General features: G+C 41.1%; 2 protein-coding genes across 6 annotated transcripts in view; both read left to right on the forward strand.

Annotated features, from left to right (window-relative positions):
- The first annotated feature begins 11,246 nt into the window (after positions 1-11,246).
- On the forward strand, positions 11,247-42,599 carry TOPAZ1 (testis and ovary specific TOPAZ 1). Of its 3 annotated transcripts, XM_085538310.1 has the most exons (21): positions 11,254-12,543; positions 13,749-14,185; positions 16,031-16,200; positions 19,067-19,134; positions 20,262-20,392; positions 21,527-21,588; positions 24,196-24,308; positions 26,241-26,326; positions 26,866-27,003; positions 28,851-28,914; positions 30,006-30,157; positions 30,417-30,509; positions 30,802-30,917; positions 32,048-32,114; positions 33,328-33,502; positions 34,181-34,281; positions 36,218-36,383; positions 37,033-37,197; positions 39,992-40,195; positions 40,737-40,920; positions 42,304-42,599. In XM_085538310.1, exons 1-21 carry the CDS (start codon positions 11,421-11,423, stop codon positions 42,515-42,517), a joined length of 4,029 nt encoding a protein of 1,342 aa, XP_085394436.1. In that variant the 5' UTR covers positions 11,254-11,420; the 3' UTR covers positions 42,518-42,599. The 3 variants fall into 3 exon arrangements, with proteins under 3 accessions (XP_085394435.1, XP_085394434.1, XP_085394436.1); XM_085538308.1 differs by having other exon boundaries at positions 11,250-12,543; positions 13,749-16,200; XM_085538309.1 differs by lacking the exon at positions 40,737-40,920 and having other exon boundaries at positions 11,247-12,543; positions 13,749-16,200.
- Positions 42,600-56,936: 14,337 nt separating this feature from the next.
- Positions 56,937-71,694, forward strand: part of TCAIM (T cell activation inhibitor, mitochondrial) — a 20,158-nt gene continuing 5,400 nt past the window's right edge. Inside the window, exons 1-7 of one of the 3 annotated variants that reach the window (XM_015853988.3) lie at positions 56,937-57,083; positions 58,438-58,509; positions 64,513-64,648; positions 65,578-65,731; positions 66,922-67,168; positions 68,343-68,465; positions 69,966-70,063. In XM_015853988.3, coding sequence (XP_015709474.1) covers positions 58,481-58,509; positions 64,513-64,648; positions 65,578-65,731; positions 66,922-67,168; positions 68,343-68,465; positions 69,966-70,063 — 787 coding nt within the window. In that variant the 5' untranslated portion in view covers positions 56,937-57,083; positions 58,438-58,480. The other 2 variants (XM_085538312.1, XM_085538311.1) reach the window with 2 other exon arrangements.

Below are 71,694 nucleotides of genomic sequence, written 5' to 3' on the forward strand. Positions count from 1 at the left end.
TTTCCTTTTAGCCCATTAATTTGTAATACAGTTTGTAAAAAAAAGAAAAAGTTCAAAATGATGCAAATCTCTATAAAATAGCTGAGTGGAGAAACAGTGAGGGGCCAGTTGCTTAGTGATAATCACAAAGGCGGGGAAGAAAACACTGCAAGCCCAGCTATATCTGTGCAGTCAATGTGATGAAAAGGCCGTGGCCTTGCATGGAAACAACATTGAGCTGCTTTGTTGCGTTGCTTGCAAAGATTTCTTATATGCTCATTCTACTTGATTACACTCAACACTGATAATCAGGTCTTTTGACTCCAGGGTTAAATTTCTCCTACTAAGTAATGCTTAGAGTTCTAATATATTGTTACTGTAACCTTGATAATAAGGTCTTTAAAATCAGGTCCTATTTCAAAGCAAAGAATAATATAGTGTGTCTTGCATATACTATGTGTTCCTCACACGTATTTAAAGCTCAGAGATTAAGCACTGTGAAGGGTGTTTAGATAAGGCACACAAAACATGCTGATGATTTGAAGGCTGCCCTAAAAAGCAGTGTAAAGATTTAAGCAACCATAACAAAATGCCACAAAGGGAAATTCAGACTGCCCGCTACCTATGCTTACGTGCAAACAGAATACTTCCACTCTGCATGTGCATGGCTGAATTTGCAGTGTCCTCAGTATTTCTAACACTTTCCCTTGAGAGCATATGTATGTGCCAGCAGACAAGGACCTGTATATCACAAACTACTGGACAAGTACCAGAGAGACAACCAGCCCAAGTCCTTTCAAAGGACTTGGACAAACTCCATCCCTCATCTGGGGCCACCAGTGCAGCACAAGCTGCTGGGGACAAGCACACTTTGAACAAGGTGTGCCAATGGCCAGACCCACCCACCCTTTTCAACACAGACACCCTGAAAAATTTCACCTTTCTGCTCCTTCTCTCTTCTTTTCAGCTGAAATAAAGTGATTAATCATGGCAAGTCACTAGCAATTGGCAGCTGGGAGTACTTGGCAAAAAAGCAGAGTGCAGCCTGATGCAAGTTTGCAATTTAAAGTCCAATCCAAAAAGTCATTTTGTTAGAATGAACTCTAATCTCTGTGGGCTGACTTCATGGGCAGGAATTTTCAAGAAGCCTCCGATGCTAAAACTAGTCTGATAATGTGAGGTGGGGCCTGCAGGTGATATTTAGGCTACTGAGAAGGCAAGTGTTAATTCAGCAGAAGGTGGTGCTAGGTGAGAGATCTCAGCTAGCAAGCTAGCACAGATTGTGTTACTTTGCCAGCATTAAATCCATGGAAGAATTAGCCACATTCCCACAGCCAAAACTAAGCTTCCTGATAAAGTAGGACATCAACATCTTTATTAGCTATGAAAAACTTCATGCCTCCTCTCCACATGAACAGCAAGAGCCAGCTGGAAGATTTTGGCAGGCTGTTTTTTTCACCCAGAAATTATTGTCTGTTCAGAAAAACATCCATTGGAGGAGCCCAAACTTTTAACACAATTTGGAAAACTTTAATCTTGAGTCTACTCCAGGACAGAATTTTTGCATCCTAAAAAAGCAGGCTAGGAGCACGGGCAATATGCTGAGATAACCATACCTCTATGCTGTGGGAAACACCTCCATTTGTCCTTCCTCAGGGATCTCCTCACCCTATGCGTGGTACAGGCAGGGCCTGAAAGACATTATTGAAAAATGAGCCATATTTCTTTTGCTTGCAGAACAAAATGCTGTTATTTAGTAAAACTCTCAAGAGTTTGGGTTTAGTGGGATTTTTGTTTGTTTGTTTGGCAAAACCTTACCTCCTAGATCTCTTTTAGGAACAAAACAAGATCTGCAAGAACTAAAGATCCCTGAATAATATATGAAAGAGATGAACTAAACAATATTATCTTATTATCATTCAAGCTGGATAGTAGGAAAAATCTCAGAAAGAGAAGTGATGCAGCAGCACAGGCTGCCCAGGGAGGTGGTGCAGTCACCGTCCCTGGAGGTGTTCAAGAACCGTGTGGATGTGGCACTGAGGGACGTGGGCAGTGGGCATGGGGGGGTGTGTTGGCAGCTGGACTAGATAGTCTTAGAGGGCTTTTCCAAGGTTAAATATTCTATGATTCTAACGTATAAGCTGTATACCGACTGAAAGATCTAGCACAGGCTCCCTTGACCCTCTGACTGAGTTGCAGGCATTATTTGGTATCAGCTAAGCGCTGTGCACGCCGTAAAGCAGTTCAAGATGACAGAGAGAGCAGATGTAGTTAAGAGACCTAATTCACTTTGTTAAAGAAACCATTTTCCACTTTTCCTGGTTACCCCAGTGGACTGAGTTAGAACAGACAGATCTGCTTGTGTCTTCAGGCTTTCTGAGAGAACTAACTTAATACTAGTTTCGAGCAATAAAGAAAGTGTCACCCATTATGTTCCTCAGCTAAATACTTTCTGTCTAGAGTTATTATCATATCAAAATATTACTTTTTCAATGCTATTTGTCTGCAGCTTTGCTGTTCACTCCTGAAAAATCCAATCTAGTCTCCACAACCTGCATTTCTCCTAAAACATTTTATGATTCTAGAAAACAATTTATATCACAAGAATTTCATAAAATAGCAGGAGAAATTGAGGACATCAGTCACATGCATTCCTAACTGTAAGAGCTTCTGGCATTTTAATGCAACATAGTTTAGTTTCCTCAAAAATAAAAATGGTTTCATTTCATAGAAGGTACATTTTAATATTAAGATTACTATATTTGAATAATCTGAATGACATTTCTGATTAATTCTGTTTCCAGCTCCAGCAAACAGGAGGGAAGGTCATTCTGACCAACAGTGTTCCCTGAATCCAGCTGGAGACTACCAGCAGTAGCTATTTACAGTACTAGAAGACAGAACTGCACACCCCAAATATTTTTCAAGTGCTAAATCAATTAGTCAATATTTAAAGGCCATGTATGATTAAATTCTTCCTTCGGTTGCCCTGCACACATTCCTGCTGCTATTTCACACACAAAGTACACAGTGGCAACCTGCAGTCTCCACTAGTCGGTGCTGCTCTGTGGGAATCAGACAGCCATAATGCAGTTCCTGACCCCAACTCCTCCAGCTTAAAAGGTGCCCAAAACATGGACGTAGGTGTTGCTTTGAAAGACAACAGACACAAAACCTGAGGTGGGAGTTTAAACTAAGGTTTGGGGCTTGCTGTATGAACTGCAGTTTTCATTCACATTGGGCGTTCCCTTAACATCTATTCTCACAGTAAAGTAGATGACATGGGCGCTATGAAAATTGCCACTGACTTCAGGCAGCTCTACAGTCATTTTGAAATCTGCACAGCCGATTGCCAGGAGGCGGGTGAGTATTGACATCTACCTCTTTCCCACTCCACAGTTAGTTAAGCAAAAGGGAGGACAAGGATGTCCGAAAACAGGCCTCTGAAAAAGCAGTGTTAGAAATAAATACTGCACAGTGCCCAACCTTTTAAATGAGACAGCAATATGTTAATTCATCTTTCCATTTCAACAAATAAGTAAGGGAATACTGTGTGTTCACAGAAGTCTGTAATTAAGCCAAAGTAAAATTTCTAAAGATAGAAATACCCAAACAGAGTCACAATTAGAAATAATCATTTGACTGTGGGTATACCTTTGAATTTGCTCAATGTCTAGGAATGGCAAGATGGGGAGACCATAGTACACACTTAAGAAGCAAACTGCTATGTGAAAATGAGATATAAGGGTTATTCAGTGTTGGGAGAGACAAGGCAGCAAGTATATCCCACCACAGGTAGTGCTTTCAGGCCAGTTTTGGCTTGGCCCTGATCAGCTGAATAATTTCAGGCATTATTCTTAGCCCACAGAAGACAACAAACAGATTTCACTTATGTTTTCTCAGATGCCTGAGTATGCAATACAAATGCAAACTATCACGTGGCTCTTTTCAAGGTTCAGAACAAAATATGAAGAACAAACATATGCTGCAAACATACATTGCTATTAAAGACATTTATATTTACAAGAACAATGTGTAAAAAATGTAAATAAGATGTTATTTACATTTATTTGTAGTTTTATCACACAGCATAAACTACATATAAGAATGCTTTTGCTGTAAATCCACACAGGCCAAGGAGGAGATTCATTTATTGGAACAATTCTGAAAATTCAGACACATCATATACGGTTAATATTGGATGTTTGACTTTGATGTCAAATTTAGCTGCAGACAAGAAATAATGTTAGATCTTTTGGAGCTGTGTTGCTTTCCTCTTTAGTTTACAGGTACAACTTGGATTTCAGTCTATAGAAATCCTTGTTCCTTTGCTAGGGCAAGCTGTGCCCTTAAACAGGTAAAGCTTGGCAGCTGGGTTCAGGTAAAACTTTGAGCAGTGATTCCCCAGAATTCCCAAGGCCACGTGACTTGTAGTTGATGACTTTCAGGCTTATCACTTTCTAAGCCTAAGTAAGGAATGCAGCTTTTGTTGACAGTTTGTTGGTTTAAATAACTGTGATGGTAAATTTGTGTGGATGTCAAGTCTTGAGATATTTTCCAAAGGAATCAGTTCTGTAAGTTAAAATGGAAAGAATAGTGAGGAAACTAAACTAACCTCATCTTCCCTTTCACATGGATATATTTCATTAGCTTAAAAGACAACAGAAACTAGAAACCATATTTCTTCTCTAATTGTTCCCGTTTTCAACAATTCATTTCCAATATCTCAGATCTTAATTCTGATTTCTTGGAATATGAACATTATATTCATCTTATCTTCCAGCTTAGCTTGGCTGCAGTTAATAAGATTTGACTAGCAAAAATGGGCAGGAGATATTACTTTGGTTTATTAATATTTCTGTGTGCTTGCAGAAGGACACAAAGACAGTGTACCACATTCTTAATGCACAGTGCGCTTTGGTAGCAAGAGCACAAGACGCACAAAAATATTCAGCGCTCTAACAGTGCCCCTCCTGGCGTCCTCATCAGCTGCAGGCCGATTACGAGCAACAAGAGCTCACAGCAGCTCAGCCAGCAGGCAGGTTAATGCCAATCAGCACAGACTGGAAGGAACAATTTTACTAGGAGGTCAAAGCAGACAGGAAGGATGAAGAATTGTGGCCAGAATAAAAGATGTCTCCCATGACGCTCAGAAGGAAACAGAGGTCAGAAAGCAGCTCTTTCAGCTACATGCTAATACAAAAGTAAGTAAAACTAGCACCGAATCATATTGTCTCAGCTGAAGCTGTATTTTTGCTTCCTCAAATGCAAATTTAGGAGTCAAGCTCCAAGTTAGATTTGTTTTTATGCTTTTTGTGATCAGTGTCCATTCCCCACTTTTAAAGTGTTTCCAGCTACAAAGCAAGGCATTTCTTCCTGTCAGATCTGGATTAACTGAGGAGCCCAATATAATAAGTAACACAGGGATTTGTTGATTAAGCAAAGAACCTTTCACACATTTGGAGCATATGCAATTGTTTTTTTATGGTGGTGGGGATAAACATGAAATTACTAAAAACAAAGACAAAAAAAAACCTTATTGTAAAAATCTCATCACTTCCCTGCATCCTCATGTTCTTTCAGCCTGCTCCAAGCTTACAGCAAAGCACAGAGCAAGGCAGTACCAGCCAGTTCATTCAAATCCCTTCCACAAAGCTGAGGTTACTTTGCTGATGTCAAATTGCAGTGGCAAAAATGCAGATGCAACCACAGGTGCAGTAGTGTTACCACCAGAAGGGGAGATACTTTTACATCCTCACAGCTTCCTCAGAAATCCAGTAACACAGACACACTTCTTAATCAGGCTGCAAAGAGTAATGTAATTTGGCAGCTGCTATCCAGGACTTTATTATCCTGACTTCAGGAAACCCGTAACAACAACACTGAGGGCCCTCTGGCCACAAGGATCATAGCATCTTCGAATGGCTTGGGTTGGAAGGGACCTCAAGGATCGCCAAGCTCCAACCCCCCTGCCATAGGCAGGGCCACCAACTTCCCTATCTGATACTAGACCAGGCTGCTCAGGGCCCCATCCAACCTGGCCTTGATCACCTCCAGGGAGTACCTCCATCCACAACCTCTCTGAGCAGCCTGTTCCAGCACCTCACCACTCCCTTAGTAAAGAATTTCCCCTGACATCCAACCTAAATCTTCCCTCCCTCAACCTAAAACCATTTCCCCTTGTCGTGTCATTATCTAGCCTTGTAAAGAGTGGACTTCCCTCCTGTTTATAGGCTCCCTTTAGGTACTGGAAGGCTGCAGTCTCTGTGATCTCCGTCCCACCGTAGTCAGATGTAGATGAAACAGCCCAACGTTCAGTACCTTCTCAGCAACCAGAAAGGAATGACTGAAATAAATGGGCACACATATACCGAGTGCAACACCAGCACTGCAGACAAGAAAGAAATTATCTGTCCTACTGTTCTGACTTGTCTACTGAGCAGTGACACTGCTATTAACGTATAGTAATCACTTATTGCCAGCCTTATTTCTGAATAGAAAGCTTTTGAGAGGGAACTTTTGAAAGAGAATCTCTTTCCATAGTTTACCCTGGTTGTGCCAGTGGGTAATGTTTAGGGGTCAAATCAGCACATTAAAATGGTTGTATGCTGCTTTTGTTGGGGCAAGCTTTATAATCAGTCAGTTGCTCAATTCAGTCAGCAGGACTGAAAAAATTATGTTTCATCAACTGCAAAAGGTATTTTCATTGTTAGAGAGTAATACTGTCTCCAAAGAGAAAAAGGCAAGCAGCAGTCATTTCCTTGATCTGCAGCTCAGAAAAAGTCCCATTCAGGTTCTGAAAACATACAGTAACAGCAAATAAACTCCTCAGGCTCAAAAGCAATACAGAGTGTAGAATGTGTTGATAGATGAGGAGTGATCTGATGATTATGGATGAAGCGTCCAAGGGGAAAAAAAAGACACAGACAGCTATTCTGACTGTAAGGCTCCATGTATGTCAGCCACCTTGACATTATTAAGAAGACTTCAATGTAAGGTCTTAATGGGTGGCCAGAGTACAAGAAATTGAAGCTAGGGTCTGGTCACTGAGCTTAGTTAAATGTCCAGCAGCAAGATTAATAAGGATTCGGATTTGGATTCTGGTTTGCCATTGATCAGAGTCACCATCCAAAGTTCAAGGATTTTTAAGTACTTTTTTCCCTAAGAGTACAGCTGAAGATGCTCCTTCATGTTTTCTTCAGTCAGTCTGAACCACAAAGAAGTTCCCACCACATTCTGTCCTCACCACACCACTCTTTCTTTTTAAGGGTGATATTCTGAAGCAATTTACTTTTCCTGTGTTATTTGCTATTTTACTATGCTCTGCGTATTTCTCACTCCACCACTACTGTTTCTAACTCCATGGCTTTTCTAGCTCTGATCCACCAAATTTCAATTTCTTCTTTTCCCCCCATTTATTTATTTATTTATTTATTTATCTATTTTTCATTCAGAAACCATATTTCAAAGTCCTTTCTGGCAGTGGGACAGAGCTGTTATGTACTTGCTGGATTGCAGATGCCTCCCTCTTAATCCAACATCTTTTTCATCCCACCACTAAAAGAAGCTGATTCTGAAGGCAGATTCAGTGGTAGGTATGTGGTTATTTACCATATAGTTAAAGCGAAGATAATTATTTAGATAATTTTAACATAAATTGAGACTCAGTTTGTGTTCTCCTGCTCCATCAGTTAACCTCTCTATTGCACCTGTACTTTCCGCATTTTAAATTCCAGCTAATTAGTTTATTTCCTAGACTCCCACCAGGAGAAGTTAAAAACAACAACAACCAACACAAAAATGGAAATAAATACAATGCATTTTAACCTAAAGCAGCAATTCCCTCATGCAGTTCCCTCATGGAGCCTTAAATCTGACTAGTACCACTTTCTACAAAGTTCAGATCGGATATGATCATGTGGATAGTGAGTGAAACAGCATGATTACAAAAATATATCTACTAGAGGCAAAAAGCATAGATGACTTCCAAGCTTTGCAATAGCTTAGTGTGAGAGGTCCTTATTCCTTCTAGGACCATTATCTGCCAAAAACTGAAGGAGCACAAAATGTGCCAGAGGGAAACACTGATTCCACACAATCAATAATTTTGATTTTCATGCTGTAATTCCATAATAAATTAGGAATCAGAGGATCGACCAAAAAAAGCCAGATGGTTCATTATGAAATACACCAGCTGTCCTTTTCCCTCCAATGTCTCATTTTAAACTAGTGGAAAATCCAATTACTTTAATCTACTCTGTATGGCCCTATAATAAAAAACAGCAACCAAAATAAAGGTTGAAACACCAGCCACTCACTGCATTCACATAGTCTGCCCTCATGATGTCCCACAGTGTCATTACTTTGCAAAGCAGATCACATATCTCCACTGAGGCACCTCTGCTTTCAACACCACAGTGGCTGTATATCAATTAATAGCTGTACTATTACTATATTTATTTCTAACAATATCAGCAGCAAGCTCTGGTTTCCAAGTGTATCCTTTGGTATCCAAACATGACTCCTGTATATCAGAGTTCGTAGTGACAGTGCAGACAAGCAGACAGCCATCTTTTAGTATGAATCAGACACAGTTTTAGAGTGGCATATGTACAGAAATGCCTTAGTTCAACTGGCAAGCAATAAACGTATTTCCAAAATGGCCATATACTTGAATGGAAGGTGGGGGGGAAAGGAGTTACTTAAAAATCACATTTGTGTTTAGTGTCTTTGGGTACAAACTTTGGAAAACCAATACCGTAAAAGAAAAATCCTTGGGGTTGTAGAAGGATACTTTCCTAGACATGTTGAAATAAAACTCTCCCCTGTTTGGTTTTAGTTGTACTACTTAGTAGATTAATTTGGTGTATTTTGGAAACATAAAAGACTATGCACATTCTTCACATCTCAGCCTCAATTATTACAGCACAACCAAAAACTTAACGTAAAGGTTTCTGGGATATAACAAATCTCTCCCTCCGCCAAGCATGAAGATGTAAGCGGTGCAAAAGGAAGAAGTCCAGTGGGATGTTTTTCATGCTGTCTCACCAAAGAAAGAAAAGGAAAAATAATAATAATAATATTTAAGTTGTTTCCAGTTTCCTAAAGACATAAATTCTGTTGCTAGGTGAATGTACCAGCAATGTCTAAAATACAGCCCAGTAGAGTCTGTGTGGGATTTGCTCACCTGTGTAGCTGTTACGTGTTTCTAAATACCATCCCTTCAAAAACTCATGGAAAGCTGGTCAAATATATCAGTGTTAGATCTGCAGCCACAACTTCTCCACACTGGTAGTGTAAATAATGATGTTTGGGAGGCTAAGCATAAATACTCACTTTTCTTGCCCCATCCCTGGAGGCATTCAAGGCCAGGTTGGATGGGGCCCTGGGCAGCCTGATCTAGTGGTTGGCAACCTGGACATGGCAGGGGGTTGGAGCTCGATGATCTCTCAGGTCCCTTCCAACCCAAGCCATTCTATGATTCTCTGATTGTCTGAGAAAAGAAAGAAAGAATAATTTCATAGACTGTACATAAATTGAGTCACATAAATTCCTTTCTCTCTTTTGGAAACTGACAGTCACCACTGAGTGTATCAGTGATTCTGGAAAAAAATGTATTTTTAGATACTAGGATTCTCCTTTTACTTTCATACACACAGTACCCAGTATTTCTTTGACCATTTAAGTCTAGGATGAACAAGAAACCAGTGAAGCACAGAAATAGATAGCAAAAGCTGAATTAGCTCTAAAACTCAGTTACAGTAATGTTTGAATGGAAATAACTCATCCCCTTCCCCCCCCCCTCCCCCCCCCCCGCACCCCTACCCCCAAGCTGTTTATTTAATTTTTAATCCATTTACACTTTATTAATCTACAGTTTCAATTAATGCTTCACATGGTTGTTTTCAGTTAGTTTTTAATAATATGACTACGTATTAAATCTCTGCCCCTTATTTTAGGCATTTTTAAAAGACAAGTTACCTTGATCCACTGTAAGATAACGTTTATAATACCTCTCCTTAGCAATATTTTTAGCTGAATGCAATCTGTTTTTTAACATAATCCACAGCTGCTTCAGAATGTCCTTTCTGAGGCTCCAGTCCTGTTTCTTTTTTCAAAGGGCTTTCATGAAGAATGTCTTTAATTAGTATTCATTCCAAGTACATTTTTTATTCATTTCATAAAAACCTCCTCTGACTAAAGTTGTTACTACTGAAAATAACTGACTGGGTACAAAATCTTGATAATGATACTGGAGAGTAGTAAGCTAATTCAAATGCTGTTTTTCCAGATTCCCTTTAGTAATGCACAGGAAGGCATCCAGGTTGTATCTGCAGAGAAGGAAACTCCACAACCTCTCTGGGCAGCCTGTTCCACTGCTCAAAGTAAAGATGCCCTTCCTCATAATGGAACTTCATTTCCTCACTTCTGGAGAGGTTTGCCCACCAGACCGTTGCCCACAGACACCGTTCCTGTTTTTATTTGGATAATGCTATATTATCTGTATCTGTAGATGGAGATACAGAGTGATTTAGCCACAACTGTACTGCAGGCCAACACTAGTTGGACTCCAAGGACACCCTTACTCTTCAAGTACTTCCACATCACAGCACTGTGCTTCTGGAAAGGAGAGACACAAAAAACTTCTTGGGGTTGGACTGGATGGTCTCCAGGGGTCTTTCCCAACCCCTGTGACTTTGTATTTTCTGTGCGCACATCTCATGGGAAGCTGAGCATAGGAGCTACTACATTAGAAGCCCCCAAATTAATTTTGTTTGTTTTCTGGCTATATAGTCTAACTATTTCATCTACTTTGTCCCACCTCCTCTATCTCCTCAGGAAACACCTCATTTGAAATACAAAGCTTATGTTAACTGCCAGTACACAACCAAGTACATCCCCTTGACTCAAGAGAGTTGGGATCTGTTTGCTTTTTTTTCACTCAGGTCAGCCCGACTTTGAACCTTTGGTGACTCCACAACAGGCCCTCGGCACTTCGGCCCGTACCCATGCGGCCCTGCCCCGCCCCATGTCCCGCCTGTCGAAGCGGCACTGCCGCCTTTCCACACGCCTGCCGAGCCGCCCTCGCACCCCCTCGGCCGCCATGATGCGACATGGCGTGGCAGCAGCCCGCCCTTCTCCGTGAGCTTCTCGTCGCTGGGACCCAGACGAGGCGTTGACAGACGGAGCAGTGAACTGAGAAGTGGCGAGGGGAAGGGGGGGAGGGGGGTGGGAGGCGGCTGAACCGGTGGTGTTATCTATCTGTGAGGCAGTACGGAGGTGTGGGGGTGGGAGCTGGTTGGTGGCTGTGGGCTCGCAGGCTGTGCTTCTCGCGGGCCAGGCTGTGTTGAGGCAGGAGAAGGTTGTGCTCCCTTCGTGTTCGGGCCTGCACTTCTCAGGGTGCTGCTAGGGGTGTGCAGGGCTTGGTGGTGTCCCCCACCATGCCGCAGTTAAGATCTGGGAAGGTGGTCGGGACTGAGACTCGGCTTACTCTCTGGGGTGCAGGGGTGGGATGTGAGCTGGGGAAGCAGGTGGTGGTCGAGCTGAGTCCTCAGCTGGCACTGGAGAGGGAACCTGAGCAGCCCTCACCTTCAGGTTTGCAATCTGCTGCACACTCAGGAGGTTCCTCTGAGCAGATTACTTTTCTTTTGTCTGTGCAGAAGGAGCGAGCTAAGAGTAGGCAGAGGCTGGGTGGTAAGAAAAACAAGAGGGTACAGAGCAGGGTGTCTTCTGAAAGGAAGAGTGATTCTGCTCTGCAGGTACCAGACAGCGCTGTGTGTGAAGGTGGGCAAGCACCATCCATAGTGGCAGGAACATGTTTGGAAGAGACTGTAGGCAAAGAGACAGGACGAGGTCAGCAGTCATTATGCTTAGGAACTGACTTGCAGAAGAAATTGTCAGGAGAGACTGGTAGCCCAGAAAAACCAAACCTCATTGGTTTCCAGGAGAATACAAGACACTTAGGAAAAAAACGCAAGCATTCCTATGTGGAATTGAAACTGCAAATCCCAGCCTTGGAGGAGGATCTTGAGGGTACAGAGGGGCACAGTGTTGTTTCCTGTTTGTCAGAATCTGAGGTGCTGCCACCTAGAAAGGGCATGCATAGCACTGAAATGAAAAGTGCTGCCTCCTTAATGATACTGAATCTGCAAATCCCAGGTCTTAAGAGTTTGGGGCCTGAGGAGTCTTTCTTGTCTGAACCAAAACCTCAGGAAGTGGTGGATAACCCAGAGAGTGTAGATGGGTGTTCCTTAGAAATGCTGAAAAAGCCAAAGAAGAAGGGAGGAAAGAGATACTTGACAAAGAAGGGCGGACAGCCATTGGTGAAATCAGAACTACAGGGGGCAAGAAGGTCTGCCATGCTAGAGCTGTATACACAGTGTGTGGAGTCCAAGGAAAACACTGCAAGTCTGACACAGGAGGACTCATTGCCATTACTATGTGCGCAGGGCTTAAGTGGCCAAGAACAATCAACTGCTGAAGGAGAGCAGCACAAGTGTTGCACCGTAGAACATCAGCTGAACTCAGAAATTCAGAAAGGAGCAGATAGCGTGCAGGAAAGTGGTAAGCATTTGTGCCCCATTGTAGAAGTACAGGTGTAGAATTTGGGCTTCCAGGACAAGGGGCTGGTGCTGCAGTTAGACCTCATTAGAAAGTAAAAGCAAGAAATAATTTTACTTCTGCAGGTGGAAGTGACTTTGAGGGGCAAAGTCATGCAGGCAGGAAAGAGTGGTGTGTACCCTGTCTTAAAGTACATGTTAATGTGTGGCCAGTCACTTAGCTCTTCTCTCTATATTTCTTGAGACAGGGACTTTAGGAGGGGGGAAAAGCTTTTTGAAGTAGAAAAGCAGTCATTGAGCACAAAATAGAGTAGACCATGTAACCTGGGGCTGAAAAGGGGAAGTAAGGGATATCAGGAGCAACAGGCCCTGGGTAAGAATTTTAGATTTTATTTTGCAGTATTAAGGGAATGTTACATCAGCTGAACAATTCTGGAATAGGGTTTGTAAAAATCTCCTTTTTTCAGGACAGTTACCTGTAAGACATTCTTTCTGTTTTAAAAATGAATGTATTCAAATGACAGACATTTGCGATAAGTTATTAATCAATATTTAAATACCGTATCCTGAAAAAATGAGATATTAAAATTGTTTTGCTTTGAGATGTGAGATCTTGACAAAATTTTACCAATATGTTCTCAAGTTAGTTCTCTATTTTTGTGTGTACAGCTTAGAGAATGCAGATTTATTTACTCTCAAGTAAAAAGTATTTTACAAAAATGCAAGTCCTGGAATTTTCTTGGGTCTTGAACAGTCTTATGCATTTAATTGGACTATATATCTGCAATAAATGGCCATCATATTATAAGCATCTTTCCTATTACAGGGAATGTATTGTATAAACAAAAGATTTTAAAGACTGATTGTGCAAATGCCATCAGCATTTTCTTGCCAGATTTGCTGTAATTGGTTTCCCCTCATTTTAAATATACAGCTTCCACTGACCTTTCTGCGTCTTCAGGTTCCGTTGTTTATCTGTGTGTTTTCTGAAGACAACATAATTTGATACTCTTAAGTCTGCTAATAGTGCTTATTGAAAGAAGAAAAAAATGGTGAAATGCAGCTGAAATGGTTTTTTTTGCCTTATGTAGTGTTATGCTCTTTACTGACCTTGACTGTTTTTTGTTGTTTTTATAAAATTCTGCAATGGGGCTGTTGTTTTTTTTCCCTTAGTTTGCTCTTTAATGAGTTTGCTTTGTTTCTGAGCAGCAAAGAAAAAACAGAACAAAAATAAGCAAAACTCAGGTACACGAGCTGTGAAGAAGCGTAAGGCAAATCTAATGAGATCAGAAAATCCCTGTGAAAAGGAATCTCACTTCTTGGAATCTCCTGCAGTTGATGAATTAACTGGGACGCAAAGCAACATTTTTCCTTGTCATCCTGAAACCAAAGGGTCTGGTGTACAGTTTAAAAGAAGAAAACACATTACTGATTCTATCAAGTGCCTGCAGAATTGTAGCCTAACTACAGGTGGAGAAGTGATAAATGCAGAACACGATGATGCTGAGAATAATAGAGATGGCCTGAACAGCTGTAACGGCTTGCTCGATGTAACAAGGAAGAACCCATTTGTGAGATTGGAGACCTGTAGTTGCATCAGTACATTTGTAAAATCTTCAATGAATGGAGCTACCAGCGCCTTTAATGTAAGTGGATTCTTCCACAAAGCCCAGGATGAGAGGAATTGTGTTAGTCCTGGTGGTACTGTAGAATGGAGTGATAGGGACTGCAACACCGATAGAATGCAAACTATCATAAATGATAGTTTCGTGTTTAATAAGGAAGTAAAAGCTCAGCGTAAACAAGGGCGTTTTTTATGCAACCAGAGAAAAAGCAGTAAGTTCTCAAGTGAAAAACAGTGTAATACTGTTAGAAGGAGTAGGAAAAAGATGAAAATCACTGAGATGTCAGCCATGCAGACTGTTTTCCCTGACGTTACTAATGAATGCAGTAAGTGTGACTTAGTAGCAGAAGCAGCTGTTGCCTCTTCAGACTCCTCCACAACCTTAGGACTAAATAATAAAGAAACAGCTCTGTCAAATTTGTCTGATGGTGCATCTCATGTATGTAAAGAAAGCAATACTTGTGTAGCTCAAAAGAGTAGAAGGAATAGGAGAAAGAATAGTACTAAATCGCTTGCATTTGAAGATGGCTGTAAGAAGACATCTGGTCTGTTTATAGTAGCAGAAAGAAAAGACGCAAACACTGTGGCATCACAGTGCCATTCTGCTACCTCAGGTAGCCTGAGAGCGCTACCTCATGCTCATAATGTTTCTAATGATCACAACAGTGTGATGGATGAAAAATTAAATAAAGTTAAAAAGAAACTGCAGCGGTTTACCTGTCAAAGAGCAATACCTATGACTGGCAAGCATGTTTGGCCTATTGAATCTTGTGCCAGGACTTCTGGATGGGTCCCTGAAAGTCGTGGGTCTGTCTCAGGAGGAAAAATAATTTTAAGTCCAGTTTTTGCAGAGTCCTCTGATGAAAGCGGTGTCAAAACTATTGGAAACAGTGGTGTGACAGGGAGTTTGGGACAGCTGGTTTTGCAAACATCGTTGGCAGAAGTTAACAAAGAACCTGCACATAAAATAATGGATCTAAACGCTGACTGTCTGAATTCAGCTGAAATCTCAGAATCTTCTTCTGTGGGTATTTATGAGACTTGTAAAACGAGCAGTGAAAATGTGGAATCACCAGTTAATATGGTTAAAAGTGCTGTACCTTTTAACCCTGATGATATGCAAGAAGATAAAGCAACCTCAAATTTTACAAGTGCAAAAGATAATGAAGCTGTAACAAAGAGAAACCCGTCTATGGCAGGCCAGAATAGAGCATGTAAAGGGAAAAGAAACAGAGTAAACGTAGACCATAAAGCATCCGTTGTGAACCAAATGCTTTCTGATTTAAAACATACAACAGTACTCAATACCAGAAACCTGACAAATTTCAAAATACCTTTACGCAGAAACAAACCTGAATCCGAGACATTGGAACCTGTCAGTTCACCTGAGAGTAAAACCCGTAGCCCACCAGAGCTATTTGATAGCTCTAGTGCTTCAGGAAGTCAGAGAAGAGATGAGGAGACTAGCTTGATAAAGGTTAAGCAGCAGCCTCTTCCTGTAGTAAGGGATACCGTATCTACAGCTTCCATGAAGAAAAAAGCTGATGAGGTTCACAATAAGGACTTTTGCCATGATGGCTCTGAAGGGCTTTTAAATGAGAAGTCCACACTCCCCGATCCTGTCTTTTTATATCCATGTCCTCTTGAGAGACAGATAAAGTCATCTTCACCTGACTTCAGTGGTAGTGAATGCGTATGGAAATCAGAGGTTTCCCATCATTCAGGGGATGCAGTTGACCACCGTGTTGCATTAGAAATACATGATGATAGCAAATCAAAAGTCAATCTTCCACAACACAAAAGTGAAAAGTTTCCAGATGTTCTTGAAGCTTACAACAAAGATGTTCTTGTCATTGATGTGATCCAGGATGACCCTGATCTTTTTGGAACCAGTGGCGAAGAGGAGCTTACAGTCACAGACAGTGGAAATTTTCCTGCAAAGGCATGCAGTTCCAGCTTCTCCATTAAAGAAGAAAAGCAATATCTGGAGTCTGCTGTTACTTCAGAAAACGGTCATTCAGTAAACAGTAATTTTAGGTATGCTTACTGTTATACTTTATGACAATAATGCTAAGTACTTTAATCTCATATCGATATACTTTGGTAGTAGTAGTCAGTCTTTCTAAGTGTCAAAGCTTGATTGTGGTATGATAGTTTTCTGAGTGCAAATAATTTTTTCTGGTTTTTTTTTTGTTTTGGTTTGTTGTATGCTTTAAAGAACTAGGATAAACTCTGAATGGAGTTATAATAAAAGTCACTGGGCTGGGGCAACAAGCTTTTATAAATAAAGCCATAGTGCCTTGTGAGATGGGCCTTGCAGTGTGTGAAGGGAGCCTACAGGAAAGCTGGGGAGGGACTTTTTATAAAGGCATGGAGCAATAAGACAAGAGAAAATGGCTTTTAACTGGAAGAGAGCAGATTTAGACTAGATGAGGACTAAATTCCTCACTGTATCTCTCTCACTGTAGATCCCCCCTCCCTGGAAGCATTCAAGGCCAGGCTGGATGGGACTTTGAACAACCTAGTATAGAGGGAGGTGTCCCTGCCCATAGCAGGGGGTTGGAGCAAGATGGTCTTAAGGGTCGCTTCTGACCCAAATCATTCTATGATTCCCTTCTGTGATTAACTCGTTAACTCTGTAGCTCTGATACTTTTCTTTGATAAAGGAGTTTTAAGATTAAATTCTTCAGATAGGAACTGCACAAGAATTTTATCTGAAATTTAAGGTTTTTTATTGAGGGTTGTTTTATTTTCTTTCTTTGTGCTTTGCGAGTGACTTTAGGTTATCTTTATTTTAAACTATAACTTAACTTTTTCCAGTGTTTCACCATCTAATAACTGCTATATATAATAATAATTATAATAATTTGGTTTTTTTTGCGTATTTGGACTTCCTATCCTTTTCCTGTCACTAAGCTTACAAGAAAGAGGAAGGGAATTTCATCAGTGTGCCAACCTGTTTTCTAGACATGAGAATATTAAGCTTCTTTTTTAATATAAAAATACTTCTGCTTAAACAAACCTGTGAAGAGCGGTATTCAAATGGTATGTCTTCAGTAGCAACATCCATCTTCTTAAGCAGTTGTGCTGTGTCAGAGTAAATTTGTTAGTGTGAGTATTCACAGAATCAAAGAATCACAGAATGACCCAGGTTTGAAGCGACCTCAAGGATCATGTAGTTCCAACCCCCCTGCCTGGCAGGGCCACCAAACATACACCTTTACTAGATCAGGTTGCCCAGGGCCCCGTCCACCCTGGCCTTGAACACCTCCAAGGACGGGGCATCCACAACCTCCCTGGGCAGCCTGTTCCAGGGCCTAACCACTCTCCTAGTAAAGAACTTCCCCCTAACGTCCAATCTAAATCTTCCCTCTTTTAACTTAAAACCATTTCCCTTTTAACTTAAAGCCATTTCATATTCATTTTGTGCACAAGATGACTACCTCTATAAGAGCAGCAGCACCCTCTCTTAGGACAATTCTGCTTTTTTACTTTTCTCATTTCAAATAAAACTCCCCAGACTTAATCCTTTTTCAAATGCAGAGTAGCAAACTGAGCAATAGTGGTTACCACAGCTTGTGCTGTAAAGAGAGAGATTTGTTTAAATTTAATCAGCAGCAGCATGCAAGATCATTCTGCATTCACTGCTCAAACTCTGACATGATGCAGTCTGTCTTCATTTCCGGAACTCAAAAATGCATTGACTTCTTTGGGTTCTGTCAGTGCTCTTAGATCTGTCAAGCTGGCGATAGACGTAGTGTGCTGTATGTGATGGAGGCACCTTTTTGACAAGAACTTAATTTGTAGCTCCCATAGGTGTTCCACACTATACATCAGAATCCGGTAAGGATTTGGGAACAGCTTCTGACCTGAATATGAAAATTTCAGTCTCTTGATGCTGTTATGCATTTTCCATTTTAAAAAAAACCAAACAATAAACTTTGTGATGAGGCTGGCTTTCTGGAACTATCTGCATTGCGATTTAAAGAAAGAATAGTTGTTACAGGAAAAATCACTCAACCTCCGCATTTCATATAAATGCATGGGAGAGAGGAAATAAGCTTACGGAGAACCTAGTTCTGAGAAAAATCCCTCCTATCTCTGCAGGCTTGCTGTGGCATAGTTAAGCTCTTAGTATTTTTTTTGTAGAGCTACAGAGATATTTGTACCTGAGTGTTTCATAGCTCAAACTTGCACATACACAGAATCACACAGAATCACACAGAATGACCCGGGTTGGAAGGGACCTCAAGGATCATGTAGTTCCAACCCCCCTGCCTGGCAGGGCCACCAAACATACACATTTACTAGATCAGGTTGCCCAGGGCCCCGTCCACCCTGGCCTTGAACACCTCCAAGGACGGGGCATCACATAGTGGGGAACTGTTGTTTTCAGTAGGTTCTTGCAAATTGTCATTCTTTTTTCCAACTATTCTTTAAAATAAATGAGCTAAGTGCCTTTCAGCAAACAGTTGTTTTTCTTGCTGTCTTTAGGATTCATTGCTGTGCAAACTCTCTTGAATGCAAAATTACCATAAATCACATTTCTTTATTTCAGACTCATGAATTGGTTTGTTAGTACACTCTTTCCATAATAATCTTACTGAAAACATTCCCTTTTTCAGTAGTTTAAGCAAAGGCAAAAGGAGGTGATGAGCTTTTAGTAGAAAAGTTGGAATTTGGAACGTCTTAGTTTCACTTAATGTATTCACATGTATGTTTATCGGAATAAATGTGGAATAGCCAAAATAGATTTAAGAACACTTTAATGAGGGTCGTGTATTGTAAGAGTGGATTTGTCTGTAGCTAAAAGCATTACTGAGAACTTTAATTGTGTGTAGCTGGTTAGATTAGTTCTGTTTTGCAAGATGAGAATGTTATGTACTCCTTTTGTTCAAAACAGAGACGTTAATGTACAAGAATCTGGAAAGTCGAATGAGGCTGAAAATTCATGGGATTTGATGCTGAAAGGTAAGTAAGCGTTTCTAGAAGTTTCTGAATGCATATCAAGAAGAAAGTAACCGCAAAGATATTCAGGGGGAAACCTAGGATTTATACTTACCGCATAAAATGAGAACTTGTCAGCTAGTAATGTCTTTAATTGTAACAGTGATTTCCCAATTATATGAAATACAGGTCTTTTGAAATGATATGAACCTCTTACAAGAACATCTTTTTCTGTGGTTCCTGTCTGTTGATAGTACTTTTTTTGGATATCGTTGGCTCTTTAAGCAAGAATTTTGGTTAGTTGATTGAACAGTAGTAAGAAATTGAGTGTTTTCATATTAATGAAATCTCCATCCTGGAGAAAAAGGAGTGAATTTCCCCTTTGGAATGGAAAGAGGAGAAAAGGTATAAAGTCTTAGTGATTAGAAGGCAAAAATAATAACTGCTTTGGAGGTCTTGGCTCAGACACCAAGACTTCTGAAGCAGAGTAGGGAGCAAGTCTACAGCTAGAGTCCTCTCATCTTGTAAATAGAGAGGGTATGTGTTGTGGCATCTGCAGAATTGAGGTGATTGAAACCAAACCTGGAAGCAGGTCCTGTGCTATTCAGTAACTCCTGTGTTTGTTTAAATTAATTATTATTTTATGTCCCATTTGAATAAAACTAGAGGCCAAAAAATTTTGAGTCTTCTTGTGCTGAAAACAAAAAGTTTTAAGCAGTTCCTTTTTCCCAGATCTGACTAATGTAGCTTTTCATCACACACTTAAGTAACCTCATTCACATCAATCTATGCTCGATGTATGACTTATTAAAAGACAAATTACCCGTGCAGAACAGAAAAAGATGACTGATAGTGATTATCCCTGGCAACTTATGTGTTCATATGGAAATACGTATTACTTCATTGGTGCATTGTGTTACGCAGGGACTACTGCAGAACATACAGCTTGGTTGGTATTTTAATTGCAGATTCAGTTTAATATTAATTTGACAGGGCTCATGCTTTAAGTGAAATAATTCTACATACAAATTTTGCATTTACAGTGTTCTACGGGTTCTTGAATGTCATTTGTATTAAGTTCTTAGAATATGTAGGAGGTAAAAGTTCTGATAGCTTTTAGTATGGGAAACAAATTATGTGTACGTTTTCAGCTTCAGGTATTAAAATCCACAATTCCTCCAGTGGAAACAGTCCCATGCGAAGTTTTGCAGAGGAGTCTTTTGAAGATGGACAACTAACAGAAGTAGATGAGCTTCTAAAGAGTTTTGAAATAGAAGAAAAGGTACTGAGAAATTATGCCTTGTCACTGAATAGTTTAAGAAATAGTAATCTGTATATTTGGGCAGTTGTAATTGCTGATGCTGTTTCATCAACATTTTTAAATTCCTGTAATGAAAAGAATATTACTGTCAGAGTATTACTATGTGCTATTGACATTATAAATTTTGCTTGATGGAACTTATTTTTTTTAACCTGTCATCAAATTTGATATGAAACAACATGTTGTCATCTCAGTTTTTACAGTAATTCTGTTTCAGCAGTTTTATGGAAGGGACTGTTCCAATGGACACACAGACACTTCTGTGCGTAAGTCACATACCTGGTAAAAGCTGGTATTTCTCACCACACCATCTCAGAAGGACAGGGTGTTGTTTGAAAGCTGGGGAGCTACGCAGCCATCCTGCATCTCAGAAGTGTTCTGTGGTTGATTACTTGGGCAAACCTTCCATGACATTAGCATTCTGATTTCCTGGCAACTCTGCGGGAGCGTTAAGCAATTTTCATGCTCAGTGATGTTATTTGACCTTTCTACTCTCTGTCACCTCCTTCTTCTAGATAAGCTGCCTAGGATTTTTTAAGAGTTGCTGAAATTTTATGGTATTTACTTATTTGATAATGGATTAAAATTTGCATTTCACTGCCGCTCAGACACAGGTGCTGATAGTGTCTGTCATTTTCCACTACTTCTGGAGTGGATAATGGTCTTAACTGGGTAAGGTAAGCTGCAAAGTGCAGATGGCTGAAGATTGGTAAGTGCACGACTGAGGTAATCGAACAATAAAGAATTGATTTTCCTGGCAAAATCGATGTTTAATAGAGGAATATAAATGTTTCCTTCTGTAAATGGAGTTGGCAATCGTAAAGTTTGATTCATGAAGTGAACAGCTCTTTTTCCCCCTATTGTTAGAAAGGATATAAGGGTCTATCAAATGGTACAGGTTACTGATGAAGTAGTACTTGTTACAGTACTGCCAGGCCACTCCGAAGGTGGGCTTCTTCATAGTGTTACAGCTTTATAAAGTCAGTATCCTAATGTGTTTGTTTTTCGGTGCTGTGAGGTTAGTGGTAGATATTTTTCAAACCTCAGACTTAACCAAACTTAAACCATCAAGGACTATTTTAAATATCTTTACAGTTCAAATTTGCAGATGGAGTGGCTGCTGTGGAACCAAGAGAAAAAAGTGAAGCTGAAAAAAGGTACATATGTATACTCTGCCCTTAAGATAACATGTTGTTCCCTAGTCACTCTACAAATGGAATATGACGTTTTTAATTAATGTTTTCTGTTATATTTGGGTCACATAAGAAAATAAAAAGCAAATAATATGATTTCTTTGTGCTAACTACATGGTTATACCTGTATTCTCATTAAAGCCTAACAGGACAACAGAAGATATTTTGTCCTCTGACTGCTGACTTAATTTATTCTCTTTATGCCAGTCTCACCTGTTTTGGCATCCCTATATGAGTGTAATATGAGATGGATGTATTTTCACCCACAATAGTACTTACTAGAATTAAATAAAAATAACACTTTCATTTTTATACCTCTTTGAACTGTACAAAATTCATGGGAGGATTTAAAGATTTTATACAAATTCAGGCTGACAAATACCTGAATGGCAGTAGAAAAAGACACTTAAAAATACAGCATGTGGAGTTAAGCATGTGCTTAACTGTTATGCCAGCTTCAAATAGTGCTTATGCTGTTTATTGTATGAATGATTTGCGTATGTACAATTCAGTTGCAACTTCCATTCGGCATCAGCGGAAAAAAAAGAAGCAGAAGATGACTTTGTAGAAAAGATATAAAAATTATACTTAAATTATGGAATATTCCAGTAATTAAAAGAGAAATTGGATCATAGACATTTCCGAGTAATTTTCACAAGTAGTCAAATAACTTTAGTGTAGAGTATTGCTTTTGTCCAGCACCAGTCCCATTTCTGTGACTGAAGTCTGTCACAGAGCACATTAAGTGGAAAATGCTGCATCTATTCATTAATCAACTAGAAGATCCAAGCTCTTCCTCCTGTTAAAGTGTTTTAGTTTTCCCTTATAGCATATGTGGCTCTTCGTGCTATAGTAAAGCAGATTATGCTGGATAAAAAAGTTTGTGCAAGAGATACTACAGTAATTCACCTCCTTCCTTAACAGAGCATTAGGGGTAAGATATGTTTCCAAAGGTGAAATGCAATCCTCTGTACTTAGAGAAGGGACATTTAATCCTTTATTTGGAGTAAAACTGTTTTCTCTAGTTTTACTCAAAAGCGTCACCATTGCATAGTTTCATGTAGAAGAAAACACAGTTATTATTTCTCTTTAGTGGTGACTTCAGTTCAATAAGCAAACAGATTGTACAGCTGTACAGTTTGGAGTTCTTGGCAAAAATTGCGTGTAGTTTGATGTCAAGATTAGAAAGAGCTGAGACTGTTATCCTGAAGGTGGGCTGCTGTTAAATTCCTGTTTTATCAGCTCTGAGGCTGTCATGACAGGGATATGTTAAGAAACCTTTTATGTGGTAATGGTAAAATTCTGGGCCGTTAGACACTTGCATCTTATTTTCCCTCTGGTGGAGAATAATAGTCTGTATTGACTAATATAAAGATTGCAGTTGAGGAATTTGGGCTTGGTGGATGCAATTTATTGTCATCTGCATTAGTGTTTTTCCTTCAAACTGCATTAAAAACTGCAGTTCAGGATGGCTTGAGTTACCCTGGCTATGAGCTGCTAAATAGATGGAATGTGACCCTCACAGAAAATAGCAAGTCTGTTTCTTTCTCCAAACAGCAAGCGTGATGCAATGTCATTTGTACTTAACCTAGATTATTAATTGAAGGGAGGGGGAAGATCTGATAAAAGAGCATTTTTTGTCTATGGCTTTATTTGCAGATAAGAAAGAGATCAGTACACATTTTGCTAGCAATATTTGTATCTTGTTTTGGAAAACAAAATGTTTTCAAAATCAAGTTATCTAGAATATATGTATTTGGGAATTAAGGCAGAATAGGTTTGGGGTCCTCTTGAGTATATTCAGCTATTAGGGAAGAAAATGGTTGACTGTTCAAATGCTCCGTGGATCCCTTCTTTGTCAGATATTATATATAGCAGACAACTGAAAAGTAGAGGCTTCTTCAAAGGTGGCAGAAATCATCTCAAACTTCCTGTCAGCTAAGTGAGAAAAAAAAATAAGTGATTCATGTATGCCCTTCCTACTCACAGAATTTTATGTAGTTACACTCTAGAACGGAATAATCTCAGCTGATACCATAATAAGATTGGACCAAGCTATGGGAGTAATGAAAGTTGTTGGGACTGCCAGCCAGCCAACTTTACTGTGAATTTTTTAGTGTCACCTTAATTCTTGATGAAATTGTCATTTTTTTATGCACTTAATCACAGAATCACCAAATCACAGAATGACACGGGTTGGAAGGGACCTCAAGGATCGTGTAGTTCCAACCCCCCTGCCTGGCAGGGCCACCAAACATACACATTTACTAGATCAGGTTGCCCAGGGCCCCGTCCAACCTGGCCTTGAACACCTCCAAGGACGGGGCATCCACAGCCTCCCTGGGCAGCCTGTTCCAGGGCCTAACCACTCTCCTAGTGAAGAACTTCCCCCTAACATCCAACCTAAATCTTCCCTCTTTTAACTTAAAACCATTTTCGCCGCGTCCTGCTATTGTCAGCCCTTTTGAAGAGTTTACTCCCCTCATAAGTTTAATCCCCCCTTTTAGGTGTTTATCATATGGAAGAAGCACCTTTTTAATTTAATTATCGTTGTTTTTTAATGCTCAACAGTGACTGTAAATACAGAGATCTCGTGAGCTGTGAACTGCTCTCAGAATTGCCACTGCATGCTCCGAACAGAAACAAATTCAGTGAAAGTACGGTGCAGAAACCCTGGAAGAATGGTATTGTATTGTATGCTTTATGGATGAAACCTCCAAAATTCATTTTCACGTGTATGTTACTTACCTGCAAAATTGTAAGGATTTTTTTTTTCAGTTCCCAAAGTCTTCAGTTGGAATTTCTTGTTAATTGTACACGGGGAAGCATAAATGTAAGCTCTCACATGATTGACTAGTTCTTTGTTTATTGAGTCATTTACTTGTTTCTTGTTTTGGAATTTTTAACCATTTTCTTACTTGATAGCATCAGATATCAATCGTTCTACCTTGTTACTTATAGTCTTCAAATACTTCAATTGTACAATAATGTCTGCATTCTTAGGATTATGATATATTGTGTATGAACCATGTTAGTAGCAAGTAACTTATTTTTCTTTATTTATGGTCAGAGAATGCAACATGATTGATTGTTATCTGTCAGCATTTCTTGGCAAAGGAGTTTGCCCACCTTGCCAGCGATCAAAAATGTCTTGTTTATGCCAACCCAAATGTTTGTGAAGCATTTACTAAATAGGATCAAGGAAATGATCTAGAATTAATAAGCAGCACTTAATTTTGACCTAATATATCTCATAACTGGGGCAATGTACCACTGAAGTGTGTCTGCTAATAGAGAAATCATAACTTAGCGCAACTGTAGTCATGGTTTCCTTTTCTCTGCACACGAGAACTGTGATGTTTAGCCTTACATAAATGTGTAGTTTTATTTGGCACATAGGATGGAGGAAAACAGGACTTTATGGACCGATATGCATTTTGTTCCTTTGCAGAAGGTGTTTTGGGATGTAATGTTTTCAGAATTATTGTTTAATTTGGATATTTATAAATGTGGATCTTGAATTGAGGTTGCTGTTAGACATTCTTGTTTAATTTCAGATTATACTGCCAGCCTGAGCTTTCAGAGAGATTTTACCATCACGTGACTTACCAATATTTTTAGGAAGTGCAAGAAACATAAATACTATAAAAAAGCAACTGTGAAATATGTCTGTAGACTGTGGTTTAAAGTTGCTTGTGGCTTTGCCTTTAACATTGTATGAGTCTTCTGAAGAGTTCTTCTAAAGCTTCCTTAGCATTGGTCAAAAAAGCTTCTAAAGCAAGAGCATCTGTGCCGGGAAAGAGTAAAACAGTTTTCTTCATGGGATTTTCTTGTTTGTTTCCCCAGAACAACGAAGGCAGAATCAACTCTTTCACTTTAAGGCAGTTTCCCTGTTAATTCCATGTGGTAGAATTTTTTTTTAATAGCCAGTTCTTTAAGGAGGCCAAATTGGCACCCTAGAAAGGAAGGCATTCAAAAGCTCATCCCTCTATTTAAATATGACATTGAAGAATTTGAACTCGTATCTTCCATTAATATTGCAACATTGGCCGTTCTTCTTCAGAAGAAAACTCCATCATCAGCAGCAATTCAAGATCTAAACCCATGTTTCATGGTTAAGAAACCAGTAACTTCCAGTGGGCTTGAACTTCACACTGTAGTGCTTAAAACATGTAGGCTACTAAAGATTTTATTTCAATTCTGGAAAAAAAAATCCTTATATTTATTGTTAGTGATGTGGCAGTGCAAGGATTACTGCTAAAGGTTTGTTGGTTTGTTTTGCTTTTAAGATTGGAACTTCTGGATATTTTGATACCATTTCTTTTCTCATTTCTCTTAAGTAAAATAAGAAACCTCGAACAAAGTAGTGAAGTTTCTAATTTAAAAGTTTAACCTCAAGTCCTTTCCCCCAAAGTCTGTTTACTTTATATGAGGACAATTGAGAAATCTCTTAAGTTAAATTACTGGTTTTTAGATTGTATTAATCAACTTCTTGTTAATCATGTGTGTGACTTGACGGATTTCTAAATACAAAGGAAAATAAGATAAATGAGAGTGGTTTCACAATGACCCGTTTTATTACATGATCCGTTTATTGTCCTTATCCTAATTTTCAGATTTTAGATTCTCAGGAAAAAGTCCTTCACTGCCCCTGCAAAATTTCAGAGAGTCTGAGACAGGAAAGACAGACAAAAATATAAAAGTGAGTTGCTAAATCCTGAATGTATTTCAATACTTTAACAGTAAATTTGTTACAAATATTGAGACAGCTCTCTCCTTCTATGGTAAGAAATTATTAACCTATGTATATTCATGTTTCTAGTCCTCTATATCATTATAAGTGAATAAATAGAATTTCTGCAAACAAAGTTAGTGATGATGAGACATGTTCACAGGGAACCTTTGTTGAATTCTGTTTCCAGTGCAAACAAAACATGAATAGTGCGCTTTGTTTTATAGCCTTTGTAGAACTGAAAAGCTGAGAAAGATTTGTATTTAGGAGAGACTGTATTATCCATTTTGCTGTGTGCTGGAAAGGATAAAGGAATTCTCCCTACCCAGAGTTCTCAGACAGTTATCCAGAGCCATGCAGTATTTTGTTGTCTTTATTCTTCTTGTACCTGGCTATACTGAAAATCTCAAAAAATTGGACATGCATACTTTAAAAATAATAATAATAATAATAATAATAATAAAAGTGCTTTTTTTCTGCTTGTTTTTTTAATTTTGTTTTATTTTTAGGCTTCCCATTCAGTCCAGCAGATCCTGGAGATGATAAACTTGCCCCGTAGATATTGCAGGTTTTATTTTGTGACTCTGCGTGGCTGTGAAAGGTCAAGATGTTGGTTTTGGCACGTTCCTAGACGAGAGCATGAAAAGGTAAAGAGATTTACTGAAGAAAGAAATAGATAGTAAATTGCAACTGTTTTTAATGCAAATCAGCATCTCCTGTGTTCATTTATATTTTGAGAGAGATTAAATGTCAGCGGCTGATGGGACAAATGATGTTCAGAAGATCTTTTGAAGATGTTTTATGGTTTGTTTGTGTATTAAAATGGTATAACTTTGAACTTGCAGATTTTTTAAGAGTACAGACGTCAACAAAAGAGCAGGAATTAGGGCATGGCATGGCAGTATAGAGTAGTAAGATGGGGAGATTCTGAGATATTTCCATACAAGCATCAGAGACCTGTAAGCAAACCCAGACTTTGTGTACGTTCTTAAAATCTGAAGCCATCTGTGATAGGTCACTTCCGGCAAATTTAGTGTAACAGGTGCATGTCTGTTTCACCAGCAGAGCAGCAGTTTTTCCATTTGCAGACAATATTATTTTTATGGTGGTGAGCACAAGTAGATGTGTTTTCAAACCCTCTAACAATAAATTGAGTCTGTACTGCTTCCAAGAGCTGTGGAAGGCAAACTAATTGTGCTGCCATGTAATGAGATTTTGAAATTGGCTGAGACTTAGGTGGTTATGTAAGTCATTTAGAAAGAAATAAAACATGAAAACAACTAAAGACAGGTACCTAAACGTGTCCTTAGCAGATCTTAAAAGACTATTTCTTATCTAGCGTCTTAGTGGTATGAGTTACAATTTTACCATTAGTGTCAGCAAGCAAGAAATTAAAGAATGCAAATGTGAAAAATAACAGCACACCTAAATTTCTTCCCACCAAACATAACCTGGCTTTCTTGATAGTCTAGAAGTATATTTTAGTTTTGTTGTGGAGGTTTTTTAATAGGTCTGTTTAAAATATAATTGTTTGCACACCTCATGGTGGCACCAGAGTACATAAATGAAAGACTGGTGAAGCAGCATCAAAGTAATCTTGCGAAATATAATGGAACTGAATGAGTTAACCCATTGCAGAGCGACAGTGCACGTTATTGATCAAAGATTCTATGCAGTTTTCCATCTGGCCTAAGGGATCTCTTAGACCAGTTCAAGAACAATATGATGTTTTTCAAAATAAAAGTAATAAACTTCATAATCTACGTATTAAAACGTACAATTTTAGTGTTACTTGACTTGATGGTTAATGGTTATTTAAAATAAGAAATGTGTCTTGGCCAGAAGCCGTTGCCTCATGCTCTTGTGATAATTCATTCACTGTAACAAACTCACTAAGTGGGTCCTGCCTGATCTTGAGGTTACCTTTAAATATAAGCACAGCTCAGTTCTCTAATCACATGTTCACAAGTTTGGAAGGGAGAGAGCATCTCTTGATTTTCCATTATATCACAAAGTAATATTAAATATAAGACCAATTTTAAATTGTTTTTAAAAAGACTGTAGATGTTCCACAAGTGACAGAGGGTGTCTGAAAGGGGTGCTGCTGTGTTTCTGTTTTGTTTTCTGATTCAGAGCTCTAAGGGTTTAATCTCAGTAGTCTTTCCTTTTTCATCTGTGGCAAAATGTGTAAGTGTCCCAAACCTGAGGTTAATGTTTGCTGAATGTATACACACACGTGTGCAGTTGTGATCCCAGCAGCTCCTTTCCCAAACATTTCGTTTACATCATTTCTCTATTTGATTTGCTTTCCTTTGACATGGAATTTGCCTTCAGACCCAGTTACCTTCTTGCATCTTTTATCAATATGCATGGGTTAAACAGTTAAAAGCAGTGTAAAGCTTTTCTCCATATAGAACTCATGTTTGTGGGTAGTTCTTTAGTTTGGCATAAACTGATGTTATATTTAATGATGTTTTTTTGAATCTTTTCCTAGCTCTGCATGGCAATATTTAAGACATATATTAGTATCAATGAATCGGGCCTTCTGAAACGTGCAGGTATGGTAACAGCAGTAGCTCTCTGTGTTTATCTGATACGTAGCTTATTTAAAGCATATTAAGTAGAGAGACTTGGGAGAAAAATAGATGATGTTGCAGCAGTGAATGAAATTTTCATTTTAGAGGAATAGATCTGTTTTCATGTTCTATTTTCACATTAAGGATGGGTATTTAGATACACAGTTATCTCAGGATATTGTTAAAGTCTTACTTACCCAGGAAATGAACTTAGTCTGAATGGAACTAGGCTTGAGAATAGATACGAGTAACTGGGGCAAAGGGGGAGGTTTAACAAACAGGATTTTGTTAAGGCACTTTTCAATAACATCTTGACCGAACATTACAAATCCAGAAACTTTAGAATTAAGCTCTTATAAGTGAAATGCTGTTATAGCATCCAGACAACTTCAATTTGGTCTTTACACACTATTGTATGTCCAAACAATTCCAGTTTTCACATTTTAGAGAGCAGAGTTGATGAAGATCCATGTGAACCTTTGAGTTCAGTCAGAAAGGTCTAGACTTTAGCCTGAGCAGGCATTCTGTTTGTACCTAAGTTTTTGAAAGCTTAGAGGGTGTGTAGTACTTTGTGAACATACGATCCTCCTGTGTCCCGTGTTCCTTTGATGAAATAGTGCTGTTATGCAGGTAACACTGAGTTCTTAGGGGCTACAACACATGTCTATCACGAATGGCTCTGGAACAGCTGGTAAGCCCATCTACCATGGCATCACTGCACTTTACTTCCTAGAGTGTCTGGAAAAGCCTCATTGCCTTGGTGCGCTGCCACGTTTAGCCATGTTTTGTGCATTTTTCTGCTGCTGCTCTAAATCAGCTAAGCTTTTCTGAATCCTTACAGTAGCTAGGGAGTTCAGCTCAGTGACATGAGGTATTTCAGAGTAGTCAGTCTGTGTTTAGTGATGTTAACGTGGTAGGTACCTTCCGTGTACCTGTGTTTCTCTGTATCCTGTCATATGCCACAATGTCCTGGATGATTAAGAGCTGTTACACTGCATTTAAAGATTTAGGAAATAATTTGCTTAAATAGCATTAGTTGTCCCAAAGTAAAACAATTTTAATTGCTTTTTCAGTCGAAATATTTGTCAGGTATTACAGAGAAGTTGCACCTGGTGAGAATTTTGATTTTCAAGTGCTGAATGATCTTCTCGTTTGTTTGCTCAAGAAATGTTTGTTGCAAGAAGTATTCCAGATGTTGAATGTAACTGCGCAGATTAATACACTGGTAAGTGGCCTTGAAATACTTTTGAAATCTTTGACCAAGTCTCTCCATTTGGGAGCTGATCGGTGTTTGTTCTTTTTTTTTCTTTTTTTTTAAGGAATACTACAGCACTTCTTGTGATATATTTATTTGGTACTCAGTTCTTGGGAAAAAAAAGAATCAGAAGTTTCTGTTTGAATATCTGCTGCCTTTCTAGTTGAACAAGATATCAAGTGATAAAACTAACTGAGCTTTTTTTTTTCTCTCTCCTTTTTTAAATTAGCCAGCTTTAGAAGTTCTTCTGAAAGTTTTTGAATGTGTGGCTTCCCGGAATATAAGAGATGCTGTGCCTACATTGATCAGTACCTTTTGTAAGGTATGAGCTTGATTGCACTGCTGTTTGTAGGAATTTCGGATATGCTTTGCCTGTTTTACAGTCCAAAGATATTTCTTAAATATTCTTTCAAAGTTACTGTTAAAAAGTAAAATAGTGACTAGCTGAATTTTCGTACGGGTATCCATGTATCCCTTAGTTTTTGGCTGAGATTCACTGTTATACGTTCTTCCCACTCATACTGGCCTGCCTGTGGGGATAATTAACATGATGAACGTGATGACATTTGTTTTGTTGGCTTACTTTTCTTCCCTGTTTGATATTGATATTACAGCTTATTGATGCTGGTATGTTTCTTGAGTATGAACATTTTAACTACATAATTAAACTCCTTCACCAATTGAAAGTTTCAAGCCAGGAAATTGATTCTGTCTTGAGCATAAAATCCAGGTACGTCTTTAAGGAACTATTTTATAATTGTATCTATTTGGTTCTGCCTGAAGTTCTATTTTACAAATCTATGCAAAAGCTTTAGAAGTGCTGAGAGAATGCAAATGGAGTGTTTTGGAGGAAAATACTGCCATGTTATGCCTACTTGTATTTTCAGATGCTTTTAATGTACTGTTTCAGAGATCAAAGGTTCTTATTTAAAACTTTGGTGTTTTTTTTTTTTTTCAGTGCTGCTGGGTTATGCTTTATGCTGAGCAGAATGTGTGATTTCAGGCCTGTTGGTGTCTCCCTACTGCTTTCCCCAATCTATTTTTCATCCCAAGTTGAGAAACTCACTTAGTTCATTCAACAGGCTTTGATTCTTGGAGGAACCAAACAGGTGGCATTTACTGTGTTATAACAGCCCTTGAAATGCCATTTTAAGGGAAAACAACCTCAAAATTGTTTGCTGCTTTCCATACTTCCCTTAGAATACCTTCCAAGCAAGGGATCCCAGCATTTTATCTGTTTATCTGTTGTATCTGTGTTGTATTAGTTTGCCACACCTGCTGGAGGCAATTTCCCTTCTCTGATCAGGATTCTCATTTGTAGAGGAATTGCCCTTTCCATGTGACCTCAGTATGTGTCTGTTTTCTGCACTAAACTGAGAAGCAGTTTGTGTCTGTGAAAACTGAGCAGCTTTACTGCTTCAGCTCTACATCTGAGTTTATTCACACAGGTGATTTATCTCTTGTTCTGGCATCAGTGTCAGAATAAAGTGCTCCTAGGTATTTGAAGTTGATTTGCACTTTGGTTGCTGTTTTTTTTAACCTTTGTGTCAGAAACATATGCAATGCAGTCTGCGTTTACTTACTGCATTTCAAGTCTTATTGCTACCTGTGTTTATAGTGAGACAAGGGAGTATTATCTGTGAAAATCTCTCTGTTTATTTGTCGAGTCATCTGCTATCTTGTTTTGATACGATTGTAAATGTCTCTTTTCAGTGTTCAGTATGCATATTATTTCTAGTAAATTAAATAAAAGATTACATCATTTTTACTCCAAATATAATGAATGGCTGATCACCTCCTTGTGGTTTAGTTCAGTAGGATGTGTTAAAACTACGTATTAATGGTTTTTTCTTGTTGAAGATTTCAGGAGATGCATTTTAAAAGCAACTGGCTTTTGGACTTGAACTTGGTAATGGCAGAAATTCAGGTACGGTGTGTGCATGTTTCAGGCTTTTTGGAGTGCTGAAACCATGACTTCTCTGGAAAATAGCTATTTTTCTGTCTTTTTAATGTAAAGATAATCTATTTTTACATGAGTCTGTTTTGGGGAAATGTTACCATGCAGGGAGAAGCTGTCTTTGACTTGCTGCGATGTCAGTTTTGATTCTGATTCCCCTGCCTGTATCTTTTATCTTACACCCAACTCAAAGATTTAATAATTTTAAGCAGTTATTTGTTGTGCTTGTAATTGGGCAGTGATGCATCCTTCTTCACCAGAAACTGTTTAATACTTTATTCAGTGGATAGAGCTCCTAGCTTATATAAACAGGCAAATTACTAAAGGATGTATTTGGGGACACTAGGTAGGCTATTTTGAAGAATATGAAAATGTTAGAGAGTCGCTTACTTGCTGAGTCTCTGAATTTTTCAGATTGGAGGCCAGATTACCTATGTCCAGTTATAGCATAGTTTACCAAGTATTATTGCACAGATGCTGAAGCCGAAGTTGAAGTAGGAGGGGATCAGGACTGGTTACAACTTTGCCCACTGAGTTCCCAAAAGTCTCTGTAATTGCTATTGACATGTGTGTAGCTGATCTCAGCTCACTTGGTTACCTGTAGACCTTGTACTGCAGCCCTCTGCAGTTATCTGTACCCTGAAGCACTTGTTAAATTTAACTCTTTTGTGTATGCCACTGTGTTATAGTACATCAGTATAGCCTGAGTCCTAAACCTCTCAGAAAAGTTACACCATAGTAAGGAGTGTCTCACAAGGACCACATGTTATTTTTAGTCCACATTGTGAGGAAGATTCAAGTTAACTTAATCCTTGGTGAAAGGAAACTAGGTAGGTGATGCTAAGCAAATTTTAATGATTTGAGAAAAGATGTAATAAAAATACAAATTTTGAGAGAGGAAAAGATAAAGTACTGAGTTTTGATCATAGCATCATTGAAACTATTTCATTATAAACTCTTCACGTGAACTGATACAGACTGTCTGGCCTGTTTCTTTTCCAAAAGGGTACTTGAGGGAAATGTCATCAGAATGCATTCAGTCGTTTCATAGGACACAGGCTGTATATTAACCTTGTTGTTTTCTGCTTAATTATATCTTAGTTATTTCTTGAATTTCATTATATTTTCTGTTTGGTATTCTGGAAACAAATTAGCTAATACTCATCACTCGCCTTCTTCACAGCATTGCAAGGAAAAGAACGATTGGGCCAAGTTGGGAGCATTGTACGTTAATGCAAGAACTGCATGTGAAAATTCTGACGATCTTCAGAGATTGTCTTTATGTGTCACTGAAATACTAACAAAAGATTCTGAGAAAGATGGACCAGGAATTCCTTTTTGTGATTTTGCTGATGCAGGTAAAACTCAGATGAAGTAAACACTGAATTGCTTCTCCTGTTCCTGGTAGAGTTTTTAAGAGGTCAAAGCCAAAATGTATGCTGACTGTTTTCTTCGTATCGGTTAATTTGATTGTATACAGCATTCAGAATTTCTTCAGGCACAAATCCATACAGCTGGAATGATCAGTAGAAACCATTCTCTAATGAAGTACATGGTGCTTAAACTTGAGGGACTGCCCTTTCTGAGGAGTACACATTTGAGCTTTTTCATATCAAGAAGAGAAGCCAGTAGTGATGGTCTTTAAGAGATAAGGTCATGTTCTCAGAACAGTGGCAAGAAAGTGTCTTTCAGGATTGTACTCTGAAGTGCAACACCTTTTGCATAAATTAAGTTCATATACTTGTGTGCATAAAAATGCATTGATTGGGGTTGAAACGGTTATGTATCTGTGGTTATGGTTTGGTTCATAAGCTATGCCATTGCATGCCCAGGCATCATAAAGATAAACCAAAGTACTGTCAAAGAGTATCTGGCCAAACTGTTGTGTTTTTCCCTAATTTTGGTTATCAGACTTAAAAAACTATGACACTTAATGCCCCATATTTCAGAAAATGTGTGCAAGTGCTGTGATCTGTCAGTTCTTTAAAGCTCTTTTACCGGTAGAAACAAAAGTAACAGATATTTTTTCTTTCTAGTGATAAAACACGCCCAGTATAATGAAGCAGACAAAGCTTTCATCGGAAGGGCTGGGATAAGCGTAATGAATTCCTATCGCAGAGCACTGCAGTGGATAAAGGTACACTGGACTGTAGTCACCAGACCTGAATGAAAAGAACGAGTCATTTATTAATGACATACCAAACTGTTCCTGTAGTTTAATGGCTGGATGTGCCACTTGCCTTCTCAGGGTCTGCATCCTTCTCAGTTGCCCATCTCGATCAAAGTGTTTTGCTGTGCCCTGCTGACCAGTAGTCTTCTGAACTTTGCCATTGTGGGGATGTTTTTCTTGTTTGCTTTGTTACTAGAGTGGAGGGAGATGCTTTTGGTTTATTTTTCATGTGATACATAATTATGGCTTTTCTGCAGGAAGGTACACACAGTTTCTAGTGATAGACATACAAGGTATGCATGCTGCCTGCTAGAAGAACACAGTTCAGTTTGAGACAGAAGCACATAAATGAGCATGCTTCTGTCTGAATAGAGTCCATTATAACCTTGCCTTGCAACCTAGAAACTTGCTTGTTCAGGTTCAGCTTTACCTTTTCTGCACTAAGGGGTGTGTCTGGACCAACGGTGTTGCCCTGCAGAAATGACACCTTCCTCCATCTGGCAATCCTGTTGTGTTCTGGGACCACCCAACTCAAGGAATATTTCCTGCCCTGATTCTTCTGAACCTGACCTGAGATGGAATGGCTAGGATAAGGTCTAGAAGACAGAAGAGAGTCATAGTGGGGCTGCTACTGATGGCATGTAGTGATACGCTCATTACCCGGAATGTTACTAGGAGTGCTTTTCTTCTCTTAGCTCTGGGTTCTTATCAGCAGAGGTGGCTGATTAAACCCCCTCCTAGGCACTGAGCTGTATCTTGAAGATTATCACAGGGCTGGAACACCTCTCCTAGGAAGACAAGCTGAAGGAAATGGGCTAGATCAGAATGGGGAGAACTGCAGGTGATATCATTGTGGCCTTCCAGTATTTAAAGGGAGTTTATAAATGTGAGGGAAATCTTCCTTTTACGTGGGTAGTTAGTGTTAGGGCAAGAGAGGATGGTTTAAAACTAAAGGAGGGGAGATTTAGATTAGATATCTGGGGAAGTTTTTTACTGTGATTGTTGAGGTGCTGGAACAGATTGCCCGGAGAGGTTGTGGATGGAGGTGTTGCCTGAATGTGTTGAAGACCGGTTTGGATGGTGGCCTGGGCAGCCTGGTCTAGTACTCAATGGGGAGGTTGGTGGCCTGGCCCGTGGCGGGGGGATATGGACCTTGGTGATCCTTAAGGTCCCTTCCAACCCAGGCCATTCTGTGACTGTGTGTGAGAAAGTTGTGCTTGTTGTCAGATTGTTTTCTCAACAGGTGCAAGATCCTCAAGTAGGCTATTTCTTTTCAACCAGCTTCCCCCCGTTGCATCTATCAAATAAGTCCCTAATCCTGTTATTATGGGCTATCTACTTGATCTTATCTCTTCTTCAAAAAAAGCAATGCAGAAAATGAAATGGAATGAAGTGTTTGGACTGCCTGTTGTGGCCAGAGTAACATTGGATGTAGGATATGCTGTGTGCCTTTTCATAAATAGTTCAGACATCCTGGAGCTCTAGAAGCGCCATTCAGGCCATTGTCCCTTTGTATCGGAGTCCTTTCTCTCATATTTTTGATGCCTGGTGGTAAGGACAGTAATATATGAACGTTAGCAAACACAAAAAGATGACAGAATTTATTAAATTCTAGGAACATTAGACTGTAGAAAAAATATTATTATGGGTAGTGGTGTGGCAGGAGCTGTTAAACAATGGATGTTGGGTTATTTGCCTGCGGAATCAGAGAGTCCACTGCTGTTCAGGACAGTTTTTCCTGTACAGTTCCTTTCTTTTTCACTCTCCGTTTGGATCGTGTTACTGAAGAGATGTGTGCAAATGTGTCACCAGATGAAATCTGTGTTTTGTGTAAGTAGTCTGTGCTCGTGAGTATCGCTGCTTTCTCAGACCTTTCCCCTTTTTCTTCTCACCCCTACACTAGGGAAGGAAAGTTCTGGATAAACTGCAAGAGCTGCAGATAAATTTTACAGTCCTGAAAGGACTGACTGGGGCAGAGAAGTTGGCATCGAGATGTCAAATTGTTAACAATGCTGCAGAAATCTTTCTTGAAACAGACAGTTTAGATGGAGCAACGCGGGTGTTGAGAGGTAGGCCTGTCTTACAGGAATGGGATTTTGACATTTAAATTTGAGCAGTGCCATTTTTAAAAGATAGACCCTAAAACTGACAAGTGGATCTTTGTTATTAAGTAAATGTAGTGACAGCGGGGCAGCAGAAATAAACTATGCTCCATCTTCTGGGTTAGCATTCTTCTTGATATGTCTAAGAGGTCTTATCAGTAGTAAAGCATTGTGTAAGAGAGGTTTTCCTGGTACTGTGATGTCCACCCTGTTCTATTGAGGAGTGAACGTGACGGAGGGGGTAGGGCAGAGATGGCTGCTTGGAAGGTGACCCTGCCCTACGTGAATTTCCTTTGAGCAAGGTGAAATTGAGTGCAAAAGAAAGTTCAGGCCTGGAGGATTGCAGTCTTCCTTCTCCCCTTGCAGAATATTCATGTTGCAGACACAGCTTTTGAATGTTAAACTTTTATTCAAAAAAAAGAAGAAGATAATGACTTTTGGGAAAAGCAAAAGAAACTCAGAAGTACAAACGAGTAGAAGGTGTTCAAATGACGTGTTATGTGAAGTTTGGAGATTTGTTTCCTGCTACAGCATATAGTGCCCTTTTAACATCCAAATGTCAGAAGTTTAGCAGTTTTAAATCGTGGTAATAACACTGCGCTGTTCTTTGCCCCAGAGTCAGAGTGGATCGCCAATGCAGTGCTGTGGCCATGCAGTGAAGCTGATATTGTCAGTCGGCGTCACCTGTTATGTTCACTAATGCGGAAATACCTGAGGCAGAGTTTATACCGGCAGGCGCTGGAAGTTCTGCAGAACTTGCCAGGCTTGCAAAATGACTGTGGTAAGTAAAGAGATGTCCCATGTCAGGAGCTGAAAGTTTAACCAGTTAGTCTGTACTGTTCTTTTTGCTTGTTTCAAGCATGTTTTTTTCCCACAGAGCATAGTGTCAGTTGCGTGCACACAGGCAGACAAACAGACATAATTGATATGCCTGTCCTGTTTCTCCGTGTTGCTTTATTAGGCAGGACCACAGGAGAGTTATACTCAGTTTTTACAGATCATATGGGGTAGGGTGAGAAGCTGAGCTATCCAGCCTAAACTTCTTGAATAGCCCATGGTGAGAATTGTCTGCTCTTTTGGGCTCAGTCTGTCTACTGCCGGATCGGGTGGGTGGTTACTTAGGCTCCAGTGAGGAAGCTTCAGCTGCCTCCAGCGTGCAGGTGTCCATGTGGGCTTGTAGGTATTAGCTTGGTTGGAAGACTGTCTGCTTAGAGGTCCTAACAAAGTCTGGTTGAGGCGCAGCATGGATCCAAGAGTGCTCAGTCCTACAAAAGCAGTAGACAGGTGAGACAAAGTGGCTGGTTCAGAGTAGGGTACAAGCAGGATTTGAGGCACCAAGTTGATTTGTCTTGCAGCAGCTCTGATGTCTGAGAGATCAGGTAGGAATTTTTTCTGTGCAGTTGCTGAAATGATTATGTTTTTATCTCATGTCTTGGTTTTGACGGAAAATGATTTCTTGGTCATTATAGATACCACAGAGTAAATGAACTATCATGTCCACATGGAAAGGAGATTGTCTAACAGGATAATTTTGTCACTGGCATTACAGAATGATCCGTGGCTACCATGTTGTTGTGCAGCCCGTCTGCTTTTAGAGTCCTTCAGTGGTGGATAGGCAGGATAAGCAAGCAGGACTGGCAGAGGTGCAGCATGCTGGCGGGGGCTGTCTGCCTGCAGCGTGGCAGGCTACAGGGTTGGCAGCAAGGGGAGCTGCTGCAGCTGGTTGTGCTGGTTTGGATAACAGAGAAGTCAGGGAAGGAGCCCCGGTGCATTGTGGGCTCTGCTACTTTGATTCTTTTTCTTGGTGGGGCGACCCCATCTGCCAGATCTTCAATGGCAAAGGGGTTGTCCATTGCCAGGAAGGATCGTTTTCTGCTTTCCTGCACTTGCAGATGTTTTGTTTTTCTCTTGCACTTCCCTGGTGCTTTCTTGCTCTCAGCCTTCTCTTGCAGCAGCGATGCGAGTTGTAATTTCTCCGCTTTGGCTGCGTTGAGGCCGTCTGCCTTGAAGCTTTCTTGATTTTTTTCATGCTGGGCACCCGAAGTTGTGGCTGGAGCACCCGAGTTGTGGCTGTTATTTCCTGGTGGTGGCCAATCTGCTCGTTTGTGCACAGGACGTTCCTGTATGTCACATCTCTCTTTTGAGGCCTCTTTTCCCTGTGGAGTCTGGAATCATACAATCATAGAATTGTTCAGGTTGGAAAAGGCCTTAATAAATCATCAAGTCCCACCACAACCTGACCGTACACTCCACTCTCTATCATCCCTCCGCTGAATCACGTCCCTGTGTACCACATCAAAAAGCTTTTTAGGCATGTCCAGGGATGGTGACTCAACCAGCACCCTGGGGAGCCTATTGCAGTGCATAAACCCCCCTTTGTATAAAGCTGTTTTTCTTGGTGTTCAACGTCAACCTCCCCTGGCTCATCTTGAGGCCATTTCCCCTGGTCCTGTCACCTGTTATCATTGAGAAGAGACCAGCCCCACTCTCACTGCAGTCACCTTCCAGGTATGTGAAGAGAGCAATAAGGGCTCCCCTCAGCCTCATCTTCCCCAGGCTAAACAGCCCCATTTCCTCTAGTCGCTCCTCACAGGGCATATTCTCCAAGCCTTTCACAAGACTTGCTGCCCTTCTTTGGACCTGCTGCAGCACCTGAAGTGTCCTTTCTGTACGGAAGTACCCAAAACTAAACTCAGTGCTCGAGGTGGGGCCTCACCAGTGCAGAGCACAGGGGCAGGATTCCTTCCCTAGTCCTGCTCACCACACCATTCCTGATACAAGACAGGATCCTGTTGGTCTTCTTGACCCCCTGGGCACAGTGCTGGCTCATATTCAGCCAACTGTCCATCAGTACAGCAAGGTCCCTTTCCATCAGGCAGCTTTCCAGCCACACCTCCCCCAGCCATGACTGTTGCCGGTGTTGGTTGTGACCAAGATGCTGGACCTGACGCTTGGCTGTATTGTAATTCATGGAGTTTAGCCTGTCCCATTGATCCAGCCTATCCACGTCCCTCTGTAATGCCTTTCTCTGACTGTACCACGGGTTCAACCCAATTAATCCAGCATCCTGTTAAGCTTCTTAGCTTTTTTATCTGTTCTTTCTGGCTATCTGGTATCCAGTGTTTCATGGTGGAAGGAAAACCAAACATGAGCCAGCAGTGTGCTCTTGCAGCTTGGAAGGCAGAGGGTATCGTGGGCTCCATCAGGAGAGGGTTGTCCAGCAGGGACAGGGAGGTGACTGTCCCTCTCCACTCCGCCCTTGTTACTTTGCCTCTGAGTGCTGTGTCCAGGCTGTCAGGCCCCAGTACAAGAAAGACAGGGAGCTGTTGGAGAGGGTGGAGAGGAGGGCCGCAAAGATGATCAGAGGGCTGGAGCACCTCTCCTAGGAAGACAGGCTTGATGAACCTTGAGGTGGCTTCCTACCCAAGCCACATTATGACTCTAATGTAGGTTTTCTCAGCCTGTTGCCATTTTACAAAATGCTTGATTCGAGTGCTGATGCCCAGTACTGGGGGTGGTTCTGCAGGTAGGTTTACGTTGGGATTCACTGGTCCATATTCTTTTTTGCATTTCAGATCCTGTGGATGTTTCTCAGTACAGCGGCATTTTTAACAAGCTGTTGAAAGCCTGTTATGAGAGCAAGAACCTTGGGGTATCATCTTCTGCAGTAGACTTCATGCTTTCCAGAAACATAGCTGTTGATTTTTTCTTACTTAGAGGATTAATCACAGGTTTGGGAAGAAATTGTTTGTGGAGTAAAGCTCGAACCTACTACAAAAGTAAGCTGCTTTTTAAACGTACTTCTCTGGTTTCTTTGGGGAGTGTTATCAGCTGCGTATGTTGGTCTGAAAAGGGTGAGAGTGGTCGTTGTGAGCAGAAAAGAGCATTTTGTGTCAATGTTGGGAATTCCAATTGACCAGAATTTTTACTGGGAAGTAGAAACCAGTGAATCCTGCTTGGCACAAAATAAATGAAATTAAATGAAATGGTCAATTTCAGAATTTCAGAAAGCGAACCTTGACACGTTTAAAATGCTCATTGCCTTCACGTGTCCATCTGGGCAGACTAGATCTCTCTGTGCTCCTGTTTGAGGCTTTAATGATTGCTAGTCGTTGTTAAAGGTAACATTTTACCTCGGTGTTTGCTGTAAGGAAATACTTCTGGTTGACTTCTGAAAACAGGCCATTTCCCAGATGGAGCAGTAAAGGGCGTTAAGAGTTTTTGGGCTTTTTCCCACATTCTTAGCCACGTAAGGAAGAAATCAGATCCACGTTCGGTATTGGTTATCCTAATTTCTTGTATTTCTTCATTTATTCTCAGCTGCTTTATCATTGGGTTGCTACCCACCGCTGCAGGGAAATTTACGTCACAAAATACTGCCGGTTCCTTTTTACGTGTCTGAAGTTGAGATGCTGTTGGCCATTGAATTATTCCTCGTTTCAAATGCCAGTGACATTCAAAGTCCAGGAGCTCCTACTCAGAGTTTTCTAATAATACTGAAAAGGTGTGTAGTCAGATATGTACCTTCTGTTGTTGTACTTACCCGTGTGGACGTGTAACTAATTAGAGATGTTAATTTCTCTTGGTTGTGAAAGAGAATCCTTGTTTGTAAACTTATTTGAATCCTTCCTTTGCAAACTGGTTGAAATGGGGTTTGTGTTTTTGGTTTTGTTTTTTATACATGTAGCAGAAAAGCAGTTGTAGCAGGGTGATGCTGTCCTGCGTTTCCTGTCTGAACGTGTATTTTGAAAACCAGGGTGGGTTCATATCTCAGTAGACAGATTGTGGTGTTGTAGTTCAACTGTGGGATTATGCCAGGAATGGATTTTATGGGATGGATTGACTCAGCATCAAGGTGTGAAACTGCACAGCAAGGCTGCATTCCTTAAGAGAGATGCGTAGAGGCATCCAAAACTTGAGTACTCTTGTCTTCTTTTCCGTCTCTCCTTCCCAAGGAGTACATGTGTTAATTTTGTTCTTGTGATGAGTTAAAGGATCTTTGTTGTGCTTTCTGGAATGCGTTCCCTAGACGATTTGTTATCTGCCAGGTTTTTCTGCTGGGAATGTTAAGTTGATGCTTGGAACACTGGTTACGTGAGGTGCAAATGACAATGTCCTGTAAAATGCACGTGTATCTCACAGGCATCAGAGAACAGGAATCAGCCTCAGTTTTAAAAGTGATCAAATTATTGGGAAAATAGCTCTATCCAGAATAGCGTTATGGTTGTGAGAGTTGTTGTCATCAAAAGATCAGTTCTGATCACACCTTGGTTATATTCTTCAGCTAATTTGGCAGACAGGGAAAGGCAACACCGCAACGAGATTGTTTTTCTTTTAAGGAATATCTGGGGATGTAGGAGATGCAGCCCCTACTAGGTGACAATGTCATGAGTGTGATATTTTGCTTTTGCTGGGTTACTTGATGAATAAGTTGTACTCTTGGTTAAAAACAGGCATGTAGCTCAGCACATCCTTATTCCGCACATGATCTCAAGCCAAACATGGGGAATCCTTTGGGCCTGAGCATGTTACAAACATCCTTGAAATTTCCAGTTCATGAAATGTTTTTCATTCTTTTCCTGCATTTGCCAGCCCAGAGTCGAGCATTTTTTCAGGCAGTGTGAAAATTGCAGCCCTGCCCTGCACTGACCTGAAATCCTGAAATCCAGTTTCAGCACTGTAAAATAGTTTAAAAAGATGACTTCTTCTAAGAGTGTAAGTTCTTGAGAATAATCAGCTAAAATATGTCTAGAAATCGGCATCTGTGAGAAGTGAAGGGAACATAAAGCGTTACTGTAATGGTTTCGTAATCTTGTTGCCAATATAAAGCTTGAGGCACCGGGTGTGCGTGTTGCTTAATTCTGTGTTTTTGCAAATTCGCTTTCAGATGTGAAGACCAGGCAGTTCAGAATAGCAGTGACTACCAAGCGGGAAGGGAGAGACTTATCCTGGCTGCTCGTATATCTGATCCAAAGCTTTTTCTTCGGCATACGACAGTGAATGTTAATATGGAAGAAGTGTACAGCTTGGAGCTCACATCTGCCCTAAAGTGGCTTAAGGAGAATATGAAATGGGCAGGAAAGGTCTGGTTGTTTCAGTAGTCATTAATTGCTGAAGTCTTGTGAGGGTTAGAGGTGAAGGCAATCATTGTTCAAAATAATAAAAAATACCAAAGGCAGTTCCCACTGTGTTCAGACTGTACCTTACTGACTGAGAGCAAGGCTTCAAACCTCAGTTGTATTTTTAAATACTTATATAGATGATAATGCAGCTGGCAGGACAGAGAGTGATCTTTTTTCCTATCAGCTGTCTGTATTGTCGTCCCACTTTACATGGACGTTTTTAGTGGCATCACTAGATGATGAAAAAGCTGTATCCTTAGGATCTGCACTTCCTAGTTTCATGGAGAATCTCAGACTTTGGTTGAGCATTTATTTCAGCTTTCTCTAAGTGAAGGGTTTTCCACATGGCTTCATAGTCTGTAGAAACAACACGTTTTCTTTTGTCTTGTTTTTGTTATTTTGTGAGGATATAGGCCCATCTGTGTGCCCCTTAGACCTTCAATTCTTTATTCCAAAACCCATATTTCCTATGTATTGTGGAGGTTATTCTTTGACATTGTAGCGTAGCTTGGAACTGTGCAAAGTTTATGCAATGTTTTGTCTCCATCTTCTGAGTGGTATCTTCAGCTGATGTGATGCAGTCTCTGTCAGGTCTGATGTTAGCAGGCATAGAAACTCCCCACATCGATGCTCAGAAGTTAGGAACATGTAACTGATGCATCAGAATCCAGTTTTTTGTCAATACAGTTTATTTCTCTGTCACCAAGATCAACAAGTAGGCAATCTAAACAGGTTTACTGTCAGTCTTACACTTTACACTTCTTGAGCCCTTTTGGAATGCCGTACGAATCTGGTGTTTTTGATGTGTATCAGAGCTTCGGAAAGGTTTGTTGACCAACATTCTCAGTAGGTTTCTGGCAACAGAAACTCCATTGCTGGGTAAGATGTAACACGTGAGCAGAACTCCAGTGCAGAAGGGAAAGGAGCCTGAAACGATGAGGGAATGTTCCAAAGGATAGAGATCGGTCTAACAAAAACGATACAGTTTTGCTAAGTTAGCTACTGTATCCATCTATTATCTTTTCCCCAGCTGTAAGTTCCTGTTTCTTAGTAGGTGGAAGAAGCTCTGTGTTAGAAATAAAGCAACTCCCTTAATAGAGGTCTTTCCCCCCATGTAGGAGACAAAATGTGTGTTTGTTTGCAGGTTTTGTAGGTGTGGAGAGCTTCTTCCAGGTAAAACAGAACAGTGTCGTTTGGAAGACCTGGCACAATTTTGTTTCAAAGCATTGGTAGTTTGAGGGTAATTTAAAACCCACATCTTTGATGGAAGTGAGAAGTTGGGAAGAGAAGCCTGTTGGTTTAAATGGCGTTTCAAATTGTAGTAGAAGAGGGGAGGGAGGATCATCCTGGAGGAATTGTTGAGATGTTAATAAATGTTTTATTCTTTGTGTGAAACATCCAAAGCTTCTGTGAATCAGTGTTGTCATTGAAATACTTAATTCCATTCATACCCGTGTAGTTACTGTTGGTAGGTGTGCCAGAGAATAAGCCAATGGCAAAGTAGAAGTGAAGAGTTTAACAACAACTGCAGGGATCTGGAGTGTGATATGCTGTGTGTGGAGGTTAAGAATGTCTGAAACGAGTCAGACTGTGCAGTTTTTCACCATTCCATAGCACACGCTGTTGCAAATGCTCATGAATAAATTGGGCTGAAGTTCCCAGCTGCGTGTATGGCCAGCTTCAGCTCTAACTGCAGCCTGGAGCAGTGCTTGTAGTGGACAGACCTGTGTGCTGTGCTCAGGTCACAGGGGAATTCAAATAGGATGTTAGTGAGACTTTTACATGAGAAGAAACAGTAACTTGAAATTTCTCTGCTATTGTGTTCAAACGTTTAGTTACCAGAATATTAATGCAGTGCTCCTCAGCTTGGTAAAATATGTCTCTGTAGGCAGAGCTGTAACTAATGCACACTGTTATCCTTTCACATTCCGTGGATGCATTTTGCATCTTTGTCTGCTTTGTTGCCCATCTCAAGTCTACATTTTTCAGTCTATCCCATTCTGCATAACTCTTCCAAATTGACCTGTATCCTAATTAGTATCAGAACATAATAGTGAGGCTTTCGGCCTCAGAGCTTGCGTGCCACTGGGTGTAATGGGGCAGGAGGAGCTGATAGCGAGCAGAGGCAGAAACCCTTGGCTGGTCCCTGTGCAGGGGGGCTGTACAGGGGGGCCCTCTGTACGTGTACAAGATTGGCCCTTGCTTAAATTTCACAGAATTAGCCAAGGGAAGAACACTCACTCCAGAGCTAGAGATTGAGGAGCGGTTTAGAAGGGATGCGCAGGACTCGGGCGGAGTCTGCTGGAAAGGGGCAAGGCCTTTGCTTCTGGATGGCGCCTTGCATGGTGGGAGATTCCTTGAATTCCAGGTCTGAAGCTTTCAGATAAGAAACCGGACCACCCGCTACAAGGGAAGTCATATTCAACAAGACCTACCTAAACACAGCGCATGTCCGAGGAGGAGGGGAGAGCTAGAAGACATTTGTGCAATTAGTTAGCGTAGGATGACCCACTGTCTAGGATGAGTTAGCATTTCTTGCTGTACGGAATCATGATGGTACATTTTGTGTGGGATATATATGTCTGCTTAAGAGGCAGTAGTTGTGCAGTTGTGGCGGTGTCAGCCTCATGCCCTGGTGTGGCACCTTAAAATAATAAGACTACCTTAATTCAGACCCTCTGTGAGTCTGTGTGCAGTTCCGCAGGTCAGTTGTGGCACCCCAAATGGAACCCTCTCCAATCGAGGACTGGGTCATCCCGGCTTTGGACGTCCAGCACACACACTGGAAACTGTTCCCCCGGATCTCCTTTTCCAGGCGACCTGAGACCGATGGACACAGCCTTGTGCAGCAGACTAAGGTAGGAGGAGGGTTTGAGTGCCTCTGAACACTGGCTTTGGGGTTGTTGGTTAGAGCCCCACTAAGGTAAAGAGGGTTTGAGTCCCTCTGAATCCCAGCTTTGGGGTTGTGGTTTAGAGTCCTACTATGGGCTAGAGTGCCATTGTGAGCTGGACTCCCCCACGCTCTAGAAGTCTGGCTACCCATATTCCCTCTGGGAACTGTTGAAGGAAATGATTGGGTTTTGGATCTGATAATGTGGGCAGTACTTGGAGTAGCCACGGGAATGGTGGTTGTAATCTAAGTTGTAGGATTGAGAAAAATGGGTTTTGAATGGTACTCTAAAGTAGCAGACCGTATTGCGGTTAGTGTTGTTGCTACGTGGGGAATTTGCAGATGTTGTTGTTCTTGCAGAATGGGGCAGAGGTGTTTGAAAATAACACAACAGAAAGAACTCCCAGACCTCTACCAGGTGCACAGAAGGAGGGAGGAGCCCACTACTGACAGTGTTATTTCGCCATCACCTCCCGGGAGTCCTGTTGCAAATGGCACTTCAAGTGTGGACAGTCCGCTCCCCTGATTCACAATAAGCTACAGTGGATACAGAGCCCTGAGGGATGTAATTTGGAAGGACTTAACAAAATAGCCTGCAGGGTATTCTCTAAGAGGGGGGAGGGTATGCAGAGATGGGAAAGAAAAGCTCTGGTGGCAGCAGGTCAAAAGGCTGTTAGACCTCAGTACCTGACAGGACTGGAAAGGAAGAGGGAGGGCTGGGGCTCTCTTCTGCCAGACCGGTGTGCCTTCAGTAAAACAGTATGGACACTGGCAGAGGAAGTGTCCTCTGAACAATAACAGAAGTCCTCAGTGGAACTCAGTGGACTGATGGGTACCGGGTTGGTCTCCCCTAGCAGATAAGCTCAAGTCAGGGGAATAGGGTGGATACTGGAACAAAGTGTCCTGTACTAAATGAGTTTCCTTTACCTTTCATTTCTCGTTATATATACAGGTTACTGGAGTGACCAGCCATACTGAGAAGGCATTCTTCACAAAACCCTTGAATTTCAGATTGGGCAAAACGTGGGGAGTGCATCAATTGTTATACCTACCAAATTGGCCTAAGCCTTTATTAGGTCGAGATTTATTAGAACAAATGGGAACAGAAATCACCTTTGAGAAAGGAAGGTTGCAGCTTGAGGTACAGGATGAAATATCTATCAGGTGTCTGGGACCTGCACAAATCATGGGAAAATGGAAATCACGATACCCCCAGAAATAAGCACATCAGTTTCCTTTGAGGTATGGGCAACAGATACTCCAGGGAGAGCTAAAATTGGCACTCCCCATTGTGATTGCACTAAAAGAACAGGCTACTCCAGTGAGGGTTAAACAATATCCACTCAGAGAACAGGAGAGAAAAGGAATCAGGCCGATCACAGATAATTGGATCCAAAATGGATTACTGGTAGAGCGTGAATCTGAATATAACATCCCCATCCTCCCACGCCGGAAACCAGATGGGAAATACCAGTTAGTACAGCACTTGAGAACCATAAATCAGGTAACGCGGGATTTATAGTGGCTAATTCATATACCTTACTAACCAACCTGGGTTGGCATTTGTCTTGGTTTACAGTTATGGATCTCAAGGACGCACTCTTCTGCATCCCCCTCGCACCTGAAAGCCAGAGGTTGTTTGCCCTCGAGTGGGAGACTCTGTCAAGAAATAGAAGAACGCAGCTAACTTGGACAGTCTTCCCCAGGGATTCAGAAATAGCCCTACCATCTTTGGGATCCAACTGGCCAAGGACTTGGAGCTCTGGCACCGACCTGAAGGAGAAGGTATCCTGCTCCAGTACACAGATGACTTGTTGATAGCCACAGAAACCTGAGAGGAGTGCATAGAATGGACAGAGAACCATCACTGGGACCAGAAAGAAAAGAGGCAATGCTCCAAACCCGTGAACCACGGACATCAAAAGAACTGAGGACCTTTCTTGGCATGGCTGGGTGTTGTCTAACATCATTAACCCATCTGACCTCCTCAGTGGAGATGAGGGTGACCCATTTACACATGACTGCACTGAGACTATAGAAAATGTCTACTCCAGCCAAATGGACCTTAAGGAGACTCCACTAGAGAGGGCAGAAAACTGGTATACAGATGGGTGCAGCTATGTCCTAATGGGACGGAGGGTAGCGAGGTATGCGATTGTTAATGAAAATAAGGTGGTTGAGTCTGCAGCATTGCCTGCTGGGACCTCTGCCCAGAAGGAGGAAAGAATTGTGCTTATCCGAGCCCAGGAATTAGCAAAAGGAAAGATAATGAATATGTGGACAGACTCAAAATACGCCTTTGGAGTTGTGCATGCACATGGAACTGTTTGGAAAGAGAGAGGAATTCTGACTTGTCAAGAGAAAGGTATCGAGTATGCCACTGAGATTCTCTGCCTATTGGAGGCAGTACAACTCCCAGACAAAGTAGCAATTAAGGCACACCAACCAGAAGGTAACCCTAATGTGAAAGGTTACGGCCGAGCCGATTTGGAATGTAAATGGGTGGCAAGAGAGGGAACTCCTGAGATGCAACTACTGTGGCCAGCTGGACAAGGAGAGAATCAGGATGAGGGAATGCCGAGGTATGCCAAAGGGGATGATAAGTGATTGGAGAATGTGGGAGGGGTCATATCGAAGGAGAGTGGAGGTTGGTCCCAAACTGCAGATGGGGGGTTGATAGTTCCTTCCACAGTCATATGAAGTTTGTGCAGATAAACATGGGAAAGCGCACTGGGGAGCAGAGGCCTTGTATGAATACCTAAGTCGGAAAGTAATAGCCAGAAATTCGTATACCACGATCCACCTGGTAAGAGAACAGTGAGAGATTGGTTTAAGGGTGAATCCTCAACAAAGTAAATCAACCCCATTTGGGGTAACTGTGAGGGGGAATTACCCTGGACAACAATGCAAATAGATTTCAGAGGATTGCCAAGAAAAGGAGATTACCTATATCTTCTAGTGTTAACAGATAACTTCGTGGGATGGCCGGTAGTGTACCTCTGTAGGAGCAACAAACCAAGGGAGGTAACCAAGGCTCTTCTACGTGAGGTAATAGCACGCTTAGGATTCCCTGCTGCTGTGTCCTCAGATCGTGGGCCCTGCTTTATAGCTAAGGTTATGCAGCAGGTTTGCAATCTTCTGGGAATCTGGTGGTACCTGCACACACCCTACCGTCCACAGTTTAGCCCTTAGCTAGACCTAAGCTCTTAGCTTCAGCTCTTAACCCTTACCCCCCAACATACCGTATGTTTGTTTATGTATTTGTAAATTATGTACATGTGCCACTGTACTAATGTATTATCTATGTTATGAAACATGGATGGAAATGTAAAGTAAAAAGGATGAGATGCAGATAATTTAACATTGGTACATAAAGGTCCTTTTCTTCCCATCGCTGAGTGGATTGCGTGCGCACCACCCAGCATTGGAGAGCAGTGTCCCACAGAACCAGCAATGCTTCCAAAGTGGTTCATTAAGGTGGTTTGGAAAACCCTACAATACACAGTTCTGTAATTGCCATCTTCTCTTCATGGTCTCGGAAACTGTGAGCTTACTTTAGATACGATGATGTTCTTAAGCAACGCCGTTGCATGCCCAGGCAGGCATCTTATGGATAAACCAGAGTGCTGGCCAAACTGTTGTGTTTTACCCTAGCTTGGTTGTCAGATTCAAAAAACTATGACACTTAATGCCTCATGTTTCAGAAAATGTGTGCAAGTGCTGTGATCTGTCAGTTCTTTAAAGCTCTTTTACTGGTAGAAACAAAAATAACGCGTATTTTTTCTTCCTAGTTATAAAACATGCCCAGTGTAATGAAGCAGACAGAGCTTTCATCGGAAGGGCTGGGATAAGTGTCATGAATTCCTATCACAGAGCACTGCAGTGGATAAAGGCACACTGGACTGTAGTCACCAGACCCGAAGGAAAAGAACGAGTTGTTTATTTATGACATACCAAACTGTTCCTGTAGTTTAATGGCTGGATGTGCCACTTGCCTTCTCAGGGTCTGCATCATTCTCAGTTGCCCATCTGGATCAAAGTATTTTACTGTGCCCTGCTGACCAGTAGTCTTCTGAACTTTGCCATTGTGGGGATGTTTTTCTTGTTTGCTTTGTTACTAGAGTGGAGGTAGACGGTTTTGATTTATTTTTCACATGATATGTAATTATGGCTTTTCTAGAGCAAAGCACACGCAGTTTGTAGAGACTTTTCCTTCTAGTGATAGACATACAAGGTATGCATGCTGCCTGCTAGAAGAACACAGTTCAGTTTGAGACAGAAGCACATAAACGAGCATGCTTCTGTCTGAATAGAGTCCATTATAACCTTGCCTTGCAACCTGGAAACTTGCTTGTTCAGGTTCAGCTTTACCTTTTCTGCACTAGGGGTGTGTCTGGACCAACGGTGTTGCCCTGCAGAAATGACACCTTCCTCCATCTGGCAATCCTGTTGTGTTCTGGGACCACCCAACTCAAGGAATATTTCCTGCCTTGATTCTTCTGAACCTGACCTGAGATGGAATGGCTAGGATAAGGTCAAGAAGACAGAAGAGAGTCATAGTGGGGCTGCTACTGACAGCATGTAGTGATACGCTCATATACGGAATGTTACTAGGAGTGCTTTTCTTCTCTTGTCTCTTGGTTCTTATCAGCAGAGGTGGCTGATAAACCCCCTCCAAGGCACAGAGCTGTGCCGTGAAGATTATCACAGGGCTGGAACACCTCTCCTAGGAAGACAAGCTGAAGGAAATGGGCTAGATCAGAATGGGGAGAACTGCAGGTGATATCATTGTGGCCTTCCAGTATTTAAAGGGAGTTTATAAATGTGAGGGAAATCTTCCTTTTACATGGGTAGTTAGTGTTAGGGCAAGAGAGGATGGTTTAAAACTAAAGGAGGGGAGATTTAGATTAGATATCTGGGGAAGTTTTTTACTGTGATTGTTGAGGTGCTGGAACAGATTGCCCGGAGAGGTTGTGGATGGAGGTGTTGCCTGAATGTGTTGAAGGCCGGTTTGGATGGTGGCCTGGGCAGCCTGGTCTAGTACTCAATGGGGAGGTTGGTGGCCCGGCCTGTGGCGGGGGGATATGGACCTTGGTGATCCTTAAGGTCCCTTCCAACCCAGGCCATTCTGTGACTGTGTGTGAGAAAGTTGTGCTTGTTGTCAGATTGTTTTCTCAACAGGTGCAAGATCCTCAAGTAGGCTGTTTCTTTTCAACCAGCTTCCCCCCACTGCATCTATCAAATAAGTCCCTAATCCTGTTATTATGGGCTATCTACTTGATCTCATCTCTTCTTCAAAAAAGCAATGCAGAAAATGAAAAGGAATGAAGTGTTTGGACTGCCTGTTGTGGCCAGAGTAACATTGGATGTAGGATATGCTGTGTGCCTTTTCATAAATAGTTCAGACATCCTGGAGCTCTAGAAGCGCCATTCAGGCCATTGTCCCTTTGTATCGGAGTCCTTTCTCTCATATTTTTGATGCCTGGTGGTAAGGATACTAATATATGAACGTGAGCAAACACAAAAAGATGACAGAATTTATTAAATTCTAGGAACATTACACTATAGAAAAAATATTATTATGGGTAGTGGTGTGGCAGGAGCTGTTAAACAATGGATGTTGGGTTATTTGCCTGCGGAATCAGAGAGTCCACTGCTGTTCAGGACAGTTTTTCCTGTACAGTTCCTTTCTTTTTCACTCTCCGTTTGGATCGTGTTACTGAAGAGATGTGTGCAAATGTGTCACCAGATGAAATCTGTGTTTTGTGTAAGTAGTCTGTGCTCGTGAGTATCGCTGCTTTCTCAGACCTTTCCCCTTTTTCTTCTCACCCCTACACTAGGGAAGGAAAGTTCTGGATAAACCGCAAGAGCTGCAGATAAAATTTACGGTCCTGAAAGGACTGACTGGGGCAGAGAAGTTGGCATCGAGATGTCAAATTGTGTTGTGCAGCCCGTCTGCTTTTAGAGTCCTTCAGTGGTGGATAGGCAGATAAGCCAGCAGGACTGGCAGAGGTGCAGCATGCTGGCGGGGGCTGTCTGCCTGCAGCGTGGCAGGCTACAGGGTTGGCAGCAAGGGGAGCTGCTGCAGCTGGTTGTGCTGGTTTGGATGGCAGAGAAGTCAGGGAAGGAGCCCCGGTGCATTGTGGGCTCTGCTGCTTTGATTCTTTTTCTTGGTGGGGCGACCCCATCTGCCAGATCTTCAATGGCAAAGGGGTCGTCCATTGCCAGGAAGGATCGTTTTCTGCTTTCCTGCACTTGCAGATGTTTTGTTTTTCTCTTGCACTTCCCTGGTGCTTTCTTGCCCTCAGCCTTCTCTTGCAGCAGTGATGCGAGTTGTAATTTCTCCGCACATCTCTCTTTTGAGGCCTCTTTTCCCTGTGGAGTCTGGAATCATACAATCATAGAATTGTTCAGGTTGGAAAAGGCCTTAAAAAATCATCAAGTCCCACCACAACCTGACCGTACACTCCACTCTCTATCATCCCTCCGCTGAATCACGTCCCTGTGTACCACATCAAAAAGCTTTTTAGGCATGTCCAGGGATGGTGACTCAACCAGCACCCTGGGGAGCCTATTGCAGTGCATAAACCCCCCTTTGTATAAAGCTGTTTTTCCTGGTGTTCAACGTCAACCTCCCCTGGCTCATCTTGAGGCCATTTCCCCTGGTCCTGTCACCTGTTATCATTGAGAAGAGACCAGCCCCACTCTCACTGCAGTCACCTTCCAGGTATGTGAAGAGAGCAATAAGGGCTCCCCTCAGCCTCATCTTCCCCAGGCTAAACAGCCCCATTTCCTCTAGTCGCTCCTCACAGGGCATATTCTCCAAGCCCTTTACAAGACTTGCTGCCCTTCTTTGGACCTGCTGCAGCACCTGAAGTGTCCTTTCTGTACGGAAGTACCCAAAACTAAACTCAGTGCTCGAGGTGGGGCCTCACCAGTGCAGAGCACAGAGGCCGGATTCCTTCCCTAGTCCTGCTCACCACACCGTTCCTGATACAAGCCAGGATCCCGTTGGTCTTCTTGACCCCCTGGGCACAGTGCTGGCTCATATTCAGCCAACTGTCCATCAGTACAGCAAGGTCCCTTTCCATCAGGCAGCTTTCCAGCCACACCTCCCCCAGCCATGAGTGTTGCCTGTGTTGGTTGTGACCAAGATGCTGGACCTGACGCTTGGCCGTATTGAAATTCATGGAGTTTAGCCTGTCCCGTTGATCCAGCCTATCCACGTCCCTCTGTAATGCCTTTCTCCCTCCTAGCAGATGGACACTCCCTCCAAACTAGATGCCCTCTGCAGACTTACTGAGGGTGACTCCATCCCCTTGTTGGGATCATGAATAGGGATGTTAAATAGAAGGGGCTCCAGCACTGTGCCCAGGGGGACACTGCTCATGACTGGCCATGACATTTCTAGTCTCCAGTCTAGCGGGATGTTCCCTGTTAGCCAGGACGGTGGAAGGGTGATGGAGGGTGGCTTGGCAGCCACGTCCGCCCACTCCCTCAGCACTCTCGGGTGCAATCCAGCTGGCCCCGTGGACTTGTGAGTGTGCATCTTTTGCAGCAGGTCCAAACCTAGTCCCCATGGGTTATGTGGGGCCTGTTCTGTTCCCCATCCCTATCTACCAGCCCCTGCTGGTAGATAAAGGCCAAGCTGATTACGATCCGCGTGCGGCTCAGTGGTCACACTTGGATGGGTCACACACAAAACCAGCAGGGGTCACACTTTGTCTCACCGGTTCAGACAGCCTGGGTGTGAGCCCTTTGTGTTTGGCCCAGTCTGTTCCCTTGGGTGCATCTCTGGTACACACCTGCTTGATGTTAGTGCTGAGCCTCCACATCCTCATGCACAGCTCCTTGGTGCTCTCTGCACTCTTCTCTCTAGTTGATATTCCTGCCCTTGGGCTCAAACTGGCCAAAGGCGGGGCCAAAAGGCAGCAGCAGGGACAGCTTCTGGTTTGCGCAGCAACTGCTGAACTGCTGTGCCGGGTTGTGTTTGGTATTGGTGGGCTGGTTGCCGTGGCAACCACGTGCATCGTCCCACCCTCCTCTAACTGCCCCAACTGCTCCTGGCTCGTCTCGCCTGAGTAAGAGTTTTGGGTCAGGGCTTAGAGTGTAAAAAGAAACTGTTACAATAGGTTGGCCCTCCTTGAGGCAATGATGAGCTCTCTCTCTGGTTTGGATTTGTTGCTCTTTTGTTTTTTTGTAACTCACTCGTGGTTGAGGGCAATATCTCGTGGCCCACCTCTGCCTGACAGGAGGCTTAGGATTTCTGCACTAGGGGTGTGTCTGGACCAATGGTGTTGCCCTGCAGAAATGACACTTTCCTCCATCTGGCAATCCTGTTGTGTTCTGGGACCACCCAACTCTAGGAATTCTTCCTGCCCCAATTCTTCTTCTCATCTTGACGTGAGATGCAGTGGCTCGGATAAGGTCAGGAAAACAGAAGAGTCATAGCAGGGCTGCTACTGACTGCACATAGTGAAACACTCATTACCCGGAATGTTACTAGGAGTGCTGTTCTTCTCTTGCCTCTGGGCCCTTATGAGTACATAAGGTAGTGGCTGTAAGGTTGCAGCCAGAGGAGGTTTGTGGTCAGTGGCTGTGTGTCCACCTGGAGGCTGCAAATGAGTGGTGTTTCTCAGGGGTGTGTCTTGGGCCCTGTGCTCTTGAACATCTTTATCAGTGATGTAGATGATGGTATTGGGTGCACCCTCAACAGGTTTGCTGCCAACACCAAGCTGAGTGCTGCAGTTAATGCAGTGGAAGGAGGGGATGCCATCCAGAGGGACCTTGATGAACTCAAAAGATGGGCTCCTGTGAACCTAGTGAGGTTCAACAAAGCCAAGGGCAGGGTTTTGCACTTAGGTTGAGGTAATCTCAGGAATATGTAGACGAACTGGGAGAGGAAATCTGTGAGAGTAGCCCTGCTGAGAAGGAGTGAATGGTCCTGGCAGATAAAAAACTGAAACTGAGCCAGCCATGTGCACTTGAAGCCTGGAAGGCCAACGATGCTCTGGGTTCCATCAAAGAGTGATGGCCAGCAGGGCAAGGGAGGTGATTGTCCCCCTCTGTTCTCTCCTTGTGAGGCCCGTGGGGAGGACTGCATGCATGTCTGGAGCCTTCTTTTCAAAGAGCTTCCCTCCATTGCATCTGTCAAATCTGACACTAATCCTGCTATTATGGACTATCTACTTGACCTTCCCTCTTACTACTTCAAAAAAAGCAATGCAGAAAAGGAAATGGGACAGAGCTCTCAAATTGTTAATAACAATGCAGAAATTTTTCTCGAACCAGAAAGTGTAGATGGAGCAACGCGGGTGTTGAGAGGTAGGTTTGTCTTACAGGAATGGGATTTGGACATTTAAATTTGAGCAGTGCCATTTTTAAAAGATGGACCCTAAAACTGACAAGTGGATCTTTGTTATTAAGTAAATGTAGTGACAGCGGGGCAGCAGAAATAAACTACGCTCCATCTTTTGGGTTGGCATTCTTCTTGAAACGTATAAGACATCAGTAGTACAACTTTGTGTCAGAGAAGTTTCCCTGATATTCTTATGTCCACGCTGTTCTGTTGAGGAGTGAACGTGACGGAGGGGGTAGGGCAGAGATGGCTGCTTGGAAAGTGACCCTGCCCCACGTGAATTTCCTTTGAGCAAGGTGAAACTGAGTGCAAAAGAAAGTTCAGGCTTGGAGGATTGCAGTCTTCCTTCTCCCCTTGCAGAATATTCATGTTGCAGGCACAGCTTTTGAATGTTAAACTTTTATTCAATAAAAGAAGAAGATAATGACTTTTGGGAATTCATCCCCACAGAAAAAGAAACTCAGAAGTACAAACGAGTAGAAGGTGTTCAAATGACGTGTTATGTGAAGTTCAGAGATTTGTTTCCTGCTACAGCTTATAGTGCCCTTTTAACATCCAAATGTCAGAAGTTTAGCAGTTTTAAATCGTGGTAATAACACTGCGCTGTTCTTTGCCCCAGAGTCAGAGTGGATCTCCAATGCAGTGCTGTGGCCATGCAGTGAAGCTGATATTGTCAGTCGGCATCACCTGTTATGTTGATGCTGAGCCTCCTCATCCTCAGGCACAGCTCCTTGATATCTTTGTGCAGTGTGCTGACGGATGGAGCTGTGCTGCCAGCATGCTGAGCGGTGCCCTTCATTGCGATGGCTGGCACAGGCTGGGGCACCGCTCTCTCTGCGCTCTTCACTCTCGTTGACTTTCCTGCCCTTGTGTTCGCCCTGGCCAAAAGCGGGGCCAAAGGGCAGCAGCAGGGACAGCTTCTGGTCTGCTCTTGGCTTGCAGACGGGCGCAACTGCAAGAGTTCTGTGAAGTGTTGTGTTTGGTTTTGGTGGGCTGGTTGCCCACCAGCAAGATAGGGTAAAGTTGAGCAGAAGAATGAAGTGTATAGTATAACCAAAGATGCCTTGGACATACTGATTAGAACACCACTGACATTGTTAAGACATTGCACCACTTATCTCACTTGGCAACCTGTATACCTCACTTTATAGATAATCTGTGACAAAGTTTAAATTATATAAGGACTAACACTTTTATGTATTAGGGTTAGGATTGGTGCTCGCGTTGTAATGGGGCATGGTTTTGTTAAGCATGGAGAGGAGGACATGTTGTATTAGGCGTGCACGAACACTCGGGATGTAACGCGATAGGCCCTCCAATGCTCAGATACACGTATGTAGAAGGAGTTATGCATATGTAGAAGGGGTGTAGACGAAAAGGGAAACATATATATGGGGCTTACACAGTCAAATAAATACCTTTTGACCGCTAACCACATTGGTGTAATGAACAGCATGTAAATTGGTTGGGGCCGTTAAAGCACCTTACAGAGAGATGTGACTTCTAAGGCTACCAGATTAAGGTAACAAACAACATGGAGCAGCTAAATTTGCTATTCAAATTTAAGGAAATAAATCCCTACATGTGCATAGACACTGTAAGGACGTGGATTGCATAAATTTGCTATTCTAGTTTATGAAAATAAATACCTACACATCTATATACACACCTATCTTTATCTACATCCCACGTATCTTTATCTACATTGCTGACAGCTCATTAAAATACCATAATATTTAATGACGGCTGACTACTAATGTTCTGAGAATACATCAGAAAAGCATTGGTGCCATGGAACAAATAGCTAATAGCTCAAACAACATGAATTTTGTCACTGGCGTTACAGAATGACCCGTGGCTGCCAATCTGAGTACTTGGGACACCACCATTCCACAGAATAAAAACGTAGTTCCACGTAAGAATGTGGTTTTTTGGTTGGTTGGTTGGTTGGTTGGTTGGTTGGTTGGTTGGTTGGTTGGTTTTTAGCGTGTTTACTTAAAGATGAGGCCGAGCTTTGCGCACGTAAAGGCGTGAAGGCCGTTATCTGCCGTCAGCTGTGTATTATATTCCAGGGTATATTCCAGGCGAGAAACGGCTGCGGCTGCGCTGGCTCCGCCTGGTCGCTGATGGACAGAGCGGAGCGGCGGGTTGAGAGCGCATGCGGGCCCTGGCCCCGCCCGCAGCGGGATCCCCTCGCCCCCGTCCGCCGCTTCCGGGGCCGCGGGCAGCGCCGGGCGATGGGGGCCGAGCCCCGGCGGGCGGCGGGAGGAGGGCGGCGGAGCTGTCCGGGCGCGGCGGTGAGCGGGGCTGAGGGTGGGGGTCGGCATTAACGGCCGTGGGTGCGGTGTCGGAGTGGTAGCGCAGTGTAGGGTTGGTAACGGCGATGGGAGAACGAGCACCGCGTAGTTAATGACTTGTTTTCTGGCAGCTGGCGTGTGTGTGAGGTGGGGTGAATGAAGAGCTCGCATAAAAGCACGGAACTTTAAGATCCGTAACAGTTCTTGAGCCTCTCGTAGAGCGTTTCAAGCAAGCAACAATGATGCCTTTGTTTGGTTATATAAAGTGCCAGCACCCATTAGTGAGGCTCTTGGTATTTTTCTGTCCTCTGTCCAGATCCTTGTAGCTCAAAGCACAGGGACAGAAAAGTGTTTTATTTCCAGAGAGCTTGTTAATGTGCTTAGCGTAGTTTATGGCTTAGTGCTGTTGTTAGGGATGCTAGAAATGAAAGGGTTGGTGTCGGGCCCACCTGGCTGGAAATCAGGAGACAGGATTTATAAACAGGGGAGCTTTTAGCTCAGCATGTGTTTGCCTCCTGCTTGAAATATGTGGTAATATAGCCTTGATTATGTGTATTTGTGTCGGTAAGATGCGCTCATAAAGGCTGAGTTGTTTTGCTCAGTAGTCACGGTAACCATCCTGTTGTATAGCAAGTAGGAATGGCATTTCTCAGGTAACAGCTTGCTCCCAAGTGCTTCAATATAGCATCCATACTGGGTGCACTCTGCTTTGAAAAGCGTGAAGGAAAGTATTCTCAGACGTGCACTGAAAACTTGGGAAGAAAACATTGCCAATAGGGGTCGTAATTCCTGATGATTGTTAGGTGCGTGGTTGCAGCCTGATGTGTGAGTGGTTTGTCTTCTGCTTTAAAATGCTCAGTTATGGATGCATAGTCCAGAAATCATTGTTTTCAATCTTCTCAAAACGCTTCCGGGTGCTATTCTGGTCCCATAAAATACTTGGCATGTACATTTAAAACACACTCAATTGTAACGTTTTGAACTTATAGGACTGAAAAATAACATGGAATTTCATTAGCTAAGGTGTGCTAATGCTTGAAACGCCTTATTTTTTCTTAAGAACAGAAGTAGGAAGCACGTGCAATACAGGATTGGTAAGGATTTTATTTTCTCTCCCTGGAACATCTTTAAATACTCACCCTTCACATCCAAACACGGTAGGAGCTCTTAATGTTTGCAAGAGCCACTGTTTGCAGAGAAAAGAGGAAACATCTTTATGTGAAACTTGAGTTGTCTATTATGAGCTGCTTGTCTGACTTTAAATTTACCAAGGATGTAGCGCATGCATTGATAAGTGATGGGCAGAAATGCTGATGTCTGCTACTAAATGGGATTCTTTTCTTTTCCCTTTAAGTGATTGGATGGATGAAAGCTTTCTGGAGCACTGAGCTGCTGAAATGTTTTGCTGTTTGAGAGTTGTGAGAAGGTAAGAAACATTGCTGACTTAATTGGCGTATGTTCAAGCTTGCTTATGATTTGCATGTATGCAAAATTGATGGGCTGTCTGTTGTTGTTGCTATTTATTCATTGGCTTTTTCTTCTGTGCAGCTTGAGGTTATCAGCAGAGTGTGCACAGTTGAAAATCCCCAAAGTCTATAAACTTGTTCTCAAGTGAGTAGTCAAAAAGGCTCTCAGTAAAGCAAGGGCTTTAGAATTGCCTAGTTATGAGAAAATGGTATTCTCAACCTGAGTGTGGTATCCAATGCATTACTGAGTTGTTAAGGCTCAGAGTTTAAAAGCACCTGAATATATCTGTAGTAGCAAGCTTAGTTTAACAAAGTTTATCAGTACCAAAACTATAGGCAATAAGTTAAGCTTGAGAGAGATGTGAAGAAAAAGTGAAAATAGAGCTGAAGGGAATGATTCAATCCATAAATTAAATCTACCCTCAAGCGTGATTGCACAATGTGTTCTGGTAGAGATTGTGTTTCATATCTTTCATGGTGTAGGGACGGCTGTCCTCAAAGTGGTTGTGACCTTGATTTTAACACAAAGCCTTTCTCTGCTCTTTAAATCGGAACGAAGCTATTGGAATAACTCGTTGTCGTTTCTGCAAGAAGCCATAAGCATCTCTCTTGCATTTTCTCTCTCTACATGCATTTTAACTAATTTATTTTGTCACTTTGCTTGAAGGATGCCTCAGAGTTCTGTCTTTCACCTTCAGTGAGTGAATTCATCCTTCTGTCATGCAGACTAATTTTGGCCTTAGAGCGCTTCTCTTTTAAGCAAGTTCAAAATAGACTTTTGGCTGGAATCCTGAGCCTCCCTACTAGCATGACAGTGTTGTTTAGATACAAAACAAGGAAAATGAAGTTGTCCATACTTGGCCATTTTTCTTGTGCAGAATATCAGATGAAAGTGACGAATAGTTTCCAGGTACATTGGAACTTATTTTCCTAACTGCTGAAAGCAGTGTGCAGCATGGCTGGAGAATGGATATTTGATATAGCATACAAGCAAGATGAAGAGAGAAACAAACCCCCTTCTTCCTCTCGGTAGCTGCACCTGGTAGGATGTGGGTTTTATACTCGGCTGTTAATCAGAAGCTGCCGTCACATAAATAACTGATTGGATTTACTTGGGTTGTTGGGTTTTTTTTGCCTCTGCTGGAAATGATTTTTTTTACAGCTTTGTATTTACTTTCTGCAATAGACAAATATGCAGAGAAATGATATATATTTTTTTTTCCTTAGTGAGGCAATTGGTTTTGTATTTCTGGATCCCAAATAGTAATGCATATGAAGTGAACTTTTCATCCAGGGTGCTCTGCTTCCTTTCTTGCTGAGGCAGATAAAGCTTTTTCCTTTGTCGCAGACCAAGTGTGGCACTTTCTTGTTGTTAAGAGCTTTTGACTCCATAAAAGCATGATATTACCTTACTACTTTACTACTTCAGTTCTTTCTGATGTTATGAATATGAAGATCATGGCTACTTATTGTGGTTTCACCTGGCAGACAGCTCAGCACCAGGCAGCCTATGACTTGCTCCATACCAGTAGGGTGGGGGAAAAGAAAGGTAAAACTGGTGGGTTGAGATACATACAATTCAATAGGACAGAAAAGGAGGATAAAAAATTAATAAAAGAAATAAATAATGCAGAATGAAATTGCTAACCCCCCTGCTGACCGATGCTAGTGACAGTCCCATGGCATATTCACACTGGTTTTGTTGTTCAGCATGACACCATATGGTATGGAATATCCCTATGGCCAGTTTGGGTCAGCTGTCCTGCTTCTGTCCCCTCCCGGCTCCTCGCTGACAGGGCAGTACAAGAAACTGAAGTGTCCTTGACTGCTCAGCAGCAACTAAAACATCACTGTATCATTGACGTTATTCTCATCCTAAATCCTAAACACATAACCATGCCAGCAACTAGAAAGAAAATTAACGCTATTCAAGCTGATACCAGGACAATATTCACCCAGCATTCCATATAATTTACATCATATCTTTTGATGTGTATATGCAGATATCATCCCCATAGGCTGTGGGCCATCCCTCTAAAATGTCCGCAGAGTTCATTTAGTCTATAACTTTGGGCTCTACCTGTCATGACAGTTCTTCAAGGCAAGAGAGAAGGTGTGTGGAAAAAATCATTCTTCTTCTCAAGAGGAAGGTTATAGTGGGTACACACCATATGCTGCACTAGGGTTTTATCTGCATGACCATGGAGAGGGTATGCAGAAATGGGATGGAAAAATCTACTTTGACCTTAGAGACAGGAATGTGTCGATTGTGAGGACAAGCTATTGCACAGGATTTCCACGAATATGAAATGTGTACTTCAGTAAAGGAATCTGAATGGATAGTGCTTCCCTGGTATGAAGGACAGTGGCTGAAATATAAACCTAGGAAGGCCTAGTGGGTTGATTATTTCACACTCTTACAAACCTGCCATGACAAGGGCCGTGTACTTAAAATTGTTGAAGCAACCACTGATTGGCTGGAAGCATATCCCATGCTACTGCCCAAAACACTATCCTGGGTCTTGAAAAGAAAGCCTTGTGGCAGTGTGGCATCCTAGAATGGACTATGTCAGGCAACAGGGCTCATTTCTGAAGTAACCTCATAGACACCAGGGTCAAAGAGCATGGCATTAAGTGGATATGTCACATCCTCTATCATGAACCAACCTCTGACAAGATGAAGTGATACAATGATCTGTTTGAAACTAGGTGTTTTCAAACATTGGACACGTGTTTAGCAAAAGCTGCCTTGTTAGTCAACACTTGGGATCTGACAGTTGAGCTGGCTCTGCCCAGTCAAGGCTCTTACATTCTATAGAAGGAGATTAAGTCTCTGTAGCATACAGGAAAAATGCGCTGGGTTATTCTTGCCTCAAGCAAAGGCTAACCCATCCATAGAATTACTTTTGCTTGAGGACCAGGATACACTTAGTGAGTGATGCACCAGTTGTCCCCATCCTTCCATGTACCTTAGGGGGATTTGATGTTGGGTGAGAATTTGAATTCTATAAATTTAATTACTATAGAATGCTTTATGTTATCACTGCTGTGGTTGCTCAATGCTTTGTAAGAATCACCCAGAGTAATGAAGGAGGAGTTCTGATGGAACCGGAGCTGCCTCCAGCATGCAGCAATCCAACACCATGCATCCTCCCTACTGACCTGAAGGACTGTAAAACTGGGGCCAGTTGACTTGGATGGGGTCACCACTCAGAAACTGACTTAGAATCAGCCATTGGATAGTGAACAAATGCGTTGTTGCATTTGTTGTGATGTTGCACCACCTGTTCTGTATATTCTTGATGTTTTGGGGTTTTTTTGTTTGTTTGTTTGTTTTCTTTCTGTTCCTATTAAACTGTCTTTATATCAGCCCACAGGTTTTACCTTCTTTTAATTCTATCCCCCACCCCCCCTTGGTGGTGATTGAGTGACAGGCTTTGTGGTGCTGAGCTGCCTGGTGTGTTACAACACATAGTAAAGAGTGTAATTATTAATAGTTTCCAGGAGATGGTTCCCAAAGTACGGAGATGACGGCAATACAGAATACAAATACCAAACTAATCTCACAGCTGGCAATTTTAACATAGGCCAGTGTTATACAGTAACAATGTGAGATAGTGAACAGAGCAAGGGGGAGCACAGGCAGCTAGTGGGGTGTTCCATATTACAACTGTGAGAACAAGCACAACAACACTGAGAGTAAAAGGATCAGCACTGTAACCAACAATTATTAAACTAATGTAATGTTTATTACAGTTTTGTTTCAACAGGCTCTTGTCAGATCTGTTGTTACCTCAACCTTTAAGCTCCGCAGTGAGCACCAAAAGTGGTTTAACCCAGCAGTGAGCTCAGCGCCAGGCAGCTGTTTACTATCTCCCCACACAGTGAGAAAAAAGGGAAAACTTGTGAAATGAGATGAAGACAGTTAACAGGACAGAAAAAGAAGAGAAAATAAAAACAATAGAAAAATATACAAAACAAGTGATGCAGTTGCTCACCACCCACTGACCGATGCCCAGCAAGTCTCTGAGCAGCAGTTCCTCCAGTTTTATAGTTCAGCACAACACAGTGTGCTATGCAATAATCCCTTAGCAAGTTTGGGTCAGATGTCCTGTTTCTGTCCCCTTCCAGCTGTCTGTGCACACCCCTTCCCAGCCCCTTGTTTTCTAGGGCAGCATGTGGAGCTGAAATAACCTATACACAGAACTGTACCAGCTACTAGGAAGGAAATCAGTTCAGTCCTAGCTGGTAACAGGGCACTATTCTTGGGAGTCTTTCTCAGATGCTACCAGCAAAGAGGCAGAAATTTTTGCCTGTATTAAATGATGTAATTCTATCTTCCATTTAATTTACACTCCCAAAAACTGTCTTTAGTCAAAACAGTCGGAAATTTCATCAGTCTTCTTACATTACAAATTTTCCTTCCCACTTTTCTACAAAAACTTTTCCTGTTTGCAGTGGGCTGACTTTTAAGACCTGCTAGTTAAATATTTGCCTTCCTCTTAGAGGCAGAAACCATTAGCTTTAACTGCTTTCACATTTCTAATTGAAGAGCTGGAAAGGTTGACTGAAGAAAGGTAAAGTAAGGGTCATAGCATCTGCCTGACAACTCAACTGTTGTAGTTTCACATTTCTGTGCAGGAGAGAGACTGCTTATTGTCTGAGCAGAGATTTGGGGCTTTGGGGGGCATTTTTTAAATAAACAAGAGCAATCAGAAAATAGTCTCACATGATTCTGTGTCTAGGATTATTATTTGGTATAGGATGCTGAGTGAATAGGCCTTTGTGCAAATGGTCTTGCTTGCTATTATACTGTTTTATATGAATAGGAAGCAGCTTTGTCTCTTCCTTGCCTTCTCTTTTCTTACCGGGGATTGTAGTCCTCCTAATGGATGGTACCTGAGGAGTGAAACCTTACTGTGTTGCTTAACAGAGTGGAATCCCTACCCTTTTGAGTTGCAAACTAAATGAATGTTAATCACACAGGGAATGATTGGCCAGTTGAATCTGTTAAATCAAGTAAGGGAGAAGTATTAGTAAATATTTACACTTCACCTATTCCTGCATTTTTATATATACTATAGTTAACATGCTGCTTGGATATCAGCTTTGAGTCATGGTAGGAAATAGCGGTGGTCTTCAGTTTGGGACTTCTTCTTTCCATTTTGGTCTTCTATTACACAAGTACGCTCCTTGCAGGACTGTTGTTTAATTTATGAATGAGCAAATATATTCAATCTTAAGTATTTTCACTACTTCTAGTACTTAGCTTATCTTTCTGCTCTTACTTGAAACAGTTGGCTTTATGTACCACTGAAATTCCTTTTTTATCCTTGATTTCTTCTCTTTCCATGAAGATGAAAGGACAAAAAAGTATTGTCATCTTTTACTAGTTGCCTGTAAAGGGGTATTTTTGGGAATTGAGATTGAATTTGTTTCAGAATTGTTGTGACCATATGGTCCTCAAATGCAGAACTTTTTTTATTATTTATGAGTAAAATTTAATACTCTGCCTTTAATACTCTGGTATTGCTTGGAACAGAAATGGGAGGGCTGTGGTTTTAACTTGGAGATTCAAAAGTATATAAGGGTTGGTTTTTAGCAGCAGCTTCAGGAGCGTCTGCAAAAAGTACCACTATAGCCAGTCTTTATCATTCTAACTACATGACTGGGATATTAGTATTTGAGCCTGCTTTAGAGGAAAATGTTATTGTGCTTAAATGTCTTTAATCAGCCATTAGCATCCACTGTGTCTGGAACCTATTAGGTTTGCTCCATATTAATGCAGCATGGTGCGTCCCAAGGGTAAAAAAAATCCAGCCCTCAGCCTTCTAATAACACTTCTAAATGATTATATTTGCAACTGAGTATGTTTAGTCCATTCTGTTACATTCTAATGTAATTTATATCAGCTTGTCGCGTGGTTGGTTGCATCATACATAAACATTTTATTACTTTGTTAGGTTATGTCTGGAGAAGATATTGCTACAATGCATTATTCAGTCAAGAACTTTGTCAGGAGCTGATGCCATCCATGCTCTCAAACCTTTCTACTTTGCTGTGCATCCAGATTTCTTTGGCCAGCATCCCAAAGAGAGGGTAAAAATCATGCAGTGGGCTTTCTTTGTATATGTGACATATGTCAGAGATGGGAGTGATGTGTTTTCTGTACTGTCAGAGTAGAGAAAGCACTGGGGCCAAATATAGTTGTTACAAAAGAACAAAAGCATGCACTGTTTTTTTTAAGGCTTTTATTCTTGTTAAAAAATAAACTTTTTTTTTTTTTTACTTTTTTTTTTTTTTTTTTAATTTGTGGGTTGTATTTTCTGTTTAGTTGTGATGAAAATATGAAATTAGAATCACATGGTTGGAAACGACCTATAGAACCATCTAGCCCAACCAGCCTCCCATCACCATTGCTACCATAAGCCACTAAACCATCTCTGGTAGTTCCTCATCCAGACACCTCTTGAACACTGCCAGAGATAGCAACTCCACCACCTCCCTTTGCAGCCATTCCAGCACCTGACCACTCTGAGTTAAGAAGCTGTTCCTTATGTCCAGTCTAAATCACCTCTGGTACAACTTGCAGCCATTTCCTCAGGTCCTGTTTGTTGCCTGAGAGAAGAAGCCAATCCCCTCCTCATCACAACAACCTTTTAGGAAGTTGTAGAGTGCAATAGGGTCTCCTCTGAGCCTCCTCCTTTCCAGACTAAATATTCCCAGCCTAATTTATAATACTTAATGCTTGAAAGGCTGTACATTATATTTGAAATCAGTTGATTTTTTTTTTAGGCTCAAGATCCTTAAAAAATGAAGTTTGTGCAGGAATGTACAAGTATGTACATCATGCAGTGAATTCATGCAAGATAATTATTCCTTTATGCTGGAAATATGAACTGTATGACTATTCAGTTAGGGAAGCTGGCAGATGGTAAAAACAAATTCTACATGCAAGACTGAGGACGTTTAGATGAGAACTGGCCGCATTTGTAATTATTTTATTAATTGATTTATTTTTTTAACAGGCAGTAAATGAAAACTCTCTGAAGAGGTTAAATGGCTACTTGGAGAATCTGCAGAAACCAGGGTTTCACTCCTTTAAGCCAACTCAGCTTACCTTTTATGTAAGAGAAAGAGAACCAAACTCTTCTAATGTTCAAGAATCCTTCGGTACTTCAGGTGCTTTTATATCGTGCAGAATGTATCTTCCTGTATTACAATTCTTTAAGAAAGATCGTTCCTTAACTGTGTGCAGTCACAATGACTTTTCAGCTCAATAAAATCATGTCAAACCATGAAAATGAATATTAGATGAGACCAGCTAAGACTGTATCAAGTAATTAAACAATCTGAGCTTTAAAAAAAAATCATTGAAAGAATGAGAACTTGAGGTTGAGATCAAGTGAGCATGATGAAGTGAAAAACATAGCTGTCAATTATAGTTACAGTGCTTTTAGTACCACTAGTTGTGTTTAACTGGAGCTACAGCAGGGTGTTTGTTTTTATTAAAGGCAATGTGTACTCAGTATCGGGGTGCCTATAGAATCAGCAGGAATTTATTCTGAAATCAGAAGCTCTGTGTTAATAACTGAAGTTTGAATTTGCCACGTGGACTTTTAGCTTTGAGAATACAGACAATATTGCCACGTTTCCAATACAGGTTTTGATTAATTTTGTTTTCTCTATTTGTCTCTGGTGGATCAGTTTGCCTTTTCTTACAGAGGAGTTTCATGTTCTGTATCCTGCTGGTCAAGAAACATGAGCTAATTGTGAGAGATTCTTTTAAAATACAACAAAATAACACTATATTTAGGAAAATAGTAGCAGTATCTTCAGTCTATTTAAAATAACAATTGAAAAGTTTAAAAGCTTCTGCTTCTTACTCCAGGATTGGCTTGCTATTTAATGGGGCAATTAATCCAAACACTTAACTACCTGATCTTAGTTTTATCCAGTGTGCAAGTGTAATGTTCTGTTCTGAAGTTTTTCTCTGTAGTCTGTGAAGAACTGTTACACTGCTGCATTTCCACAGTAAATTTTATGCAAATTGATTATGAGTACTAATAGGAGTTGTGTTTTGGACTGACACTGCTAAGGCAAAAGTACTTTCTCCTGGGTTTTACTGCATCTATTGCTAGGTTTCCAATTTATCCAATCATTCAGTTGCTTTCAAATGTTTATGGTTTTGGGAACATACAATTTTAAAGGTTCAATTGCTTTCAGTTTTGCGGTGAATATTGAAAAAACCGAGCGATAGTAATTTCTACCCATGTGCACCGTTGCTTTAGTTCTTGTATGATAGACATGTGAAAGCATTTAAAGCAATGTCAAATAAGTAATGCTAATTTTGTGAAACTTGTATTTTGTAGGGTTTCGAGCGGTCAGTTTTACTCTACACACACGAGATCTCCTGAGCACAGTATTAGATATTCTCAACTCCTGCAGTTTATCTACGGAGCATATCCAGAGTCTGAGTGTGAACTCTCAGCCCCATAAGGAAGCAAAAAGCACACTGAACAGACCTATCAAATGGGATAAGACTTACTATTCGTTTACTGGATTCAAGGATCCTGAGGAAGAACTAGACCAAGCCCAAAGAGTGGAAACAACTTTAACGTATGTAAGGCTTTTATTTGATTATGTTTTGTGTTTTTTTTCTAAGATAATAATACACAAAAGGAGGTAATATGTGAAAATTAAGGTTGGAATGTTTCAAGTTGCCAGATATCATAGCATTGTGCTTCTAATGTGTTGTTTGGGGTTCCAGCCATAAAGTAATGCAATTATAAATACTGAACTTGCATTAAATGCGTCATGATTTAGAAGTTTGTTGTTTATAAACTGCTTTCATGTGCTGATTTTGAGGACAAGCTAAGAATGCTGTCTCAAAAACCCTTTTTGTAACAATGAGACTTAGTTCAATTTGAAATAAATTTAGCACTGAGATTGTAGCATCTTCAGAGCAAAAAAATATCCATTACTTTTCATAGCATTTCCCAAGGAAATCTGCTGTGCTTGTGCTACTGTAAAGCAGTTAATCATGATTTACCAAGTAGACAATGTTTTTTAGTTATTTTTACACATTTACAAGAGACGACACAAACAGTTATGTATTAACAGTCTTGTTTCAGTACCTACCCAGTTGGCACTGGGCCTCCTTTTTCCCCTTTTTTTTTCCCCTTAGAATACTGTATAAGGCTGAATTAAAGAGTAACTTTCCCCTGTGAACAGAATGGTTTGTTTATCCAAAGCCTTAGAAGTGCACCGCAAGTCACATTTTGGTGGTTGTGGTTACTGGAAAAAGAACAGTGAAACTTTGACCCGTGTAATCTGTGTTCATCCCAGCTCTGTAGGAGTTGTGTAACTTGGCCCTTTAGTACCACCTCCTCTATTTGACAGTCTATGAAGATCATTTTGGAGCTCGTCTGTTTATTTAAGATATATGATTGGGAATTTCATTCATTAAAGCACTGAGTTCTGGAGCTGCTCCCCTAAATAAATAGCACTAATCTGCAGCCCGCCACCTTTCACGACTCTCAAAATCTAATTGTTCTAGCACTGTCAAAGTCTTTCTGTTCAATTGCCCAGTCCCCAAAAGAAGAACTGTGAAATTTTCTTAATATTTTAAGGGGAAGTGGCTTAGCTGTATCAGCTTCTGTCCTCTACTTTAACAAGACTTTTTTTTTTTTTTGTCTAACTCGAATTCTTACTGCTAACATTTTATATTGGTTAGAAACACTATTTGTATGAAAGAAAATACAGCATTCTATTTTTCTTTCTTTTTTTTTAGATCCTGGTTGGATGATAATGAAGCGAGTGCAGTTATAAAGCTGAAGAAGAGTCTGCCACTTAGAGAAGAACTAGAACGTTTAAAGTTTGAACTCTCTCATCAACTCCAGCTCTCAGATATCAGGTAATAATAATAGATTACATCCATTGTATCTGCATGAAGGCAGTCAAAGCAATTAAGTGTGTAATGTCATGCCATGAGCTTTAAAGCTTTCAAAACAGCTGATGTATAGCAGTATTATTGCACTGAGTATATGTATATACACTGAGTATATGAGGCCGCCCCTCATTCACAAACCACCAGTGTGACTGGAGGAAGAGAATAGAAAGAGCAAAAGTGAGATATTGCGGATTGGTATAAAAGTTTAACAAGCGGAATGAAGCAAAGCCGTGTGTGCTAGCAAACCAAAATAAGGAATTAATTCATTGAGTCCTCGACATTCATAATGGTTTCTTGAGAAGGCAAATGCCATAACTACTAATGTCTATGTCTTCTCCTCCTTTTCCTGAGCTTTTATTATTGAGCACAACATTGCATGGTCTTGGAATATCTGTTTGGTCTGTTGAGATCAGCTGGCTTTATCCCTTCTAAAAGTCCTGCCTGTCCTCAGCATACTTGCTGATGGGAGCATAGTGGAAGAAAGAGGGAGAACCTCAGTGCTGTGCCAGCAATATACAGTAACAGCCAAAACGTCAGTGTGCTGTCAACAGTTTAAAAACAACAAACACACACAGGACTGCTATGAAGAAAATTAAGTCAATTCCAGCCAAACCCAGTACAATATAGGAATACCAGTTTCCCATTTTTCAACAGTCAGAGCTTTGGCAGAAGATAAAGAACGTATTTATATGTATAAATATTTAATGTATAACATATTTATATGTATAAGTATTTAAATGTATAAATATGGGACAACTGGGACAACTATGATCTAAGCTTTTTCTGAAATGTAATGAACAACTTTGCTATGTCTGTGATGCAAGTGATGTCAGAATTACATTTATTAAAGTCCCCAGTGTAAAACCTGGCTACTGTATGGTTTAACACAGGTATTATTATAGAAACAAAGATTTCTTCGCTGTAAAATATGATAAAACAAACAAACAAACAAACAAAAAAAAAACAGCTTACCACTAGAATCATTGTTTTTTGAGCTAGGACAAAAAAAAAAACCAACAACTTCCTTATACACAGTATTTGCTCCTCTAGACAAACGTTACACAATGTGCAAACAGCACCTACATGCCTCATGACTGAACCAAATACTGGGTTGTATGTTGCTATTTACTTACTATCCCCCTTCTTATTGAGCAAGAGATTCAATTTTCAACTTCTGTTATGTCCACCAGCTTTTATATTTGTTTTTCTTGGAGAGGTTTACTCTGCTGTTTTATCCCGTATTATTATTGGTGCTTACTTCAAGAGAGGTTATTCAATTGCATTTGGGCTTTTCTCTCTTCAAATAGCATATGACATGGACAGCTTTTCTTTGCTTTTATTAAAGAGTGTTACTTTTTTGAGCTATAAGCCTCTTATCTGTATCTCAATTCATCTGTTGCATTTTGTTTTCTTCAGTTTTTGTAAAGTTGATAATGGAATGCTCTCAATTGTATTTTTCTTTAGGTGGCAGAGGAGCTGGGGTATTGCTCATCGCTGTAGCCAGCTGCACAGTCTAGGTCGCTTAGTACAACAGAGACCTGAAGTATTAAAGAATGTCAAGGGTATGTTTCCATTACTTGTTTCCTATATCTTAGCATAGTATTGATTAAGAGGTTAACTTGAGTCTTCTGTGGCAGGGGAACTTGGTTTGGTTTTCACGAGTGCTTTTGATAGCTGCAGGGAAACTTGTCAGGCTTACTGAAAAGCAGGTCAGAGTTTACATGGTAAGCTACTGGCTGTTTTTTTATAGCGACTGTTCTTCCCATGATATTCACTACACTCACCTTTCATTTTGCTTCTCAGTAAACGCAGGCCAAGTGAGGTGAAGTCACTAGTCTAAGCAGTAAAAACAAAAATCCAGCCTATGTCTTTGAAAGGATGCAGTGCTTAACAGCAGTTTGTTACTCCTGGTAGATACAAGACAAAAATACTAGTAAATCTCTGAAGAGTCAGTATAAGGAGGACTTACTAGAACCCCTTTAAAGACATATTATCCTTTCTTCTAAACCTGACTTACAGCTGTTTGACCTGTGGTATTAGCTCTTTGCTGTAACTGTAACATTTTATACCTGTCTTCAGATACTCAGTTTTGAGTGGCTTTCATTGGGGGGTTCACTTAATCCTTTGTGAGTAGGACAATAAATAAATAATAGATTTAAACTGTATCAGATTTCAAATTAGCTTTTTCACCTACACTTGTTTTTCATCTAAACACTTGAAGAATAATTACTGGTTCCACAATTGGAAGCCATTATATGAAATGTTTTGTCTATTTTTTCTATCCTAGAAATTCCTAATTAATTATTTCTGTCAAATCAAAGTCTCAGCTTTGTAGTTCTTGGAGAGATAACATCAGAAGTGGATTGATAACCCTTTTCTACATTTGTCCATTATGATATTTTTATGAAGGCTACACTTGCTCTTTTGGTCTCAAGAGTCCTGCCTTGATTGGCATGCAGCATTTTATTCAGGGATTTTGGACAGTTATAGGCATGCTGCATGGCTTGCAAATTGTCATCTATTTGCTTTATGGCAACAAAGTGTTTTGATTTATGTTTTGTTTTTTGCACTCTGATTTTGGTGCTTGGTTACATTCCAAATCCTCTTATTAAACTTTGTCTTGTAGATGAGTATCTTATACAGAAGACTTATTTTGGAAGCTTATTTTGATAGTAGTTGCATGTGCTATTAACCTGAATAGTTCTTAAGAATTTTTGTACTTTAAATACATATATATATATATATATATATACATACGTTCTGAGTCTTTTATGTTGTTTCTATTCTATCTTAAAAACAAGCAAAAGATGAATAGGAAGACATTTCTGATGGCTTGCATGCTGCAAAGAGCTTTGTGGAAGTACTGTTGAATGGTTACGCTAATGGTTCTTCAACCTTTACTTTATTTCTATGTGACTTAAGTATATAGCACATATTTCCTTGGGTATATGTCATTTGTACAGATTATTTGAAGGCGCTGTTTGCTGATATTTTCTGTATTTCCAGTTAACTGAAAGTCTACTGGTTCTACTTGTTTAAACAGGGAGAAAGCAAAAGCTAGTTAAGTCTTGTATGGAAAATTATTGAACTGGGGTTTTCAGGGATCACTTTTTTGGATTTTGAGAATAAAGAAAGCAACTGCTCATTTTGTTTGTGCTAAGAAAATGTGTTACTTGTGACACATTAGTAGCGT

This window comes from Coturnix japonica, chromosome 2 (assembly GCF_054131305.1).
Source record: "Coturnix japonica strain WE chromosome 2, WE-NBRP24, whole genome shotgun sequence".
In the NCBI taxonomy this organism is placed as follows: domain Eukaryota; kingdom Metazoa; phylum Chordata; class Aves; order Galliformes; family Phasianidae; genus Coturnix; species Coturnix japonica.

Bases quoted from the DNA above. Each gene is read 5' to 3' on its own strand.
- TOPAZ1 (XM_085538308.1), top strand. From the start codon at position 11,421: ATGCCGCAGTTAAGATCTGGGAAGGTGGTCGGGACTGAGACTCGGCTT. The intron at 21,589-24,195 runs GTACATATGTAT...AATGCTCAACAG, and splicing joins AAAAGTGAAGCTGAAAAAAG to TGACTGTAAATACAGAGATC. The intron at 28,915-30,005 runs GTATGGTAACAG...TTGCTTTTTCAG, and splicing joins GGGCCTTCTGAAACGTGCAG to TCGAAATATTTGTCAGGTAT.